The sequence below is a fragment of the Papaver somniferum genome, chromosome 3 (genome assembly GCF_003573695.1).
Source record: "Papaver somniferum cultivar HN1 chromosome 3, ASM357369v1, whole genome shotgun sequence".
Taxonomy (NCBI): Eukaryota; Viridiplantae; Streptophyta; class Magnoliopsida; order Ranunculales; family Papaveraceae; genus Papaver; species Papaver somniferum.
Window position 1 is genome coordinate 36757355 of NC_039360.1, and position 72089 is coordinate 36829443.

A 72089-nucleotide genomic window follows, 5' to 3' on the forward strand; every position below is an offset into this window, starting at 1 on the left:
TCGAGCAGAGTTTTACACGCTTACATATTTCTCGAAATATGTGTTGGTAAACTTCCGCTTTAACCAAGTTCATCTTATATTATTGACGAAAGTCAAAAGACGATCATGTGAAAATCGCCTGGTAACATCTTACATGATTTGTGTGAAAATGTCATTTGATGTAGACCTGATATGTTTCGTATTGATTATTTCAATAACTTGAAAATTGCTTTGATGCTAATAGTTTGTGAAAAAAACTATTGCCATCCTCTAAGAATGTCTCAATGATTGAAATAGAGTTTTGAACACTTAACCATAATTGGATTATAGACATAGTACACATACTAACATGTATGTTGATCCAAGACCGGTTTAGTATGCATACCCGTATTCTTACTAGCGAGGTCAGGTAAAGTCCGGGAGCCTTAGTATGCGTACCCACGCGTACTTGCGAACTCAGTTGAAGTCCGAGAACTATTGTATGTGTACCCGTACGCGTAATAATTCAATTGTTCTTTTGGATGTGTGACAGTATGCGTACCCGTTCGCATACTGTCGGACATAGTCCAAGTGAATCAAACCGTGGCTATGTTCTAGAATCGGTTGTGCCATGAACAAATACATTTATATAATAAGGAATGCAATCTTTTGAAAACCGTGGCTATAATGTTCATGAATTAATTCGAGTGAATCAAACCGATTTTGTTTAAATTGTGTTCTTCTATACTTCTATGAGAATATAGCAATGGAACAACTCAATAACTAGTTTCATTTGAGTCATTTGAAATAGTTGTGGTTAAGATGAATAAGGTTGATATGAAAGTATTCATATGGCTAACTTCGGTTAACTATTGTTGAGCCAACCTAGTGTGCACGTTTAGGTACGGTTACCTATATCTAAATGAAGGTATATTTCATTTGTGTGTAACAAACTAAGTCCATCTAACGGTGGAGAGATATTGCTTTGGTTTCAAGCAAACTTAGCTTGGATCTTAGATCAGGTTTCATCTAATGGTGAATATTGATTGCTTTGTTCCAAAGCTATCAAACCCTGATTTGAAGACTATATAAGGGAGAATTCTGGCAACTGGGAAACCTAATCCCCACACCTCCTGTGTAATACTAGTTGCGACTAGAGTAGATTCTCCTTTAACCTTAGGTTTATTCCAAAACCCTGTAGATTAACGACTTGAAGACTTCATTGGGATTGTGAAGCCAGACCCAACTATTTTCTCTGTAGTTGCGTGTTATGATCTTACTTCTACTATCGTGATTGAGTACTATATTTTCAAAGATTTGCTTGAGATTTATCTCCGATAGGTAAGATTAAAAGAAGTCACAAACATCTTCATCTCATCGTTTGTGATTCCACAATATCTTGTTTCGCTTCCATACGATTAATATTATTGTGATGTGATTGATAATACTTGGTTGTTCTTCGGGAATATAAGTTCGATTTATCAATTGGTTCATGTGCACCTTGATTTATCATAAGACAGAAAAAAAACTCATAGGTATTTCTGTGGGAGACAGATTTATCTATATCAATAGACTTTTCTGTGTGAGACAATTTTTTTTATCAAGTCTTCGACTTTGGGTCGTAGCAACTCTTAGTTATGGGTGAGATCAGCTAAGGGAATCAAGTGCGTAGAATCCTGGTGGGGTTCAGAGACGTAAGGAGCGAAACTGTACCTTGATCATTGTGAGATTGGTTAGGGCTCAACTACATTCCAGTCCTAAGTTCATCAGTAGTAGGCTAGTGTCTGCAGCGGCTTAATACTGTTGGATGTTCAAATATGGATTAGGTCCCGGGGTTCTTCTGCATTTGCGGCTTCCTCGTTAACAAAATTTCTTGTGCCTATGTTATTTCTTTTCCGCATTATATTTTTTATATAATTGAAATATCACAGGTTTTGCGTTAAGTTCAATCAATTCTTGAATCTGTCCTTTGGGTTGTTGATTGAATTGATTGACACTTGGATATTGGTTTGTGATACCGTCCAAGTTATTTCTCTTATTCAATCGGGATCGCAAGTTTCTATTTGTTTGATTCCAGATTGAATTGAGAAATTGAGATATAAATCTTTGATATACTTTTCTAAAGATTGAGTGTGACTGTCTAGTTGATTCTATTGAAAGTATATTGGAGTTTGTCCATTCAGATTGCCGAACGAAATATTGGGTGTGGTTGTTAGAACCTCGCTTTTTCAATTGGTATCAGAACAGGCAAACACATTTAAGACCTCAGAAGTCTGTCTTTGTATAAATCTGATTTCTTTGGACTGAAGAAGTATCTTATAAAAAAACGCACATTGAGATGCCTTCCAAAGTTTTTGATTATGCCAAAAGTCTTGGATTTACCTCAAAAAATAACTCCTTAGCAGATTCTTCCGAATCCCGGGGTAAAAACATGACAATTGACATCTTGTTAGAATCTGAAATGGAACTCACCAGATCGTTAAAAAATATGCTGACATCATTAAATTCCAAGTTTCTAAAATTAAGAAACTTGAAGAAAATAATGACCATCTCATTGATGAATTTGAGAAGTCTCTTGAAAGAGAACGTGAACTCTATTGCTTTATTGAATCTCTCTCTAACAATATCGAAAAATTGGTTCAAGAAACTACTCTACAACGTGAAAAGATTAGTATGCTTGAAGATACTGTTAAAAAAGACTCAATTAGAGAAGAACGTTTAATCAAGGCTCATTCATTAGAAATAAACAGCCATCGTGTTGAACAAGAGAAACTTGTTGCATCCCTTCGATGTACCCAAGAACAGTGTAACACCTTGAAAAAGGAAAACTCTGTTTTAATGAGCAAGCCATCCTCATTACCTTTTTCAGATACTCATAAGGTACTTCCAAGAGTGATGAAAATTCCCTCCAAAGAATTACCCGCTTTGAATCACTCGCAAAACTCGCATGTGTGGGAAAAGGTTATGAGCCAAGGGAATTATGTGTCTGGTTCACGATGCTGTTCTTTTTGTGGGAAAAAGAATCATTATTCTCTTTATTTTTTTACTATAAAGATTTTTGATCTTCAAAATTTGTTTCTTTTTACTGTCGACAAAGTAAATCGTCTGACGACATCTACAATGGATTTCATTCCTGCAGAAAACTAGTTCTATCATAAAAAGGATTTCAATGATCACTCATCTCGAAATTTCTACTGGAATCGTGTTACTCCTTTTGGTGTAAACTCTTTAACCACAAGTCTACACTTTCCCAGTGTTATGAGAATAAGACTGATAGATCTAAGTCTATGAGGTGGAAATATCACAACTATGATCCTCTAGAACCTATCTCTAGAGATCCTAGACGTAATCCTCAGAAAAATCCTTCTGATGGTAGTTCAAAAGGTTTATGGCCAATCCCTATGTATTTGGTTATAATCAAAGGAAGTTAAGGGATCCATGGCACAAACCCCCAGATGGTATTTACAAACCTTCTCTCAATGATTGTAGTGGGATTACATCTCACTCCACTACCTGATTTCAGGTACTCACATCCTTGTATCTATCTTGAGAGTTGCAAGGATGATATTTGAGGGATGCTCAAGTGTGCTGTATAATATAATCTGTTTTAGTGGCTTGTTTAATTTTTTTTGTGTGTGATCTTTTTGATTCCATCATGTTCTCTAATTTAAAAGTGATCTTCTAAATTATTGAGCTAAAAAAAAAAATTCTATTTTGGATTTATCTTAATTCATTAACTTTCAGTCACTGGTCCACGAACGTCCGTGTTTCCTTCAGTGAGTTTATAGGGTATCCTCAACAAGGGTTTTCTTCTCTTGTTCACAAACATGTATGTATACTATATTGTTTTGTTCTATCCCTATCAAAAACAAATTATATGGAGAACTCTTCAAGATCTGAAGAGATTGTGGATCTTGATATGGAAGAAGATACTCAAGGGTGTGCTTCAGTTCAAGGTCTTGTTTTGAAAAAGATGCTTGCAAGAAAAGAGCACAATTCTTTAATTGCTGAATCCATCAAGGATTTAACTCGTTTTCAGAATGATTCAAAGGTCGAGTTTGCAAACCTTCAATTGCAAATATACCATCTCATACATGGACATGCCAAAATCCTTGCTAATCAAAAGATGTTGGTACGGAATCATAAGAAACTCATCGTGGATTGCGTTAAGGCTAGACAAATTGCTAATGTTGTTGATCGTAAAGTCAGTGTTCTAACTCATGAACATGGAGTATCCACGGTCAAGAGAATCAAGGAAATCAGCGATACCTTCTATGATGGTATCATTGAAAGGTATGGGGTTAATAAAGAACCTTAATTTATGTCTAGGAAACTTCCTATCATAATTTATTCATGTGTTTTTAAAAAGGATAACTAGGGTTTGGAATATCAATTATTATGAGTACACATAGCTATTTCCAACGGTTTTCATCTTGTAATGTTTTTAGGTTTATTATTTAAATTCTAAGTTATTTGGAAAATGTTTGCAGTATTAATATTTATGGTTTTATATATTGCAACTTGTTATGGGATATGTGTGTTTGCATCCGTGAACTATGATTTCCCATATATGCTCAAAAGTTAAGTCTATCATATGTCGTTATGCATATATTGATAAAAAATAGAATGAATTTTTGACAACAAAAGTTAAGCATATTATGTCATTATGCAAATATTGATGGAAGATTGGATGAACTTTTGTTTACAAAGATTAATTCTATTACATGTCTCTATGCAGATATTGATGAAAGATAGAATGAACCTTTGTTTATTCCGCAGTATAGGTCTTTCCCTGATCCATATCTTTCTAAAAGTACCGTGTTTCTCCGTAAGTTTTCTTATGTTGAGCATGGCCAATTGAATTGATCATTTCCTTTGTGGTTAATTCAATTGAGATTTTTGGATACAAATTTATATTTCATGTGATTTGATCAAGTACAAAGAAATCCTTCGTTTCTTGTAAAAGTAAGGCCGCTCTTGTTGTTCTTTCGGGAATGACATTTTATGGGGGAGAGTTCTCATTTAAACTTGTGCTTAATTCCCAAATATTTGTGGGGAGTACGGCTGTGGAATATTATAGGAGTTTTCTTGTATCTTTTTAAACTCCTTGATGAATACACTAAGTTTCGACTATGTGAAATCATCGAAACAAAGTTGATATGTTCTCTTTTGGTCATGAAGTATCTCTATGAAAAATTCATTAGGATCCCACTAGTTTTCGTACTTTTGCCAATTTATATTGACAAAAAAGGGAGAATTAATGTGTAGTTCACACTATAAATACATATGGTTTACGGATCATTATGTAAGGGGGAGTGGTTTCATTGTGAGATGAAGTATTGATTAAGGGAGAGTGACACATATCACCGTAGTATTGTTATCAAAGTTGTGATACAATTGAACTTCGATGCTGTGTAATAATACTATGCCACTGTATAATAATGATTGAGAGCAACTGTTTTCTTATTGTTATGGATACGGATCTTCAACAACTATGATGCTGAGTTGAACACGTTCATAATCACTGGAGTACTTGTAAGTGACGAAGATTTCGAGTAATGTTGAAGAATCAAGGAAATCAAGCATTTGGATGAGAAGCTACAAAGTTTATTTATTTTGTAATCCATATGTATTGATAGTTTTGTCACTAAAAATTGACAAAGGGGGAGATTGTTAGATCACTGCTCGGTCAAACTCGCAAGCGTTGCTATCTCAAGCTTGTTTGTCAAGTTTAGTGATCAAAACTCTAAATCATGATTTCTAGTCTACTTATAGTTATGTCTCGGAATAAGATATATTGTCTACTTGAGCTTTAGGTTTCACGACGTTCATCAATTGAAGACGAAGAGCTACTAATAAGAGCTTGTGGAACTTCATCAACAAAAGTTATGTGGAGACTTCAACTCATCTATCACTCGGAAATTCTATTTCTACTCTATCTCCTATATTGAGACAAATGTCGTATAGCTATATAGTATTCGATTATATACATTTGATATTTCGAGCTGAGTTTAACTCGCTTACATATATCTCGAAATATGTGTCGGTAAGCTTTCGCTTTAACCAAGTTCATCTTATATTCTTGACGAAAGTCAAAAGATGATCATGTGAAAATCGCCTGGTAACATCTTACATGATTTGTGCGAGACAGTCATTTGATGTAGACCTTGAATATTTCGTATTGATTATTTCAATAACTTGAAAATTGCTTTGATGCTAATAGTTTGTGAAAACAACTATTGTCATCCTCTAAGAATGTTTCAATGATTGAAATATAGTTTAGAATACTAAACCATAATTGTATTATAGACATAGTATGCGTATTAGCATTTATGTTGATCCAAGACCGGTTTAGTATGCATACCCGTATGCGTACTGGCGAGGTTAGGTAAAATCTGGAAGCCTTGGTATGCGTACCCGTACACGTACTGGCGAACTCAGTTGAAGTCCAGGAAGCATTGTATGCGTACCCGTACACGTACTAATTCAACTTTTGTTTGGGATTTGTCGAAATATGCGTACCCGTTCGCATACTGTCGGGCACAGTCCAAGTCCGGCTACTTAAATATGTGTACCCGTTTGCATACTTGAGTGGTTATGTTCTATAATCGGTTGTGCCATGAACAAATAAATTTATATAATAAGGAATGCAATCTTTTGCAAACCGTGGTTATAATGTTCATGAATTGATTCGAGTGAATCAAACCTATTTTGTTTCAATTGTGTTCTTGTATACTTCTATGAGAATATATCAATTGAACAACTCTAAAAATAGTTTCATTTGAGTCATTTGAACTAGCCGTGGTTAAGATGAATAAGGTTGATATGAAAGTGTTCATATGGTTAACTTCGATTAACTAATTTGGAGCCAACCTAGTGTACACATTTAGTTACGGTTACCCATATCTAAATGAAGGTATATTTCATTTGTGTGTAACAAGCTAAGTCCATCTAACGGTGGAGAGATATTTCTTTGGTTTCAAGTAAACTTAGCTTGGCTCTTAGATCAGGTTTCATCTAATGGTGAATATTGATTGCTTTGTTCCAAAGCTATCAAACCCTGATTTGAAGACTATATAAGGGAGAACTCTGGCAACTGGGAAACCTGATCCCCACACCTCCTGTGTAATACTAGTTGCGACTAGAGTCGATTCTCCTTTAACCTTATGTTTATTCCAAAACCCTATAGATTAACGACTTGAAGACTTCATTGGGATTGTGAAGCCAGACCCAACTATTTTCTATGTAGTTGCATGTTCTGATCTTACTTCTACTATCGTGATTGAGTACTATTTTTGTAAATATTTGCTTGAGATTTATCTCCGATAGGTAAGATTAAAAGAAGTCACAAACATGTTCATCTCATCGTTTGTGATTCCACAATATCTTGTTTCATTTCCATACGATTAATATTATTGTGATGTGATTGATAATACTTGGTTGTTCTTCGGGAATATAAGTCTGGTTTATCAGTTGGTTCCTGTGCACCTTGATTTATCATAAGACAGAAAAAAACTCATAGGTATTTATGTGGGAGACAGATTTATCTATATCAATAGACTTTTCTGTGTGAGACAGATTTGTTTATCAAGTCTTCGACTTTGGGTCATAGCAACTCTTAGTTGTGAGTGAAATCAGCTAAGGGAATCAAGTGCGTAGAATCCTGCTGGGGTTCAGAGACGTAAGGAGCGCAATTGTACCTTGATCAGTGTGAGATATTTTAGGGCTCAATTACATTCAAGTGCGAAGTTCATTGGTATTAGGCTATTGTCTGTAGCGCCTTAATACGATATGGTGTTCAAAGCTGGACTAGGTCCCGAGGTTCTTCTGCATTTGCGGTTTCCTCATTAACAAAATTTATGGTGCCTGTGTTATTTGTTTTCCGCATTATATTGTTTATATAATTTAAATATCACAGGTTGTGCGTTAAGTTCAATCAGTTCTTGAATCAGGCCTTTGGGTTGTTGATTGAATTGATTGACACTTGGATATTGGTTTGTGATACCGTCCAAGTTATTTCTCTTATTCAATTGGGCTCGCAAGTTCCTATTTGTTTGATTACAGATTGAAATGAGAAATTGAGATATAACTCTTTGATATACTTTTCTAAAGATTGAGTCTGACTGTCTAGTTGATTCTCTTGAAAGTATATTGGAGTTTGTCCATTCAGATTTCCGAACGAAATATTGGGTGTGGTTGTTAGAACCCCGCTTTTTCAATTGGTATCAGAACAGGAAAACACGTTTAAGACCTCAGAAGTTTGTCTTTGTAGCAATATGATTTCTGTGGACTGAAGAAGTATCTTATAAAAATAAACACATTGAGATGCCTTTCACAGTTTTTGATTATGCCAAAAGTCTTGAATTTACCTCAAAGAATAAATCCTTAGCAGATTCTTCCGAATCCCGGGGTAAAAACATGACAATTGACATCTTGTCAGAATCTGAAATAGAACTCACCAGATCGTTAAAAAAATCTGCTGACACTATTGAATTCCAAGTTTCTAAAATCAAGACACTTGAAGAAAAGAATGATCATCTCATTGATGAATTTGAGAAGTCTCTTGAAACAGAACGTGAACTCTATTGCTTTATTGAATCTCTCTCTAACAATACCAAAAATTTGGTTCAAGAAACTACTCTACAGCGTGAAAATATTAGTATGCTTGAAGATACTGTTAAAAAAGACTCAGTTAGAGAAGAACGTTTAATCAAGGCTCATTCATCAGAAATAAACATCCATCGTGTTGAAAAAGAGAAACTTGTTGCATCCCTTCGATGTACCCAAGAACAGTGTAACACCTTGAAAAAGGAAAAATCTGTTTTAATGAGCAAGCCATCCTCATTACCTTTTTCAGATACTCATAAGGTACTTCCAAGAGTGATGAAAATTCCCTCCAAGGAATTACCCGCTTTGAATCACTAGCAAAACTCGCATGTGTGGGAAAAGGTTATGAGCCAAGGGAATTATGTGTCTGGTTCACGATGCTGTTCTTTTTGTGGGAAAAAGAATCATTATTCTCTTCATTGTTTTACTATAAAGATTTCCGATCTTCAAAATTTGCATCTTTTTACTGTCGACAGAGTAAATCGTCTGACGACATCTATAATGGATTTCGTTCCTGCAGAAAACTAGTTCTCTCATAAAAAGGATTTCAATGATCACTCATCTCGAAATATCTACTGGAATCGTGTTACTCCTTTTGGTGTAAACTCTTTCACCACAAGGATACACTCTCCCAATATTTATGAGAATAAGACTGGTAGATCTAAGTCTAGGAGGTGGAAATATCACAACTATGATCCTCTAGAACCTATCTCTATAGGTCCTAGACATGATCCTCAGAAAAATCCTTCTGATGGTAGTTCAAAAAGGTTTATGGCCAATCCCTATGTATTTGGTTATAATCAAAGGAAGGTAAGGGAGGCATGGCACAAACCCTCAGATATTATTTATAACCCTTCTCTCAATGATTGTAGTGGGATTAAATCTCACTCCACTACCTGATTTCAGATACTCTCATCCTTGTATCTAACTTGAGAGTTGCAAGGATGATGTTTTAGGGATGCTCAAGTGTGCTGTCTAATATAATATGTTTTAGTGGTTTGTTTAAAAGTTTTTTTTTTTGTGTGTGATATTTTTGATTCCATCATGTGATCTAATTTAAAAGTGATCTTCTAAATTATTGAGATAAAAAAAATTCTATTTTGGATTTATCTTAATTCATTAACTTTCAGTCACTGGTCCTGGAACGTCCGTGTTTCCTTCAGTGAGTTCATAGGGTTTCCTCAACAAGGGTTTTCTTCTCTTGTTCACAAACATATATGTATACTATATTGTTTTGTTCCATCCCCATCAAAAGCAAATTATATGGATAACTCTTCAAGATCTGGAGAGATTGTGGATCTTGATATGGAAGAAGATACTCAAGGGTGTGCTTCGGTTCAAGATCTTGTTTTGAAAAAGATGCTTGCAAGAAAAGAGCACAATCCTTTGATTGCTGAACCCGAAAAGGATTTAACTCGTTTTCAGAATGATTCAAAGGTCTAGTTTGCAAACCTTCAATTGCAAATATACAATCTCATAGATGGACATGCCAAAATCCTTGCTAATGAAAAGATGTTGGTACGGAATCATAAGAAACTCATCGTGGATTGCGTTAAGGCTAGACAAATTGCTAATGTTGTTGATCGTAAAGTCAGTGTTCTAACTCATGAACATGGAGTATCCACGGTCAAGAGAATCAAGGAAATCAGCGATACCTTCTATGATGGTATCATTGAAAGGTATGGGGTTAATAAAGAACCTTAATTTATGTCTAGGAAACTTCCTATCATAATTTATTCATGTGTTTTTAAAAAGGATAACTAGGGTTTGGAATATCAATTATTATGAGTACAAATAGCTATTGCCAACGGTTTTCATCTTGTAATGTTTTTAGGTTTATTTATTTAAATTCTAAGTTATTTGGAAGATGTTTGCAGTATTAATCTTTTTGGTTTTATATATTGCAACTTGTTATGGGATATGTGTGTTTGCATACGTTAAATATGATTGTCCCATATATGCTCAAAAGTTAAGTCTATCATATGTCATTATGCATATACTGATAAAAAATAGAATGAATTTTTGACAACAAAAGTTAAGCCTATTATGTCATTATGCAAATATTGATGGAAGATAGGATGAACTTTTGCTTACAAAGATTAAGTCTATTACATGTCTCTATGCAGATATTGATGAAAGATAGAATGAACCTTTGTTTATTCCGCAGTATTGGTCTTTCCCTGATCCATATCTTTCTAAAAGTACCGTGTTTCTCCGTAAGTTTTCTTATGTTGAGCATGGCCAATTGAATTGATCATTTCCTTTGTGGTTAATTCAATTGAGATTTTTGGATACAAATTTATATTTCATTTGATTTGATCATGTACAAAGAAATCCTTCGTTTCTTGTAAAAGTAAGGTCGCTCTTGTTGTTCTTTCAGGAATGACATTTTATGGGGGAGAGTTCTCATTTAAACTTGTGCTTAATTCCCAAATCTTTGTGGGGAGTACGGCTGTAGAATATTGTAGGAGTTTTCTTGTATCTTTATAAACTCCTTGATGAATACACTAAGTTTCGACTATGTGAAATCATCGAAACAAAGTTGATATGTTCTCTTTTGGTCATGAAGTATCTCTATGAAAATTTCATTAGGATCCTACTAGTTTTCGTACTTTTGCCAATTTATATTGACAAAAAAGGGAGAATTAATGTGTAGTTCACACTATAAATACATATGGTTTACGGATCATTATGTAAGGGGTGTGGTTTTCATTGTGAGATGAAGTATTGATTAAGGGAGAGTGACACATATCACCGTAGTATTGTTATCAAAGTTGTGATACAATTGAACTTCGATGCTGTGTAATAATACTATGCCACTGTATAACAATGATTGAGAGCAACTGTTTTCTTATTGTTATGGATACGGATCTTCAATAACTATGATGCTGAGTTGAACACGTTCAGAATCACTGGAGTACTTGTAAGTGACGAAGATTTCGAGTAATGTTGAAGAATCAAGGAGATCAAGCATTTGGATGAGAAGCTACAAAGTTTATTTATTTTGTAATCCATATGTATTGATAGTTTTGTTACTAAAAATTGACAAAGGGGGAGATTGTTAGATCACTGCTCGGTCAAACTCGCAAGCGTTGCTATCTCAAGCTTGTTTGTCAACTTTAGTGATCAAAACTCTAAATCATGATTTCTAGTCTACTTATAGTTATGTCTCGGAATAGGATAGATTGTCTAGTGGAGCTTTAGGTTTCACGACGTTCATCAATTGAAGACGAAGAGCTACTAATAAGAGCTTGTGGAACTTCATCAACAAAAGTTATGTGGAGACTTCAACTCATCTATCACTCGGAAATTCTATTTCTACTCTATCTCCTATATTGAGACAAAAGTCGTATAGCTATATAGTATTCGATTATATACATTTGATATTTCGAGCTGAGTTTAACTCGCTTACATATATCTCGAAATATGTGTTGGTAAGCTTTCGCTTTAACCAAGTTCATCTTATATTCTTGACGAAATTCAAAAGATGATCATGTGAAAATCGCCTGGTAACATCTTACATGATTTGTGCGAGACAGTCATTTGATGTAGACCTGGAATGTTTCGTATTGATTATTTCAATAACTTGAAAATTGCTTTGATGCTAATAGTTTGTGAAAACAACTATTGTCATCCTTTAAGAATGTTTCAATGATTGAAATATAGTTTAGAACACTTAACCATAATTGGATTATAGACATAGTATACGTATTAGCATGTATGTTGATCCAAGACCGGTTTAGTATCCATACCCGTATGCGTACTGACGAGGTTAGGTAAAATCTGGAAGCCTTGGTATGCGTACCCGTACACGTACTGGCGAACTCAGTTGAAGTCCAGGAAGCATTGTATGCGTACCCGTACACGTAATAATTCAACTTTTGTTTGGGATTTGTCGAAGTATGCGTACCCGTTCGCATACTGTCGGACACAATCCAAGTCCGGCTACTTAAATATGTGTACTCGTTTGCATACTTGAGTGGGTTATGTTCTAGAATCGGTTGTGCCATGAACAAATACATTTATATAATAAGGAAAACAATCTTTTGCAAACCGTGGTTATAATGTTCATGAATTGATTCGAGTGAATCAAACCGATTTTGTTTCAATTGTGTTCTTGTATACTTCTATGAGAATATAGCAACTGAACAACTCTAAAAATAGTTTCATTTGAGTCATTTGAACTAGCTGTGGTTAAGATTAATAAGGTTGATATGAAAGTGTTCATATGGCTAACTTCGGTTAACTAATTTTGAGCCAACCTAGTGTACACGTTTAGGTACGGTTACCCATATCTAAATGAAGGTATGTTTCATTTGTGTGTAACAAGCTAAGTCCATCTAACGGTGGAGAGATATTTCTTTGGTTTCAAGCAAACTTAGCTTGTCTCTTAGATCAGGTTTCATCTAACGGTGAATATTGATTGCTTTGTTCCAAAGCTATCAAACCCTGATTTGAAGACTATATAAGGGAGAACTGTGGCAACTGGGAAACCTAATCCCCACATCTACCGTGTAATACTAGTTGTGACTAGAGTCGATTCTCCTTTAACCTTAGGTTTATTCCAAAAACCTGTAGATTGACGACTTGAAGACTTCATTGGGATTGTGAAGCCAGACCCAACTACTTTATCTGTAGTTGCGTGTTCTGATCTTACTTCTACTATCGTGATTGAGTACTATATTTTCAAATATTTGCTTGAGATTTATCTCCGATAGGTAAGATTAAAATAAGTCACAAATATCTTCATCTCATCGTTTGTGATTCCACAATATCTTGTTTCGCTTCCATACGATTAATATTATTGTGATGTGATTGATAATACTTGGTTGTTCGGGAATATAAGTCCGGTTTATCAATTGGTTCATGTGCACCTTGATTTATCATAAGACAGAAAAAAAACTCATAGGTATTTCTGTGGGAGACAAATTTATCTATATCAATAGACTTTTCTGTGTGAGACAGATTTGTTTATCAAGTCTTCGACTTTGGATCGTAGCAACTCTTAGTTGTGGGTGAGATCAGCTAAGGGAATCAAGTGCGTAGAATCCTGGTGGGGTTCAGAGACGTAAGGAGCGAAATTATACCTTTATCATTGTGAGATTGGTTAGGGCTCAACTACATTCCAGTAAGTTCATTGGTAGTAAGCTAGTGTCTTAATACAGTATGGTGTTCAAAGCTGGATTAGGTCCCGGGGTTCTTCTGCATTTGCGGTTTCCTCGTTAACAAAATTTCTGGTGCCTGTGTTATTTCTTTTCCGTATTATATTTTTTATATAATTGAAATATCATAGGTTATGCGTTAAGTTCAATCATTTCTTGAATATGGCCTTTGGGTTGTTGATTGAATTGATTGACACTTGGATATTGGTTTGTGATACCGTCCAAGTTATTTATCTTATTCAATCGGGCTTACAAGTTCCTATTTGTTTGATTGCAGATTGAATTAATAAATTGAGATATAAATATTTGATATACTTTTCTAAAGATTGAGTCTGACTGTCTAGTTGATTCTCTTGAAAGTATATTGGAGTTTGTCCATTCAGATTGCCGAACGAAATATGGGATGTGGTTGTTAGACCCCCACTTTTTCATCTTGCATCTTCCAAGCAGAGTTAATAATATTTTTACATTCATTATGACTTAACCAGTAAATGGGTTTCTACTTGAGATACAGTTCGAATCATATTGCTTTCCATGATTTCTAGTACTCTTAAGTATTACACTATTGTAATTGTAATATGATAATCAACTTGTTCAAGCATATTTTACATCAAATTGTAATTTAGACCTACAATTCAAAGTCAAAACACGACATAAATTACAAACACATTATAATTTTACTTTTGAACTCTAAACTAATTAAACAGATGAAGTTTTAATTTTTCTTTGAGTTATTGCTTGGAGGCCTTTTGGTTTGTCTGATATTTTAACCTTTGTCGTGGATTGTTTACCTTTTGCGACCTTCTCGACCACCTTCTTGTCTTCCATCTCGTCATCTTCACTATCATCATTATCACTGGTTACCTTACCTATCTTTTTTGCAGTAGGCTTTTGGGTCTGGTATTTCTTTAGTTTTCATTTATTTCCCTTGTCCCCTTCTAAATTTTCTTCATTGTTGTCATCTCTATTTGACGATTGTTATTTTGGTTCAACTGGTGCCTTCTTAACTTGTTTTCCAGTAAGCTTTTGCAAGTCTGGCACATATGCAGTTATCTGCAACGAATATTAAACCGTTTTAAATAAAAAAATTAAGAAAAATAAAACAAGTAAAGAAATAAGTAGCAAATGTGAAAGAATACATACCCTGACTCCTGCCGTTATGAAATCAGTTTTCTTCCCTGCAAGTAAACGGAAAGCTCAAAGGTGTTATTTAATTTTAGCCTCAGATAAAACATGAAAGCGAATTAAACTACATGCACAAATCCAATTAGCTGGTTGGTGTAAGCCAACCAAAACCAAATAGTAAGCAATGTCATAATTGTACTTGATAGGATAACAATTTAGTGTATTGAAGCTGGGTAGAACTAGTAAAGTTAGCAAACTAATACATCAATCACGACATGACTAATGATACTGGAGTCAAGAGCCGAACCATCAACAAAGGCCTTGCCAGGTTTCTTTTCGCGAGAATGGAAAATCCAATCACTAGGATACTGACTACTATCAGCTCCAACTTCAACTGTCTTATCCTTCCTTAATTCTCACATACTGAATACTATTAAAAATGATTCATGTAAACTTATATTATAGTTATCTTACCATTCATTTTTCCTGTCTTTTTTTTTTTCCATCGAGAATGAAAAAAACATTCAGTTGGAAATTTGTTACAATCAGCATCAACTTCAACCGCAAACTCTACAACCTACACATAATAGTGTTTTCAATACAAACTTTATAAACAAAATTCCATACAGAGAAATGAGTAATTTCAAAACAAACTTTACAAACAAGTGTTGATAGTGGATTTTCGACAATGTTCAAAATCGTAAAATCATGATATTGCATGTTTCTGATCCGGCTTCAGGAATGTATGTGACGATTCATATTTTATGATTCGTGAACCATTTCACTATCTCTGACTAAACGAACATTCCTCTCAGAGCTATGATGAATATGTTTCTCGAAAGGCCTCTTAGATGAGCGTTCGATCCTCCACACATTTCATCATCACCTCTACATAGAATCAAAATGATTGGGCGGCTCCTAGACATATTGCATACGAGTATAGATCCTAACGCCTTCAGGACGTCATGCTTCTCGTTGTTCCCTAACTACGTATAGAGACCATGTATAGAATCTCTTGATGATTGGGAGGTTCATAGACATAATTTTTGTTAGAGAGCTTAACACCTTCAGGACATCACGTTGCTCGTTGTTCCCTAATTATACACCACCTAAGAACGAGTATGATGCTTCAATTATATCATATCTCGATTATGCAAATAGATTAATTCTAGCGTGTCATTCATCAACTGACTTCCTATAAAACAATCTATCTTATCTCGTTACTCCGTTTCATGACTGATCCTCAGCTGGATTCCATGGATTAGTAATAGATACTCAACTTATTTTATTACTTTGAGACTCCTAATCACTGGAGATGGTGGGGGTTTTGGTCCTTTACATCATAGATTAGCTACCTTGCCTATCAAAGATGGTGGAATTGGAATTTATACCATGGCTAACACCCGTACCTACTGCTATCTCTCCTCTCAGAGCCAGACCGCCTCGGTGCAAAAGGTGATCCTTGGTAATTTATTCTCAACAGACAAAGGCTATGCTTATCAGTTGGCTCTTCATAATTTTATTCAGGTATGTGAACTAACTTCTTCTTACTGTGTCGATGATACTGTCCCCCTTCCATGCACTCACTGACAGTCACTTATTTTGATGCAGTTAAGAAGCAAATCCCAAACCAAGTTTCTATGTCTGCAAGAGACTCTATTTTGTGGCAGTGTAATCGTGTCAAGCATGCACAAGATTATTTATTAGCTGTACCTATCAGTGGTCTTAATCAATACCTCGGACCAAGAAAATTTAAATTTTTGCTTTGCTATCGACTTGGTATCCCATTGTTTGTTGAGAATAGTTTATTCTCAAGTTGTAACAGATCTATGGACATCTTTGGGCATCACATGCTTCACTGTGATAAAGATGTTGGAATTAAGTTTCGACATGATCTTGTTTAGGATATTATTGCTGACATCTGATACAAAGCTGGTGTTCCTGCATGCAAGGAAGTTTCTCTTCGTTTTCTGACAGATGACGACATGTATTTGAGGCCTGCAGATATCCTTGTTCTCAATTGGGAGAATGGGCAAGACATTTGTATGGATTTCACAGGTGTTTCGCCTTTTATTGGTGAAGGTGTCCGTTCTTTCGTCCCAGGAAAAGCTATCTCTAGTGCTGTTTCACGAAAACGTACTAAATACTTGGATAAGTGCGTTCACACATATATGGTCTGGTTGTCTTAGCTTTTTCTACTTTGGGTGAGCTTGGTGAAGATACTTTGTGTTATTTCAAGCGTCTGAAGAATTGTTTAGTTAGCAACGGCGCTAGTAGTGGCTTTGGTAGTTTTATTTTTCATAGATTAGGCATTGCTATTCAGAAAAGGATTTGGAGCCCAGCTTGTGGCTAGGTTACCAACCAAAATCTTTGTATGATCTTATCGTGAAAATGAATCATTCTCAGCTGAATTTCATGAGTTAGTAATAAATACTCAAGTAATTTTTATTACTCTGTTTCATGAATTATTCTAAGATGAATTTCATGAATTAGTAATAAATATTCACTGACAGGGCATCTGGGCCACCACCGAGTAAGCCCCGAGAAAATGGTGCGAGTGTACTTAGCAAATAATGCACAAACGAGCACCCGAACACACGAAAATATGGACAAACGAGGAAACCTGTGCAAAATGGGGAAGATAATAATCTTAATAAAATAATAAAGAGGCGCCTAAGGGGACCGGGCCCACCGGCCGGCCGGTCACGCACCTTTTTAAATTATTTTCCCTCATCTCATGAAGACTCCCTCATTTGAGCAAAGTCCCTCGTTTGAGCAAAACTCTTAGTTTCTCCATACTTTCCATCAAACGATGAAAAAAATAGGGAAAGGTGTCACAGGACAGGGCCACCTAGCCGGCCGCCCATGCCCTAGCCGTGGCCGGCCCCACACTTTGCAATTTTTTATTTTCTCATATTATTATTTCCTTCATCTCATGAAACTCCATCGTTTGAGCGAAAACCCTAGTTTTTCAATATTTTCTCAAATATTGCTCAAACCATGAAAAAACCACAAAGTCAAATGGTCACATGACCGACTAGGCTCCCCACATCAAAAATTAAAATATTATTATATTGGTCGCACGGTCAAAGTTCTACTTGCTCATTTGAGCAAAATCGAGAGTTTCAATCAAGATCAAACTCTTCTGAAAATCCAAATATTGCTCAAACGCGCACCAGAAAATACCAAAGCTCTCAGGACTGAGGCACGGATAGTATGGTGACATGGGAATGCTACCTTGACCGACCAAGGTCGTCCATTAGGCTTGCAAGGAGTCGGTCCCACACTCTTTCATAACTTTGACCTAATTATCTCTCAACAGTTCATATTGGGTCCAAATTATCTCCAACCAACTTGGGATTTTCCCAATCAACCATCATCTGGTCCCACGACCATAAGAGGCCGGTCCCATCACCCCTTGGTCGGTCCCTCATCTCTCCATAACTAGATTTTATTACCTAACGCTCATACGAGCACTATTTCAATAAATGATTAAACCAGCATTTGATCATTCTTTCACCAACTGGTCAACAAAGGAATTTGGTGCATGATCACTGGAGCACTTGGGCGCTACATTGTAGATCATCATCCCATGTAACCGGTAACCCATTCACTTAGTGACTTATTTTCAGTAAGTCATCAACTGATCAGCAATTGATCAAAAATTAGGGTTTCAAACGCAAATCATAATCCCGAGCAAGTTCAAACACTAATAATTTTCTGTTGATCCAGCAATCAACAACTGGGTTAATTATATAATATTCGGTCCAGTTACCAATATTTTAATTAATATTTTATTTGGTCATGCTACCAATAATTCATCGAATGAGCAATATTTGCTCAAATTCTCGAATATTGTTCAACTATCAATATTCAGTAATCCATCGAATGAGCAATATTTGCTCAAATGCTCGAATATTGGTTCAACTATCAATATTCAGTAATCCATCGAATGAGCAATATTTGCTCAAATGCTCGAATATTAATTCAACTATCAATATTCAGTAATTCGTCGAATGAGAAATATTTTCTCAGATGCTCGAATATTGATTCAACTATCAATATTCAATAATTCATCATACAAGCAATATTTGCTCAGACGAGCAATATTTGCTCAGACTATCAATATTCATTATATTGATTCAATTATCAATATCATTCATTCGAGAACTATACGTCCCAACAGACATGTTCGATCCATGAATCATGGAGCATTCGGAAATCATGCTCGACTGGATAATACTTAGACTCATCGTCTAATCAAGTCATCGACTGACTAATCAAATACACGTCTGCCTTGAAGACTCACGTTCGTGAGACATCAATCACGTCACATGGGGGATATTAATTAGGGTTTTGGTCTGGCGGCATACGGCACGTGTGTTCATCCACGATGAGAAATGTGAGTAAGTCGTGCAAGCAGTTGAGGGAGTTAGCAAAGTAGTAGGTGGACAATCAACCAAATCTCCGCACGACCTGGAACTGGTTAAACCACGATTTTCCACTTTCCCATTCTTTCACTCGAGCAACCGTTACACATTCTGGAGATCAATGTGTTTACATTATAGCAATATAAATAAGTTTTTGAATACACGATTGAGAACAATATAAGATTGGTCGAATAGACAACATCCGTCTAACCAAAAGTCATCGTGTGAGCAACAATCTCTCTGAATTGAGCAGAATTCAAACTTATTCTTCATTTGTAGAAACCCAAAACATATTCACAATCCTTGATCACCATTGATCTCACACAGTTCTCAGCTTCCCTCCTATAGATCAACCCTCTTCCCTCTTTGTGACTGAATTGACTTATAAAGGTCATTTATTGGTTTAGGCCGGAGTCCTACAGATTGATCTATCGAACTCAAAGCACTTTTGTGCAGTGTATCTGTTTGAGGTTAGGCAGTTTGCTCGGTTGAGGATCCTCTGTCCGAACGATCGTCTCTCCATTCCCTGAAAAACCATCAAATCGTTTTTTCCCATCAACAACAAAAAGCAAACATCACAAGCAAAATCCAGTTTACCTCTTTGATGCACTTTTGCCAAGTTTCACAGTGCTCCTTGGACAAGCTCGAAGAAACTTAGAGAGGGTGAATTCTTGCCTGTCATTGCATATCGTGAATATCCAAAACTTCATTTTGTGCAGCTAAAAGTTGTATCGGCTGAAATGTTTAAATAATATTAAGCCATTTGAAGGAAAATTTTTAGCACTTCCATTTACCAAGAACATGTATGAATGAATAATTTTACGAAAAAGCAACATCAACTCACCTACAACAATCCAAGGAATATTACCATTATTAGCTTGATCAGCTTATTCTTCCAGAAAATCTCAATGGATGTTCCTAATACTAATAAGGGCCTCCGTAGAAACAAATCAGTAACCAATGTATAAAGTCAAAGTCATTTTTCAAAATGATTTTAATCGTATTAATATTCCAGTGAACTACATCAAACCATCTATTCATGCTACAACTAAACCTATTGGATCAACTATGTGAGAATCAAGGAAGGATGAAAATAAAAATAAAGATTTGGCTAAATATCTTTGAGATTTAGTCTTGTGTAAAAGGATTTCCACGACCCTAAACATTCCAAGCTATAATCCTCATATCCAATATCGTATTGTATATTTCTTTTTCTAGGGATATCAGCGGCTTTACTATTTATTGCACTTTTTATTTTTATTAGTTTTCCTTGCATTTTTTTTTCATGTAAAAACTTTATTACATATGTTTCAGGTCTAGGTGAATTAATAGGAGTTACCAGTGGGATTGTCTCTGCTTAGAGCATCTCTTGTTGAGACTACCACCTCCACCTAGCTAGTATTGTAATTTTTGTTATTAAAAAAACAAAAGTGAAAAATGAATCACGGGAAAATCGCCGGACACAAAAGCACCCCTGCACGTTTTCCGAGGGACGGGGCTCACTGGGACCCTCAAAATAAGAAGAAAATAAGTTCTGGGTCTGGGCGGTTTTCTCGTGTTTTGTTTTTGTTAAAAAAAAATAGCTAGATTTTCCAACCCGTTTTATTCTACCAAAAAAACATGTCCACTTTATATCTTTAGTTTTACTTGAATACCCTGTATATTTAACTCTCTTAGAGCGTCCACAGTGGTGCGAGTATAACTAAAGATCAAAGACTAAAAAAAAAGACCAAATTTGGGTTTAGTCCGTCCTGTGGCGTAGCCGGTGACGAGTAAATTTGGTCACGCGTTGATATAAAGTCCGCTTCATCGTCCAGCGTAGATAAAGATTACGCCTGGCATGGGGCGTTGATAAAGATAACGCGTGGTATGGGGCGTTGATAAAGATAACGCCTGGTATGGGGCGTGAACTATAACAACGCCTGGTGTGTGGGACGGAGATTATACGTTCGCCCGGGTTCAAAAATAAAAAAATAAAAAAAATGGGGCGTTGATAAAGACAACGCCCCAAGCAAATTTCCTAAAGTTTTAAAACTTTAGGCGTTGACTATATAAACGCCTCTCTTTAGGCGTTAAGAATATAAACGCCTGTTGCCCGCGTTAACTTTACGTACGCCCGACGGGGCCTACATTTAACCAACGCCCCATCCAGGCGTACATTTTACCAACACCTGTTCGTTGGGCGTTAACTATACGAGTGCCTGATGAGTGGCGTAGAATATATCAACGTCCGTGGTGTAGGCGGAGATTATATAAACGCCTGACTATATTTTGGTTTGGTCTTGGTCGCCGATCAAATTTGGTCTGGTTTTTACTCTTTGATCAAATTTTGATCGATAGTCCATCCCACTGCGCCAGCCCACTGGACCAAATATTTGGGTTTACTCGTCCACTGCAGTTGCTCTTAAACATCTTACACCACTAAATGATATCCATCCAACCCCTAGATTTAGAAACTATTGACCCATTTGCGAGGGATGAGTCCTACAAAATACTGTGAACCACTAATAACAAGACGACACGTAAAAAGATTTGGTGTGAAAAACCGGTAGCATTTTCTGATAAACACACAAGGGACAACCAGGTAATTTTATGGGTGTGCTTTATAATATAGATTAGTGGGCCATGATGTCAGAAACTCCGCTCTAACTGTGTGGTTTGACGGGAAAACTGATACAAATAACACTTTTGTTAATGCCAAACAAATGTGTGCATTGCAGTAACCGGAAGTTGAAATAATCTTTTAACGGACGGACGGACGGACGGACGCATTACTTTTGAATCTTCAACTTCCGGTTACAGCACACTCTATTCAGTCCCTTCCCGTATGTATTCTTTTGCATGAAGAATCATCACATGGGAATCAGTATGACCAAATCATTGTTATATGCCATCATTACTACTAGCTCTTCTTGACAACTTCAAGACCTTGACCATGTCTCTCTCAACCACTCCCTTTGCCACTATAAACATTACCAAGTAGAGTGCAGGGTTGGCAAGAACCACTCTCATTGTAGCACTACTACTCATCTTTTCATTTGCTTGATCAGTATAGCTAAGCCTAGCTAGCTTAATGGCAGTGTTTAATCTCCTTGTTTTGCTTTGGGTTTTCCTCTCCTTCGCTTCCATATCTAATAACTACTTTTTCATCTAAGCTTGTTTCAGTACTGATAATGGTGCTTCTTCTCTCCAAATTGATGCCTACTACCATACTTGCCCTGACGCTGAACGCATCATTTACTCAAAGGTTGAGGAAGCTGTCATGAATGATCCACGGATGGCTGCATCGCTTCTTCGTCTCCATTTCCATGATTGTTTTGTTAATGTGAGTACATTAATTCACATTTATAGTAACAATATGTAGCTTAAATCTAAACTACTGATATGTGTATGTACATTGGCTGCAGGGTTGCGATGCATCCGTCTTGCTAGATGATTCAAATACGTTTGTTGGAGAAAAGACTGCAGTGCCCAACTTGAATTCTCTAAGAGAGTTTGCTGTGATTGATGCAATAAAATGCGAACTTGAATCTGTGTGTCCTGAGACTGTTTCCCGTGCTGACGTTCTTGCTACTGCTGCGCGTGACTCCGTTGTTCTGGTAATGTTTACCATCTAATTAACTGAGCTATGAGCCGATAATTGAAAGCATAATGGTGCACTTTGTAAGCTGACAATGTGTGTTTTAATGGCAGTCTGGTGGACCTGGGTGGGATGTTCCAATGGGTAGAAAGGACAGATTGAGTGCTAGCAAAACAGATGCGGACAACAACATTCCAGCTCCAAATTCAGACTTAAACACCCTCCACCAAGTTCCAAAACGTTGGCCTTGACTACACTGACATGGTTGCTCTATCAGGTGATGTGTTTTCCTCTAAATTATCCATCTAGATCCATCGAATTCTAAAGCTAAACTCTGTGCGATCATCCGTTTCCAGGTGCACACACCATTGGTCAAGCTAGGTGCTCAACGTTCAGCTCTAGTCTTCAGGGCCGCAGTAGCAGCAGCAGCTCTGATGGGCCAGTCCTCGACCTACAATTTCTAGCATCATTGAAACAGCTTTGCTCCAACTCTGAAAATGACAACAATGCAACTCTAACAGCTCTTGACTTGGCAACACCAGCAACATTTGATAATCAGTATTTCATTAACCTTGTGTCAGGCGAGGCTCTTCTACCATCTGATCAAGCACTTGTCGCTGGAAACAGTCCAACACTCGGAAATCGTGGAGTCATACGTAATCGATCCACTGGCTTTCTTTGAGGACTTCAAACGCTCTATGGTAAGGATGGGAAGCTTGAGTCCACTTACTGGTGAAAATGGCCAGATCCGCCTCAACTGTAGGGTCGTTAACTAATAAGGCTGTTTTACTTTAAGAACGCCATTTTATTGTAGCTCTGGTTGCTAGTTCATTGTGGTATTATTATTATTATCTCCATTAATAGACCAAGATTATTTGGTTAGCTTTCTCCAAGTTCACATGGACTCAGAAAACCATTTAACTTCGTTCGAATCGATTTCGAGTCTAATGAATTTATCCAAGAAGCTTCATCACTGAAATTTCCTAGAATAGGAATAAGATGAGCACAGCACAGGACAACCAGGTAATTCTATGGGTGAGCTTCACAACAGATTGGTGGGCTATGATGTCAATAACACTGCTCTAACTGTGCTTTACCAGAAAAAATGTTGCAGATAACACTTCTATTAATGCCAAAAAAAAGTGTTGCATCAAATTGTGATTTCTCCCTACAATTCAAAGTCAAAGCATGACCGAAATTACAAATATTAAGTTTTGAACTCTAAACTAATTAAACAGATGTTCATATGATAAAGGATATGAAGTTCTAAGTTTTCTTTGAGTTCTTGCTTTGACGGCCTTTTGGTTTGTCTGATGTTTCAACCTTTGCCTTAGATTGTTTACCTTTTGCGACCTTTTTCTCCTCCATCTCGTCATCTTCACTGTCATTATCATTGTCACTAGTTGCCTTACCTTTCCTTTTTGCAGGAGGCTTTTTGGTCTGGGCTTTCTTTGGTTTTGATTTATTTCCCTTCTTCCCTTCCAGATTTTCTTCATCCTCATCTCCATCTGACGTTTGTTCTTTTGGTTCAAGTGCTGCCTTCTTAGCTTGTTCTCCAGTAAGCTTTTGCAAGTCTGGCACATAAGCAGTTGTCTGCAACAAATATTAGACCGCTTTAAGTCAGAAATTTAAGAAAATAAAAAAAGATATAAAGAAGTAGCAAATATTGACTAGGAATACATACCCTGCCTCCTGCCGTTATGAAATCAATTTTCTTCCCTGCAAGTAAATGGAAAGCGCAAAGGTGTTACTCATTGGATAAAACATGAAAGCGGGTCAAACTAGATGCACAAATCCAATTAGCTGGTTGATGTAAGCCAACAAAAACCAAATAAGCAACAAGTGAGCAATGTTATAATTGCACTTGACAGGATAACAATTTAGTGTATTGAAGCTGGGCATGACTAGCAAAGTTGACAAACTAATACGTCAATCACGAAATGACTGATGATATTGGAGTCAAGAGCCGAACCATCAACAAAGGCCTTGCCAGGTTTCTTTTCGCGAGAATTGAAAATCCAATTACTGGGATACTGACTACTGTCAGCTCCAACTTCAACTGCCTTATCAATGACCTGTAAAATCAATTATTTATTTATCAAAAATGATTCATGTAAATTTAGAAATATCTTACCGCTCATTTTTCCTGGCTTTTTGTTCCACCGAGAATGAAATAACCATTCAATTGGAAATTTGCTACAATCAGCATCAACTTCAACCGCAAACTCTACAACCTACACATACACCTCGTTTGGTTGGAAGAATCGGAATCCTATGAATTCAATTATGGAGTGATCTGATTCTTGGATTTCAAATCAATTCCAAGAAATTGAATTCAAACCCAAAAAACTAACATTTGATTGAGGTAATTCAATTACTTTTGTTTTTACCCTGGAACCCAATTCCATTGCACTATTGGACCAGTGCAGTGGAAATCTATTGTTTTGGAGGGAATTGGTTTCCTAGCCTTTAATTCCTTGAACGAAGCATGCTAATAATAGTGTCCTTTCTTTCTATATTTGCTCCAATGCTTAGGCAGAAATGTGTAAATTTAAAACAAACTTTACAAACAAGAAGCAAACATCACAAGCAAAATCCAGTCGTACCTCTTTGATGCACTTTTGCAGAGTTTCACAGTGCTCCTTGGACAAGCTCGAAGAAACTTGGAGAGGATGAATTCTTGCCTGTCATCGGAGAACGTATTGTGAATACCCAAAATTCCATTTTTTGCAGAATATTAAGCCTTTTGAAGGAAAAATTCAACCACTTCCATTTACCAAGAACATGTATGAATAATTTTACCAAAAAGCAACATGGTATGATGCCTGTCAACACTAACAGCGGAACAAGACAGTCAACAACTGAACCTTATTTATAATGGCTGTACACTAAAGCCATTTGATTCAAATAAACCAATATGGTATGATGCCTGTCAACACTAACAGGGGATCAAGGCATTCAACAACTGAACCTTATTAACAACGATTGTATACTCGAGCCCTTTGATTCAAATAAACCAAAACGAAAACCATAAACTTATGCTTCAGGACTTTTTTTGGCTACTTTTCGCTCATTTGATACTGCAGTCATCATATATGGTGGTTGCTATACTATAAAGTAATTCTACAAGAAACTTAAAGTCTTAGACAACTTTCAGAGCAAGCATATGATGAAAATTTTGCATTCAACAGTAGGTTAGAGTTTGACACATTCAATACACCGAGCTCAGTGAGGGAAGTAGCTGAATCTTTTAAAACAAGCAGAAGAAACTACAAATTATACATGAAAATTGAAAAGGGGGATGATTATAAGTAGAGTAAACTGACTTGATAAAGCACTTCATCTGCGATCCAATTGCCAATCCCCGAAATGAAGCTCTGCATATGATTTAATTCATTTCAAATCATCAGTCAATAGACTTTCTGAAAGCCACAACATAAATAAAGCTTCCCTATCCACCATTTTGAAGGGGACCCCTTAAGACAAAAATATTTGGGACCCAGAAATAAATTTTGAAGTAGAAGTGTACAACTGATTGCTACCTATAAGACACTTCAGCATTGTAACGAGCAAGAGAAAGCATATAAGGTAACCCCAATCAGTTTTGCTAAAACAGAGAGAATATCTAACCTGGTCAAGTAAAAGAGGCTTAATAGCAATCTTCTTCTTTCTCAGTAACTGAAAGAACTCGTCTGTTGTCATAGGCTCCAGCAGCGCATCTGGACCAAGCTCGGAGATTGGAGGCTTCAACGTTGGCTGCACCAACAAAATCAACAGCATGAAATACTGAAGGGAAAACACAACTAAGAATGCAATGGACAATGAACTGATAGTGAGTATTGAGAAGGTAAAACTACATCTTTGAGCAAGCGCACTTTGGCGAATCGTCGCTTGTCAGTAAAAGACATCTCTAAACCATCATCTAACTGCATAAAACAAAAAAGAAACGAAAATTCATACGTTATGACAAATAAACTACGACTTGCATGTTCAAATTTAATTAACAAAAATGTTTATGGATAACCATGTTGGCTGTTGTTCACATGCTCTTTTGATATCCATGCCATATACTACATTATCACGTAAGCAGTGGTTGATGCTCAAATATATAGTGTAATCATAATAAACCATTAGGCAGTTGATTACATCGTTAAAATTTTTACAAATGGAATGCATTGAACACATATCATCTATGAAGTATGTCATACATTTACAGAAAATGATCAAATGCTCTGTAAAAACCACCTCAACCAGATCCACAGGATTTTGACAAATTACAGTTTTTGTTACCCCTGCAGAACTAATTTGAGCTGCACACACCTTTACATGTTGGCCTGGAGGCTAAAGCCTTATACCATCCCCCACTTTGACAACATCCCGATGATAAACATGCTAATACCATAATATTTTCAGCAAATATCTACATAACCGAAGAAGTTGTTCACCTAATATTTGCCACCAGTATGCATGAACTTTCCCCATGTTCAAGGGATGTTTTTTGCCCTAATAGCCTAATGTTATGACAACCAAGCTCCGTAAGTAGCCCCCTATTTCGAAGAATTCGTACTACACTAGCATGGAAAATGTCCCATAGTTGGCATTCAATAAATCAGAACTAAATACCTACTAAATTTAAACTTTCATTTTCCTAAAGAATCTACGACCACATACGTTTCAGATGAATAACTTACCTCTATAAAGAACTTGGAGTACTTGGAAGGCCACTCATCTGTATCACTTACTGCAGACCTGGAAACAAAACTCAAGTATGTTACGAATGTTAAAAGACATGCAAGGAATATTATGATAAGACGAAATATGATTATGCTCAAAATGTAACTAAGTAATACCACAATATCAAAAGCATTACTGGAATCATCATATAATGTTCCACAATTTTGGTTCAAAAATAGTACTAAAACCCCTAAAATTAGAAGTAAAACTCCTTAAAAACAATTCAAATTCAAAACCTTTACATAAACCCTAAATGATTCTTACCTTTTATATTGGGTAACAGCAACACCTTTAATATAGACAGCACCAGCCATTCCTGAAATAACACAACTAAATTTCACTCACTCTAAAACCCTAACAAAAAAAATGAAATTTTTTACTTTTTCAAAGAAGGGGTTTTGAATTCGTTTACTTACCAAATTGAAAAGAAGGAAAAGGAGGAGAATCAAGCTGAAGCCATAAATTTTTGCCTTTTCGATGAGCAGCTACAATAGTTTTACCAACAAGAGATGCTTGAAACTCTGATGGAGATAGACCACCAGCATCAATAACCTTTGAATCATCAGCAATGATTGAGCTTTTGATTTTCTTTCCTATACAATGATCGGAGATTGCTCTTCTTGCTGCTTCTACTTCAGGTAGCTCAGGCATGGTGGTGTTGCCGGTATCAAGCAATTTTTTTCCTGCACTTTTTTCTCTCAGTCTCAGTCTTGTCTGCAACTGAACAAAGCTTTTTTCGTTTTACCTTTTCATCTCTCACTTTTCGATGTTCACGTAGTAGATAGATTCGGGATATTACGGTGGAGTTTTACCAAATTACGGGCCTGCCTCTGGACCGGGCTAAACCCCTTGCCTTTAGGGGTTTGTGTGGGCATATATGTCATATGGTGTACTGAGCCAATTCTCTTGAATACGATTTTGCCTTCTCTGAGGTACAAAGTGCAGAAGGGTATACAATACAGTATAATTTTTGATGTTATTTTTCTTTGTATACGAAACTATGGATTCATCTTGACATCTTTTATGTTCTTGCAAGTTAGTGTATAAATCAAGCTGACATTCATGCTCAACTATCCTAATAAACTATATCTCACACGATTCCGTGCGGCCAAAGATGTTGTAGCGATTATCCGCAACGTTGTCGTATACAAAATCCCTTATGAACCTGCAAGTTTTTACATAGTGCAAATGAAAACAAAAGGTTAAATCACTGGATAAATGGATCGGCTTTCACTGGGAATTCAGAAACTAGAATAAGAGAAAAAGAAAAATATAAATTGGAACAAGAAAAGAATGGGGCTTACAATGGCACAAACTGCAGAAACAGTGCAAGCTGAGGAAAAGGCAAATTGAGGTATTCCATGATCTTCAGTACTGCTTCTGACTTGATATATGATCTAGCAAGACATAATTTTACTGTCAGAGGTAGTCTTTCTTTTGCACATATGCAACACAGATACATTAATGTGCCGCCATTACGTCTGATGGACAAATTGTGCATTTACACCATGAATAGTCTGTAAATTCTTGTCTGCTCTAATATAAACTAGTGAATAATAAAGGTAGCATTAATGGTAATGAGAATGGCGGTGCATTAGTTAGTTAGTTAGTTACCTATCCTTTTCAACAAGAACAACACTAGAAATATCGTCCGGTGCTCTTTTGGACCTCTGCAGCAACTTCTTACCAGATTCACTTTGAAGTGGTTCAAACCTCATTCTCCTAATAAAAGAAAACAATAATTGGGATCATTACGAACAAAAAGACAAGCGAAAAATAAAATTCCATGTTTAGGAGTATATATAACTAACCTTTGACACCTCCATTACATAAGTTGCACACTCCTGAGAACACAAATATTGAAAATGTATCAGTAGACATCTAAAATTTCAACTAGCTAAGAATATATCGTAAGCATGTTAGTACTGCATGTATTCTTTTTAATTGCACATACCATCAAACAACATAATTGGTCGAAGAAATTCGAAGTGGCCTTCACGCAATCCACAATTACTTCTTCTTCTTTGTCATCAGGTCGTGAGGTCGAAATTGTGGTTCATCAACACAATGGCAATCTGGAATTTGATTCCTTTTTTCTTTCTTAGCTTTCTTTTCTGATTAATAGCACATCTGTGTCGGGCCCTTACGCTGACCCGACCAGGCCAGATGGCCCCACTACCAGTTGGGCATGTCATTCTGGATGAAATGAATACTGGTTCCTAACAAGTCCAAAAGACTCCGTTTCAGAAAAACCTTCCCTTGTCGTGGGTCGTCGATCTTCCATGCATGCACCTCAAGTTTGACCAACCAAAACTGCCTTCATTCCATGAGGTGTACGTACGTACGTAGCAAGAGTCGAACAGGTTCATGAAAAAAATGTATGATTGAAGTAAGAGTGATGAGTTTGAGTATGCACTCAGCACACCCTTCGTTAGAAGACTTACACGAAAGATAAAATGCATATATTTGGTTTGCTACTTTGCTTGGTTGGTCATTCAATTAGTAAACCATAAGTAAGAAAGTTAAGTAAAGGAAAATGTGTGATTAAGAAACTAGCTAATAGCAGGTGTTGATTAGTAGAGGATGGTGATGACTTCAATTATTAATTAAGTAAACCACACTGCAGACTAATGAAACACGCAAGAAATGTTGGTTTCTCATTATCATCACGGACACAAACTTCCATTCAACAAGTAAGCAGCATACAACAAACAACCTCAAGCTGCTGCTGCTAGTTGGGAGTTTAAGACTCTTCTTTGATTGACTTGATTTAGGGCCGTTTGGTTGCCAACCTTTTTGTGCTTTCTTGACAAATTTCATATTTTTTGTAATATTTTTTAAATGAAAAGAGAAAAAAACAGCTGGGTTTTGCTCAACCTAATAATAAGAATTTGTTTGCTTAAAATATAAATAAAATAACAGAAATTTAATTGCGTAGATGATGGCTAGATGTAACTAGGTACTGCATCCAACAACTAATATCTAACTCTCTTTAATAAAAGTTCTTCCCATGGAAAGAAAGACTAGTTACTATGTAACTTAGGCGTGTACAATGATTTCGTCATAATATGTCAAATATAAATCACATCGATCTGATATGACTATTATCTTCATCACGCGGCTCGCAAATCAAGTCAAGTTGAGTATACAACTAACATGCATGCCCACGTCTAACTATTTGCACCGGCTCATTAAAACTTCATGATGTCGCCACTATCACTCCATGCTCCATAAAATTAAGTCACGACTCCCTCCCATCTCATAATAAATAGAGTCATGCACATGTATCTTTTATTTTTGGGGAACTTTGAACTTTAAATCACAATGATAAAAAAGAGCCGACATCGTAAGATCAAAAAGCAACGTTGCGTCTAGATTGACCAATTTAGGATTATGGCGTAAAAGTATTTTATTCATTTTTTCGGTTGGAACAGTTCTGGAACAATTTTAATTCTACGTAGTAAAAATAAGATTATTACTAACCAAATGAAAACAACGAATGTCTAATTTTGGTTACTGGTTAAATCGATCACGACGCCTTTATATTTCATAACTAAAGTTATACTACTATACAAAAGGAAAATCTGATATTTCTCTGGTCAGAACTTCATTTTTGTTTTGGAGCAATTTTTAACATGTGTGATGAAAATATCATTGAACTGTGATCCTTGAACCTCGAACGTAAGCTTTGAAATGCCATCATGCACATAGTTACATGATGTTTCAAGTCTGATTTTATGCACACTCTATTAACAATGTCCATGTAATATCCTGATCTCATCTTTTGAAATGATTTTACCAGTGTTGGAAAAGATGGATACGAATAACTGAAACGCAAAATGTGAGATCGTCTAGGGAATTAGATCTTAATGTGGTTCTTCAACTCTAGAGACATATATGTTACTGTTAATGACATTATCTAGTAGAAGTAACATCGCTTGACTAAACAAATGAAAGTAACAAATATCTAATTGTGGTTCTGGTTAAATCGATCATACACCTTTATGTCTCATAAATAAAGTTATAATACTACACAAAAGGAAAATTTGGTATTTGGCTAGTCAGAACTTCTTTTTTTTGTTTTGGAGCAATTTATAACAAACCGTCATTGACCTGTGAGCCTCGAACCTCGAATGTAAGCTGTGAAATGCCATCACATAATCGCATGATTTTTAAGTCTGATTTCGTGCACACTCTATTAACAATGTCCATGTAATATCCTGATCTCATCTTTTAAAATGATTTTACTAGTGTTGTAAAAAGATGGATAAAAATAATTAAAACGCTAAGCGTGAGATCGATTAGGGAATTGGATCTTAATGTGGTTCTTCAGCTCTAGTGGCATATATGTTGCTGTCAATGACATTATCCATTTATTTTGAGTATATGAACCCAACGAATCCCTTAGAGATTCTTTTGGGCTAGTCAATATGTTTTATATCATATATTTGCTCAGTGGTGGAACTAGACATTTGGAATAGCCCGTGCTTGAGCATTTTATTAGCATTGGCTTAAGCCAAAAAATGTACAGACACGCTACTTCCCAATAAAAAATAGGCTTAGAAAATATGTACTCTGGCTTCTTTGGGGGTGGCTTCATCCAGGTGAAGTGTGGTTGTAGTTCCGCCCCTGCCCTTGCTAGTGTCCTGCTTCCTTTGTTGGGAATTTTAACTCTATATAAGGAACATCAGATACAAATGCAGGCTAAATATAGATGATGTTGATTTTAACAATGTTAGAAATTTTGATGTTGCTTTTGAGTTACATGATCAAGGTTTTTCGGTTCCGAGGTTTTCCTGGTCTAACATGCAAACTGATGCTCGTCTAATTATCGAAAGATTGGATAGGTGTTTGTTAAAACATAATGTTGAAGTGTTGTTCCCAAAAATTTGTGCTAATAATTTTACGTGAAAACTTTTCTGATTATTGTTATATTCGTACTGGTTTCAATTTTGATGGTGATTATTTGCTCGAATCATTCCACTTCATGGATGTGTAGATTGGAGATCCCACTTGTAGGGACGTTATAATAAATTCCTTTGTAGTTGGCTCTCCTGTTTATGAGCTAAGACTAAGTTATTAATACTAAGAAAAGCTTAGGGTAATTGGAATATATCTTCTTTTGGTAAAATATTAAATCCAATATATCTACAACAAGAACCGGCCTTTCTAATATCTATTCCACGGATCCTACTAATTGTTCTTCTACTCTAAACTTAAAAGCTAGATTGGCTTTCTTATAGTCCCTTGAGGAATCATATTGGAAGGATACTTCCGGAAAGGTATGGCTCTTGTAAGGATTGATATACTCCATATTTCCATAGAATCACTCTTTATTAGAGAAAAAAATGTTATTAGCTGGATTAAAAATAGAATTGGGGGCTAGTTTAAGCGAAATAAAGAGTATATGATTATCCTTTTTTGATTATTTTAAAAACATTTACTCCTAACACGGCCCTCAACTCTTTCAAGATTAAATTCTCAAAGATCTCCGCCTTAAATTCTCTTTAGCTGACAACAATATTCTCAACATCCCTCTCTCCCCTGAGGAGATAATGGATGATATTTCTCAAACGGGATGGAAAAGAACTTCGGCCCCTGATGGTTTCACATGCTTTTTTTTACTAGAAGCGTTGAGATATTGTTGGTGATTTTGTTATTTGATATGGTACAAACCATTTATAGAACTGGTCACTTTTCCAATTTCTGAATCATACTAACATATTTGTTATTATTAAAGTCCTTATGTCTAAGTTAGTTTATATACCTATTGGCCTCTGCGGTTTTGCCAAGAAAATCCCTTTTAAATATTTAGGCAATAAACTGAATCCTTTGATGGACGGTTTGATCTCTCAAAACCAAAGTGCACTTGTTCCCAGAAGAGTATTTCTGGCAGTATAGCGAGGTAATGTTTAATGTTAATCACTACAAAGGGAAAGATAATTTTTAGATGCTATCAAACTTGATATGTCTAAAGCTTATGATCAACTTAAATGAATTTATTTTGAAAAAATAAATATCGGGAGCTTGGTCTTCGTGAACATTGGATTTCTATGATACTCCAATACTTGGGTACGGTGTCTTACATTGTCCTGGTCAATAGTGTCCTTACTGGTATAATAAAACCTAAAAAAGGTCTGAGACAACGCGACCCTTATCCCCATACCTCTACATTATTTGCTCTGAAGCTTTGTATAGCTTGTATAGGTAAATATAATAGAGTTGTTCTTGTTCAAGGTATTAAGATCTGCAAAAATGCCTCATCCATTACTCATTTGCTCTTTGATGATGATTGTTTGCTCCTCATCAAGGCTATTTCCCATGATTTTCAGAACATTAAGGATTATCTTCATAAATATTGCTCAACCTATGGACATGAAATCAACTTTGATAAGTCAGTGTTTTGCTCAGTAAGGAAATTCTTACCTATGTGATGAACAAATTATTTTCTATTCTGGACACCCATACCCTTGACTTAGGTGAGAAGTGCATGGTTATTTCCTTCCAGATATCCAGAATCAAACTCATATGAGCATTTTGCTATATGTTGATGCTAGCATTACTTCCTGGACCATAAACTCTTGTCTCATGCTGCAAGGACTTCTGTTGTCAAACATGTTGGCTAGACTATCCTTATTTACTAGATGGTTGTTTTTCGTATCCTCGAATCCCGTTGTAGAAACATGGATTCCCACTGATGCAAATTTTGATGGGGTGAAATTTTAGATCCCAAGGATAGGAAGTTGCATCTGGTATGATGGGATATGCTTTGGTCCTTTAAGTGTGAAGTAGGTATGAGCTTCAGGAAAGCTGAACTGAACAACCTTGCTATGCTTGCTAGGAACACCTGGAAGCTTTTGAAGATTCTTGATTCTCCCATAATATATATTCTCAAGGATAGAAATTTCCTAACATGATTTCTTAAATGCCAAGTGTCCCTCTACCTGCTCTCGGACCCGAAGAATTCTTTTTACCATTAAGGTACTTATAAACCTTTTATATCTTGGATTGTTGGTGATAGTCAGTTTATTGATCCTTGTTTTGATAACTGGATTCTCACCTTTGGATTGCTAAACTAAACCCTGCAGTTACCCAAAATCTTAACTGAAAAGTCTTTTTCTTTATTAATCATGATATTAGATCCTGGAATTCGACTAGTCTAAATATCCACTTTGATAATGTTTTTGTTGAGAAGACTGTCTCTATTTCCTTAAGCCAACTGTACACTCCTGATATGAGGAATTGAGAGCTTTCAAAGAATGAAAAATTTAGTTTTAAATCTGCTTATTTGGGTCTCAGAGGTCCTAGAAATTCCCCAAATAACAATCTTTAGAAGTACATTTGGAAAATTAAGGTATCTCATCGTATCCAACTTTTCTCTAGAAAGCTAGAAACGATATTCTTATTAGAACTGTTCTTCAGGTTAGAATGTCTATTTACAATGTTATTTTTCCTAGAAGTTTATTTTCGAATAAATCCGTTATGCATGCTTTGATTCTTTGCTAGCTCTGTATGGTACTCTTCTTCACTTTGCTTGCCTGCTTTTTATTACTATGCGTCATCTTTTCATGATTGGATATTTACTGGATTATTGATCCTGTCTCGGCTTTGTCCAATTTATCTAAGTGTTTCTTTATTTCTATTATGTGGTCTATTTGGAGTAGTAGGTATAATCTTATCTTTAGTTTGGAAAATGAAAACCAAGGTGTTGTTATTGCTAAAGCTAGCTTTGCTTATCTCCGGAATCACCATTTCTTCATCCCTCCTCCCCCAGACCCTAGTTGAATGTCATTTGTAGTTTTGTAAAATGGATGTCTTTGTTTCCTGGTTGGACCAAATGTAACACAGATGGACCACTTGATTTTATTACTTTGGCTAATGGTGCATGGTATATAATGAGAGATTCCTCCAACAAGACTTGTTTTTGGTGCTGCTTAATCTCCAGAAGAAGCAGAAACCCGACCAATATGGGTAATTTTGAAGACGGCAATGGAGTTACAACTCACTCATGTTAATATGAAAAGTGATGTCAAGAAACACATACCAATGGACATATGCTCTTTCTAAAGACATTTTTCTTTTAAGTTCGAGCCTTGTGACGTGCAATTTTTCTTTCGTTCCTAGAACTATTGCGCATGCACACCTTATCTAGTTGGACGGTAAATGCTATGTCAATTTTATGGTCTAAACCTACTATTGGGGAGGCTTTTGTCTACAGAATGAATTACAATTTCTTATTTTTTTTTTTTTTAACTTAATCAATAAAATATCAAATTAACAATATACAATTATAAATTTTTGTAATTACGAAAAATGAAGTTGTGAGCTACATGGGGCATATAGACTCCTCCTATAGTGGAGAAAGAAAACCCGTAATGTGAACGTAAATGCGAAGAGAAGAGAGAGATTAGGGGAGGGAGGAGGCTTTAAATTGGTGCAGTTGGATTGGTTGCCTAGTTGGCGAACTGCACTTAAAGAGAAAGAGAGAGAAGAAACAGAGAGAAAGGGAATTTAATCTCAAAGAAGAAAATTAATCATCCAATCCTCTCTCTCTCTCTGTCTCTCAAATGACTACTGCTGGTAGTGATCATCAGGCATCTGAGAACAGCAATTGTTGTGTGTGGAGAAGAAAGAAAGGAATCAGAAAGAAATCAAAATCATCATCATCATCTGAAGACTTGGTAATGGAGGAAATGAAAGCAGTCAGTCCATTGATGAATGGAATGAACAAGAAGGCGAAGAAGAATCATAATAATAGAAAGAGGAATAAATGTTTTGAGTTATTGGCTTATAAAGATTTACCAGATTATATGAAAGATAATGAGTATATTTTAGATCATTACAGAGCTAATTGGCCTATCAAAGTTGCTTTCTACAGTCTCTTCCGTTGGCACAATGAAACTCTTAACATCTGGACGTAATTATCATGATTAACTCCTCCTCCTCCTATCTATTTATTCATTTGATTCTTTCATTTCAATTATGGTGAATTTTGATCTGATTGATTTCGGTTTTGTTATTCTACAGGCATTTGATAGGATTCTTCGTGTTCGTAGGATTGACTGCAACAAATCTGATTGAAATTCCTGAAGTTGCTGATCTTATTGGAAAATTTACCAGGTTTTTCTCACTTTTCATTTTTCTCTATCATTCAAAATTAGGAGGAGGAAAGAAAGTTTAGCTTAATTGGGTGGAAATAAAAAATTAAGTTTTTCATTTTTTTACTTAAAATTCACTAGTCCTGTCATGTGAGGGATAGTGGTCTCACTGAATGTTTCCAAGAAAAACGGGGAGGGGGGACAGTTTGTATTTTGGTATATTATCTGTTTATTCCGAATCCTTTTGAAGAACATGAAAGTTAGACAATTCGTCATTTGTTTACGTGTTTTCAACCGTTCATTCTCGTGTTTAATCTGTATTCAGTCTGAGGATTGTTCGTTCAAAAATGATTAAGAGCCGGCGCTGAAAAGAATATACACATTTGCATGACTTGGTCTAAAATCCAAAACAAAATCATTGTAGAATCCAAAAATAAGGAAAATTCATTCATTATAGAATCCAAAGTAGTGCTTGGAGAATTGCTCACAAAAAAAATAACATATACTTTTGTTTCTTGCAAATGACAGTCCATAGATTCTTTTTCTGGTCGGCTACTAGAGAAATAGAGAGTGATTTGCAGATTTTTGTGACCTCTCAAGAAGATATAGAGATATTTCAGTGTCATTTTTGTAAAGAAAAATTTATTTGAAGATCGATAGTTCTGATTCTTTAAACAGCTAAACAAAGTCCTAAAACAACACGAAACGCGCTAAATCTGAGCTGATTTTTTAACTTAATATAAGAAAGTTGGTTTTAATAACAAAATACTGTTAGTCATGCGACGCATATTGATGCTTCTTCTGTTTAATAACATGCTTAATATGCTGTTTGCAGCTGGTCACTTCCAATGGCAACTCCAGGTGGAAATGCTTCTCATGATTCAAAAGATTTCTTTTATGTGAGTGCTTTTTCGTATCGAACTCTTTGGTTTTTTTCTTTCTTTTTTATTACGAAATACTGATATAAACAACTATTTCAGAGGACAACGGCATCGGTGGACTTGGGGCAAATGTCACCATCTCAACTGCCAGTGGCCCAATGGCCATTCTTCGTCTTCTTAGCTGGTTCGATGTTCTGTCTTCTCACAAGTAGTATTTGCCATCTCTTTTGTTGCCATTCACATCGTTTGAATCTTTTATTACTAAGACTGGACTACGTTGGCATCGCCGTTATGATAGTCACATCCTTCTTCCCGCCAATGTACTATATATTCCAATGTCAACCGCAATGGCAATGGATTTACCTTGGTGGGATTACAACCATGGGTGTTTTCACTATCATAAATTTATTAACCCCGGCATTCTCAACAAGTAAATACCGTGTTTACCGAGCTTTACTCTTCTGCGCAATGGGATTCTCCGGCATCATCCCAGCAATTCACGCCTTGATTTTGAACTGGAACGAACCAAGGCGCGTCGCAACAGTGACATACGAATCAATCATGGCTTTATCTTATGCTACCGGAACTTTGTTCTACGTTACAAGGATTCCTGAGAGATGGAAGCCAGGTTGGTTCGATTTAGCTGGCCATAGTCACCAAATATTCCATGTTTTTGTGATCATGGGCGCCTTATCTCATTACTATGCTGCACTTGTATTTATTGATTGGCGTCGTGTTGTCGGCTGTCCCACGACAAACTTGTGAACTGGTCTTAGTGTTATCAATTCGTAGATGGAATTATAATTTGTTAGGAATTATTTTGTTGGTGATTATATATATTTTTCTTAAATGAAAATTCTTTTTAGTACAATGTAATTGTTATTATTAGTGATGATGATTATAATGTTTACCAATTCCTTCTGCTTCTTCTGTTGAGCTCCAATCTAATTCAGTTTTTAGAACGTAAGGAGTAAGGGACCTCATGCAAGAAGATCTCTAGATCGTGCCTAGGTGATTAAAATGAATCAATAGTAAGCATAAAAATAAGCTAAGTAGCCTCATTGAAACATACATCAGAAAAAAATCACAATCTACACGCCAGGAGCCAAACAAGAGAAGCCCAAGTTGGCACCGAACGAACTAAAATGCTACTGCGTATAAATACTAGGCTCAAGAGTACTTTTCATTCACACATTTCCTCTACAAACATCAAAGTGTCACTGAACAAAGAAGAAAGACCAGCACAGTTTTGCGCTTCATGTAGCAGAGAAAAATCTGCATTTTATTACAAAAGCGAAAGGAAAATCACAATTATGACCTTCGATATCCTCCTATCAGGAGATACCATGTCGCGCTACAGTTTAAAGAAGTTGATGAGAACAGCTTTCAAACAAACTCAAACAGTCAACTGACTCAACTGTTTCTCACAAAAAGGAATTCTGTTCGAAGGAAGGAAAGAAGTGAAACACGAAAACTTATTATTTTATAAGGGAACTACCAAGAGATTCTTCGATGTGGTTCCCAGGTGTAGACTATCTGAAGCGTTGTGTATAGTAAGTTCATATGGTGATAAAACGCTTTTCTCGCAAGAGTTTCTTTATTTACATGATAAGCTGCAAGCAGGGGGATCTGCACTCTTCTAAGACTTTATAACACCAAGTTTTCTAAGTGCCAGCCTTATGTCGTTGCTGCTGAAACCTTCATCTGTATGCACAATGTTGGAGTTTTCATACGGGATAACATCTTCCAGTGGGTAACTCCTGATAGAGTGAAGACGAGTACGTGCGATTTTGCAAACTCCAGTCAATACTATAGTCTTATGAATCCCTCCAAGCATTCCTTCATAATCCGTGTCTCCACATTCTCCAGCAATAACGACCATATTGGACAATTCTATTCCCCATCGAATGTATAGATACCTAAAAACAGATAGTTCTTTTAAAACATTGAGCATTCGCTAATATGAATTTTGATTACGAAATTATGGTCGGAATGAAAATTAAATAGAAATGCAGAAGTACTCATGCATAATATAAGCCGAGTAATATTATAACACTGTGACAGCTTGCCAGTGCCGGTGCATTCAAGATAACGAGATGAGTAACGTTGATGTGTTTCGAGTACATACTGGAAAAGAAGTATGTAATGGAGGAAGTTAGATGAAACTTTGGCGGACAAACTAAGATGAAACACGACAAAAAGATTCAGAGAGGCTTGAAAAGGAGAAGCAGTTTTGAGCCACGAGAATTTGACAGTATCAGAAGATTGACTTCGAAAAAATGAACTGCAGTCATGTGTTATGGCACACACCAATACACAAGACATAAATCAGTGTTTCACGACATGACTTACCTGAGTCTCATTCTAGCTGGTTATTCAGGTAAGTGTTAAAACAACAGATGTGAGGTCATTTTACATGGGTGAAAGAAACAGGACTTGGGTTAAGGCTTTGGGTTCAAAGCATATCATTTGTGCACCTGCGCCAACTGAAAAGGTAGACCTACGAAAAGGACTGTGATGGATATGGCAAAGTAGGTGCCCGTCAAAACACTTCACTTTAAGGGATACTGTAAGGATATCTTCATAACAAATCAACACTCTAGCCTCCTAGTCCACTTACAAGAGATTCTGCATGCAGAACAGGCACCCAGTGCTGTTAACCCACTCTTAACGTGAGTGAGCTGACTATATCAATGCTGTGAGTAATAATAATTGACCTAACGTCAATATGGAAACTAGGAACGAAGTGCCCAACAGTAAAAGGTGCTTATGAAATCAAGTTCTGGGCAAAAGGTTGAGGGAGAAGGATGTTACAACTTGGAAGATCCATAGGGTACTTGACACACACCTTCCTCTAATATCCTTAAGTAATAAATATTAGTCAGCGAACACCAATATCTATAAATAAAATGTGCGACCGGGTGCTTGGAGCCCAGCATATTACTCACCAGCAAATGCAGGCAAAACCCTAGTCTAAACTAAAGTGAAACTACTTAAACCGACACCATGAGGCAAGAAACAGAACAGTCACTTAGATACTCGTAAAATGAGAAAGCTTTAACAAATGGGAGGAGTATCAGAAACTAATACAAGAGAAGGACGGTCAGAAATATAGTTACCTAAGACTTTGTGCTCGTGATGCCAGTACAGGAATGACATTGACCTTGGTCCCGTTCTGACAGTATACGACATGACAACGAAGAGCCTGGATTCTCATCAACTTCCGAAGCTCCTTAACAGGGGGAATCTGTGAAAGAAAAAAAACACATCAACATTTTAAAATCAATGAATGATTGTGCAGCCATTTATTTAAGGTGTCTTGAGAATTCACAGGTCCCTCAGAGGTTTCATGATCAATAGAAGAGAGCCTTACAAAACGGAAAAGAGGACCTACCAATGATGGGTTTTCCACTTTAAACGAATAGCAATAGGTGGTAGATCTCTGGGGATCTTCAAGAACAACTGGTTTATCTTTTTCTCCTTCCTTTTCAACAATAGAAGCTGCCCAACGAACTAAAGTCTTCCTCAAACCTTCTCCACCCCAACGGTATTCAATTTGCGAATGGTAATCTGAATCAACTTCAACAGGAAGCCCAGAGTGATTTTCTGAGTTTAAAGAAGGATAGTAGAGATCCCCACCGCTATTGCAGATGAAAGCATCAAAATCTGTGGCATTTATTCCTCCAGAGACCAACAAGGTGTGTATCTCGGATATGGTTAAGGCTGTTGAGAGGATGAACCCAATTGAACCTGAGGTTCTCTCCTTGCTTGCTGCCTCAAAAACATTCTTAATGGTTCCCATAATATCTGCATCATTATCATGATCGACGGCGATCACAAAGATATGCTTCCTCCTCCTCAACGCAGGGAATTTATTAGATGTGTTATTATGATCTGCTTTTTCAGTGGATCCAGCCTTTCGAGCATCTTGCATACCCTTTGACCATGCAAATACAGCATTCTGTATTTTCTTACTCTTACTGTTAGCAGAATTATCCACACTCTCTAAAGCATTATCAAGAGATCCACTCTCTTCCAATTTCTCTCCATCTAATGAAAGCCTCAGGTTTAATGATATGTCTTGGATATCCCTCAAAGAATCACCAGGTGAATCTGACTCTGAATTCTCAAATTCGTCAGTTCTTTGCCACTGTGGCTGCCTTGGTCTGCAACTGGCTATGCGAGATAGGTAAGTCTTGCAGTGCTCTGGCCACGAGAAGAGGTGGATTTTCTCCAGTCCATTCTGCCGGCATTTTGCCCAGCGTTGCTTATCAGCAACGAGCTTCAAGAGAGCATCGGCAATGGCAAGCTGATCATGTGGGTCAACAAGGATACCGTTGTCAAGAACCTGCAAATGAGCAATACAAAAAAAACTATATATTACTACGCCAAGCTAGAGTATCCAACCAAAATTTATAACACAAGTTCTTTTTAACTATTTGGCCCAATCTTGTTGACATTTGAACTGACTGTGGGAGCTTTCTCTACTATATGATATGGACTCATCATCATCATTAGCAGGATATACAGTTGTTTCAAAGATTACCAGAAAACTTGAAGTGATTGAGTTGACTTACCCGGTGTATATCAACTGGGCCACCATTATTTGTAGCTACAATAGGCAAACCATAAGCAGCAGCCTGCTTGTTTTGTAGAAATAGTAACGTCAGTTAAATATGTATTGTATAGCAGAAGAGTATTACAGGCAATAATAAACAAAGAATCACCTCTATGAGAGTTAGCCCAAAGGGTTCAATGTAAGCTGGATTAATGAAGACACCCTGCAAAATACAAGTTAGACTTAAGAAATTAATGACATGCTTCTACCAAGTACTTCATCGCAGGCAAGGAGAAACATCACAATTGCAGCTACACTGGACACATAATAGCTATGCACCAAATTCCAGAGAGAACCACATAATCAAAGTCAAAATATATGAGATCAATAGAGGCTACTTACAAAATTATCATTGTAAATGTTAGGAATCATTCATCAGAAAGGAACCAAATTGCAGAAACCAAGACTGTGACACAATGTACAACTTAATAGCACCTTTACTAGAGTCTTATCATAAAAAAAACTCCCATAAAAACCATTATACCTTTGTCTTTGCTGCAAGACGATAAATGTCAGGAACATCAGGTTGCTTGTGGTGTTTAGGATATGCAATATGACCATACAGATCGTACTTGTCAATTAGTTTAAGTATTGAGAGCATAACAGATGAATTTGTGCTTGACATTTCTTCGATGTCCTCACGGTTACCAAGTATTAACGTCTGCAAAAGCAGAAGATACAGGAGATTTATCAAAAGTTCAGAGAGAGGGAGAGAGAGAGAAAACTTCTTTTAGGAGACATACAAGGTTGGCAAGCTCCCTCAAAGGACGACATTCTCCAAATGCTTTGACCAATGTTGTGATGTTCTTTTTGGGGTCCGGCCTAGCTAACGCAAGGATCATAGGCTTGCGAGGATTGGTGAAAAACCGCATTATCTGCCAAAATGTAAGTGAAAAATTTTGGTCCACTTCCGATAGAAAATAAGTTACAAGTGTAATTGAAAATAACACCAACGAATATTGACGGCAGTTTGTTTTAGAGAAAGAATTAAACCTCGGACCATATAGGTGGGTCGGCAGAAGCGGGATTATCTTCATCTGCTTCTAATTCCCCATCAATATCACCATCATGTGGTACAATATGATTGAACTCCATCCCAGGAGGTATTACCTGCGTGTTTTAATGAAAAACTCAGTTCACAGGTCAAAAAAAGACGAACTCTTGTACCAAGCCAAAGACATGTAAAATTGTGCAAAGTTCGGATATGTAATTATTCCAAGAGGCAACTGGAAAGCAATGGGTTAAAGCTAAGTATCAATACTTACAAACATACGAGGCATGACCCTGCCATAACAGCTAACGTTGCGCTTAATCCTCGCTCGCAATTTGCGCTCAAGTATGACATCAAAGCCATCATACAAGCTCCACTGTTTTTCTACCTCTTGCCTGGTGCTAGTAATAACAATTTCTGAAGCATCAAGACAAAGCTCTTCAGCCTCTATCCTACGGTTTATTTTGTATGTCGCGTTTATTTCTTCTCTTGACAGGCGTCCTTGTTTCAGAGACTGTTCCAGCTTATCACGGCCAAGAGAGTGGCCCGTAAAAAGCATGGGTACATTTAAAGCACCAGAGAGAAGAGCAGCAGAGTCACCAGCATCTGCATAGTGCCCGTGTATGGCAATAGGCCAAACTGGATCCCCTCCACCAATCTGTTCCCCTAATACTTTGGACATTTGTATTATATGGTTAAGTGCACCGTCGACAAATTCTGGAATATGTGGCCATAGGAGTTCCTTAGGAATGTATTTATCTCTTGGACCAAACGGTATACGAACAATATATGCACCGCTACTCTCTCCCAACTCATGATCTTCTGAACCTCTAGGAGGAAGCATCTCTGCTGGTTCCCCATAAGTCCAGTCCACATCTGGGCCTGATACTTGTCTTGTAAGCAAATCAACCCGATACACACCGGGCATTGAGGCAAGTGCCCTTGCGAGTTCCACAACATATTTAACCTAGCATAATAAATAACATTTAGGTTCCTCAAAAGTACAGAAAACATCATAGAACTTGATAAAGATACATTTACATAAAACAAAAGTATGAGAAATAATTTACGAGGTACCTGACCACCGGTATCAGAATCACGACCAAGCTCCATATTCTCACCCCGTATGAGACCATGTAGACTGTAATATAATATTCAAATAGACTCTTAGAAGATCAGAGAATCAACATGAATGTCATAAGTATGTAGGACCCATATTTTAATATAACGGCAAGGAGAACTTTACAGAACAGATACTCGAACAAAAATTTAATTTGGTAGTTGTAGATGGATCTAAATGAAAGGATACCCTAGTTCCATTAAACAGAAAGAAATGTAGCAAACATTACACGGTGGGTACTGCAATACACACAATCAACAGCAGTATTTACCGGTTGTTTACCATATAAGCTCAGATGACATTTATATAAAACTCCATCAAACTTACACGAAATCGATGGATAGAGGAAAAAATATAAGCCAAACCTTATTAACACAATGTACAATTTTTTCTCCTTCTGTTGACTGGCCCACGCATCCATCACATCAACAGAGCTGATTCTGGGCATTCTGCCTCTATGGCTTTCACCATGAGCAGAAATGTCACTAACATGGTCTCCTCTTTCTCCTTCTGATAAATCTTCAGACATATCAGCAGTTGCCTCTCTTCGGCCTTTTTCACGTTCAAGATGCTTCCTAGCGCTACGGCGAGCTTCATCCCCCTCAATCTGTAGGAGAAAATAAATGCATAAATGCATACAGAATGAGCATTAACATTGAAGGCAGCATGAAAATGGGAAAGCACTGTTGCATATAAAAATACACCTGATTTTCTTTCTCATTTTGTTATATGACTTGAGAAATCACCTCCATCAAAATATATAAATCACCTCTCTTAAGTTTAAATAGCCCCAAAATCAAGAAAAACACACCAATTCTTCTGAAAAACCGTTTCATCAGTACACAGATAGTAACTGAAAACCTCATACCGATCACACTTTACAATACAAAAAAAAAAAAAAAATCAAATCCGCATACAAATAAGCACAAAAAAGCAAAACCGAAGACAGACAGTTATTTTGATCACAGACTTCTACACATGTGAGCACTTTTGAAAAATCAACAAAGCAATCATAAAATAATCATGCATTTCTTAGTATACCACAGTATCAAATCGCTCAGTCGAACCTCATAAACATAAAATTCTACATCATCGTCATACGAAATTGAAAAGAAAAAGACCTAAAAACAAACAAACCTGTTTCTTCTTACGAGCCAAATTCCAAATCCTCCAACACATATTTTCCAATCTCGTATTCCTCTCTTGAGGACTTCTCGTTGCCGCAGCCTAAACAACAATCACAAAATAAAATCATAAACATCATTTCTTGTATCTTATACAAAATCAGTTAAGAAAAATCCGAAATCAATCGGAGAAAGTGAGAGTAAAAAAAAGGAAATATCCATATATGTATATATACCTTGAGCCATGATTTATGAAGATCAGTCTCATCAAAACCAGTAATAACTTCTTCAACAAAATAAGTAGTAGGACTAAATCTTCCTCTTTCTCTAAGCAACAAAGATGATTTTGATTTTGCATCTGGTTTTTTCCCCTGTTGATCAATTGCCGGTTCTCCTACATCAAGAATTGCTTCTAAATAACTATTTATCCAATCATTTCCCGCCATTACCACTACCACCTACTATCTCACTCTCACAGATTCTTTCTCTTGTTTCACGCAATAGATAGATTTTAGATGACAGAGAGGAGGAATTCTAGAGTATTCTTCCGGACAACGAAAATCGTGGAGGAGAGAGATTTACAGACGGAGACGTATTTTCTCCGGAAAGGTCTTAAAAGGGATACTTTTATTAAAACTGTCAATAAAAAGGTCTATTTATGGATTGACTGTCGACTCTCTGGTGTGACAGCGCAGAGTCACAGACCCTGTGACTGGTTTTCTATTACAGTTTTATATTTGCTATTGGGCAATCTCCGAGACATCGACACGCAGCAACGGAAAATTGTATTACGAGTTTGTCCAATAACGTGCAACATTTTAATAACGAATTGTCGTTAAAAAATTAATCAGTTGAATGAAAATGCCAATAAGATTAATCTTGTGCACATCTAAGTGAGAAACTATACATCCCAATCAATCTGTTAATTTTGGTTGTTATGATAAGGGGGATTAGAAGGACTTATGGTGAATCTGAATGTGACCTTTTTGTCATTTACTTCTACCTAGCACTGCGGTGTATAAAATAAATGCCGATCACAGTTCAACCGTGAATCAATATCTCTACTGGAAGTGGAGCTACAAGTTGCACTTGAATGGAATTAAACCGGCAGCGGCATGCTATAGATACCGATTTACTGCAAAATGCTCGCATAAGTTGCTGGCCGGTCTACGCATGTATGTGTTTAGTAATTAAGCAACCTTTGGCCGGGGATGTGAAATTAAGATAACTTACCTTTGAGAGAGTGATGTGGAATTTTACGGATGGGATTATTGTCCCTGCTGGAGGAGAAATGTGCAGTGGTAAAAGAGTAATGCTACGTTGACCGGGAAAATCCACCACGGATTCTCCCACATCTCACAGAGAAGGGAAGCCCCGGGGACCCACAAGGAGAAAACAGGAGACCCCGAGTATTTGGTGTGAGACGTGGGAGAATCCACCGCGGATTCTCCCGATATACGTATCATTACTGATGGTAAAAGTTATTTAGTTAAGCTTCCACATATATGGGTCTTGGATAATGGTGAAACTCCCATGAGAGCTTTCCTTTTTCTCATTCGTTATTATATGTCAAAAGAATGTCAATGAGTATCTCACATTAATTGAGAATACTTCACAGTAATTGAGAATAATGCTAAGAAAGGAAATAAGATAATATCTAATCTATTACACCCCCTTAGTCGGAGCGGGAGAAGAGCAGACGCTCAGACTAGCACGAAAACGAGTAAATAGCTGTCGTGGAAGGCCCTTGGTAAAAATATCAGCATATTGATTTTCCGAGGGGATGTGTAGTACATGAATATCACCAATACGAACGCGATCACGAACAAAATGTATATCAATCTCCACATGTTTGGTGCGTTGATGTTGCACAGGATCACCAGACATATAGACGGCACTGACGTTATCACAATATACAATGGTGGCACGTCGTAGAGGTAGATGAAGCTCAAGAAGTAAGTTGCGAAGCCAAGTAGTCTCTGCAACAACATTGGCCACTCCCCGATATTAAGCTTCAGCACTTGAGCGAGAGACAGTTGCCTGACGCTTAGAAGACCAGGAAACTAGGTTGTCACCTAGAAAGATGCAGTATCCGGAAGTGGATCGACGGGAATCCGGACACCCAGCCCAATCAGCGTCAGAATAAGCAGTTAATCCAGTGAGTGTAGTAGCATACAAGAACAAGCCATGATCAAGTGTACCCTGAAGATAACGAAGGATCCGCTTAAGGGCCTGCATGTGAGGCTCCCAAGGGTCATGCATAAACAAACATACCTGCTGAACTGCATAAGAAATGTCCGGTCTAGTGAAGGTGAGGTACTGAAGAGCCCCAGCCAGGCTTCGGTATAAAGTAGGATCCTCGATCACATGACCGGATGTTGCACTTAGTTTCGAATTGGTATCAACTGGTGTGGCCACAGGATTACAGTTTGTCATAGATGCACGAGCAATGATGTCCTTCGCGTAAACTGACTGAGACAAGTAGAGGCCTGAAGATGAGCGGTTAACAGAAATACCCAAAAAATGATGCAGCGGGCCAAGATCAGTCATGGCAAACTCTCATTTCATCAATGTAATAAATTTTCCAAGAAGATGATCAGTATTTGCTGTCAAAATGATGTCATCAACATTTAAAAGTAAGTATGCCATCTCGTATCCGGATTGGTAGACGAAGATAGAGGGATCACATACACTACCCCGAAAACCACAATTGGTAATGAACTTGGCAAATCGCTGAAACCATGCACGAGGAGCCTTCTTTAGACCATAAAGTGAACGACGAAGTCGACATACATAATCAGGGTGTTCAGGATCAACAAACCCCGGAGGCTGATGCATATAAACTGTCTCAGTCAAATCCCCGTGGAGAAACGTATTCTTGACATCCAGTTGATGTATAGGACAAGAACGTGACGTGGCAATCGTAAGCACTGTACGAATAGTCGCTGGTTTGACAACCGGAGTAAACGTTTCAAAACAATCAACTCCAATTTGTTGGGACTTACCATTGGCAACTAGGCGTGCCTTGTGACGTTGCAAGGAACCGTCAGCATGAAGTTTGTGGCGAAAAAGCCACATAGAACGAATAACATGTGCATCTCGTGGCCGAGGAACAAGTTCCCAAGTATTAGTTTTCAACATGGCAATGTATTCATCTAGCATGGCTGCATTCCAGTTAGGGTCCCTAAGAGAATAAAGGTGGGAACGAGGCAACGAAGAGATCTTATATTTGGACTGAACATGAAGATTGAGTTTGTGATTGGGGCAAAAAATGCCTCGGGAGGCCCGAGTGACCGGACGAGAGGGAGGAGGGATGGGTGGAGCCGTAACAGTGGGAGGATGTACAAGAGTGAGAACTGGAGAAACTGAACTAGGGGAGGCAGATGGAATGGAGATTGTAGGCTGTTCATTTGAAGTAGTAGGAGCTGGACTAGTAGATGTGGTAGCGGAAGAAGTGGGAGCTGGACTAGTAGATGTGGTAGCGGAAGAAGTGGGAGGCACCGTAGGTCTGCGCCTGTGAGGATGAATATATGGAATAGGGGAACTGAGAACATCAGACGAAGGGGATGAGGGAGGTGCTGACGGATAGGCAAGGGTGTCAGCAAAAGAGTGGTGGATAGGTGAGGGAGAGGGTTCTGAGTCTGTATGACCGGTGGGAGTAGGTGTTGCGAAAGGGAAGACAGTTTCGTCAAAGGTTACATGACGAGATATAATGATTTTATGTGTGGTAAGAGGTCGAGACAACGATAAGCATGATGATTGACAGGAAAACCAAGAAAGACACATTTGGTAGAGCGAGGAGCAAGTTTGTGAGGTGTGGTGGAGGAAAGGTTAGGATAGCAAAGACATCCAAAAATACGAAGATGATCATATGTAGGTTATCGACCATAGAGAGCAAAGACAGGAGATCGAAAATGGAGAATTTTGGTAGGAAGAATGTTATGAAGATAGACGGCCATGTTAAGAGAGTCGGCCCAATATTTGGAGGGAATTGAGGCGTGAGACATAAGAGTACGAGTAATGTCGTTAACTCGACGAATCATATGCTCAGCCTTGCCATTCTGGGAGGAGGTTTGAGGACAAGAGAAACGGAAGACAAATTCATTTGTATGAGCAAAATTATGAAAAGAAGAGTTATCAAACTCACGACCTAAATCACATTGAAAACTTTTGATGTCACGCTCAAATTGAGTTTTAAAGAAAGAGTGAAATTCCAAGAATTTGGTGTAAACTTGAGATTTGAATTTTAAAGGATAAACCCATAGATAATTAGTGAAATCATCCAATAAAATAAGATAATATCGAAAACCTGTTTCAACATGTGATGGACAGGTCCATAAGTCACTATGAATAATATCAAAGGGAGCAAAAGTATTGGAATTGGACTCAAAAAATGGTAATCTAACATGTTTGCTAACTTGACAAGAATGACACAGTTGAGAACATGAATATTTATTACACGAAATAAAACTTTTGGTGCGTAAGACATCTAATATAGCTTTTCCAGGATGACCAAGCCGGTTATGCCAAACATCTGGCGAACAAACAGCAAGAGAGATAGGTTGAGGCAAGAGAGGAGTAGGAGGAGATACGATGGACTTGGTGATATGATAGAGCTCTCCAGAACTGTCACATCGTAGAATAGTCTTCTTCGAAATCATATCCTTCACAGAGAAACCAGATGGGTCAACCTCAACAGACACATGATTATCAGTAGTAAACTTGCGGACATACACTAAGTTTTTGATAATGTTAGGGACAACAAGGGTATCTTTTAGATGAAGAAGACGAGAAGGAAGATGTATGAACTTGGTACCACTAGCCGTAACTGGTATACTACTGCCATTGCCAACTAGAATAGAGCGAACATTGCTAGAGTTGAAAACGTTATGCAGCGTACCTGGATTTGAAGTAAGATGTGAGGTAGCGCCGGTGTCCATATAGAAATCTTCATCAGGAGGTTGAAGACTCATGGAGCTATATGCCTCTGCAATATCATCCGGTTGGAGAACTTCAGTGGCCGGAGTGAAGTAAGCTTGGCCACGACCTAATCCAGGTGACCGTGCGCGTTGCGAGCGTTGTTGGTGTTGTTGTGGAGGGCGTGGTTGCCAAGCAGGGGCTGTAGGGTACGGGCAGCGAGGCACATACCAGTAGGGAGACCAGTGAGGATGGTAGTTGGGCTGACGGGAGTAGCCTGGAGTCTGTTGGGCCGTGTGATGCATGCTGGGAGTTGGCAGGAGAGGTGGTTGGGCCGCTGGGCTTTGGGCCCAGTTAACATTACCGCTGGAGGGTGGTCGTGGACCACGTTTGATGTTGCTGGGACGATGTTGTCGCTGATTTTGGCGCTGCACAGGGGAGGCAGCAGCAGCCAGTGCCGTCGTTGTAGGATTTAGGGTTTGTTGAGAACGCCTTATCTCTTCCGTTCTCAATTGAGATCTGGCAGAATCAAAACTAGGCATGGACTGTTGAATGAAAGATGCAACAGTGTTGTATTCCTCTGGAAGGCCATTGACAAGTTGAATAACCAAACGCTTGTCATTCATTGGGAAGTCGAGATCACTTAATCGGTCGGAGAACGATTTAAGTTTATCACAGTAATCATCAACACCATTACAGTCAGTAAATTTAAGGTTAACAAACTTACTTTCAAGGGTTGCTGCGCGGCTGCCTTTGTTGTCTTGAAAGAGCTTCTTGAGGTGATCCCAGATTTCTTTAGCATTTTTGCCTGATTTGAGAACAGTGAGCATCAAATCTTTGGCCATGGTAGAGAACATCCACTGGCGACAGAGTGCATCTAGCTGTTTTACGGTAGCGGCATCAAGATCTGTTGGAGTTGCTGAGCCGTCAATGAGAAAAACTAGATTATGAGCTTGGGGATGGAGTTCGAAAAGGAAAACCCATGAAGAATATTCATCCTGTTTGATGTCCAGGAAAATGGGTATAAGAGTTTTGATGTTGGTGACAGCAAAGGCTGGATGTAACTTTTTTATTTCACCGGCCATTCGATTTATTTACTTTTTTATGTAAGAGAAGAGAGGGATTGATGGATCGGTTTTAGGATGATATCATCTTCGATAATGGTGAAACTCCCATTAAAATTTTCCTTTTTCTCATTCGTTATTATATGTCAAAAGAACGTCAACGAGTATCTCACAATAATCGAGAATACTTCACAGAATAATGATAAGAAAGGAAATAAGATAATATCTAATCTATTAATGGGGATTGGGGGAGTAGTTGCTGTCAGTGTGTCGGCACTCGGCACCTAACCTAGAAAAATATCTTATGATGTCGATCCACGGAGATTACACATGGGATGATGAAAGAGTGTGGGTGCGGGGACAAAAGAAAGAAAGGGATTATTCTTTAAAGATGCTTACCACTTTCAATCATTTTTGCTGCCACCTTGCAGTGCATGTCTCAAATGTTATCCTTTGTTTACTCTTTTCTTCTGAATCTTTGATACATGAGAGGTTGAAGTTGTGATTCTCACAAACCGTGCAGGCAAATACATTTTGTTTTGTGTATTTGACTTGAATAGTATTTGCTTTGAAGTTGTTTTCTTTCGAGGAAAAAGGTTAAAATCGTAACTTCATTTTTTTTAAAAATGATAGAAGCAAAACTATTTTTCTTATAAAAAGTCGTTTTAAAATTTTACAACCATTCACGAGGCTCTGTGAAAACACCCATATAATATGGAGATATTACACTAATATTAATTTAATATAGGTTTTAGTTTTCATCAAAAGTTAAGAGTAAAATAGTAAAATAAAAAAAGAGATGGATATTTATAAAACTCATATCATTTTCTTAATCTAAGAGATTCGGTTTCTTCACCTATATAACTTGTACGGAGAAAAAATTAATAAAAATATGTTGAAATCTACAGATAACAGATACTCCCTCCGTTTCTAAAAAATACGTTTGTTTAGTTTTCACAAAAATTAAGAAAATTAATCATTAGAGCCACTTTTTCATGTTTTTTTCCTAATCTATCCTTTGGTCCCCACTCATCTCTTGTTAGAGAAAGAGGAGAGAGAAGTGGTCCCTTTTTTATATTATGAGAAAAAATGGAGAGAATGAAGCGGTCCCTCTATGAGTATAATAGTAAAATCATAATATTTGACTTTCCACATATGGAAATAAACATATTTTTTTTGACATATCCAAAAAAGTAAACCTGCCTATTTTTTAAAAACGGAGGGAGTATTTTTCTAGTTTCTAGTTTATGAAATTATCTACTATATATAAGAACTTTCTAGTGTGTAACTAGATCCATGAATGGTGTTCTTCGAAATCAATTCTCGGATATACACCAAAGATGAACAACACTCATTACTTCATTGATTATGACACTTTCATTTTTAAGAATCTTACTTGTCATTGTCCTTGTGTTTCTATTTCACTCACCACATATACATCAGCAAATCGCAGAAAAGAGCAAATGCCATATTATTCGACTTATATTTCCTCCTCTTCAAAAATTTTAAGCATGAAGATCTGTTGTTATTGAATTCCCCATACCCATTTCACATTATATCCACCTATAAAGTAATTCCATACCTTAAAAGAGTAGATGCAATGTAATAACAAGTGATTGACAGACTCCTTCTCTATATTGCATAAGCAACATGTGGTGTTAGATATAACAGACTCTCTTCTTGGTAGGTTTTTTGTGGTAGGAATGGCAGTTTTGTGCAGCAGATCACATCAAAAATTGAATTTTGGGAATAACAAATTTTATCCAGATGCATATATGGGATAACAGCAAAGAAATAACATTTTTGTGAGATACTAATGATAAGCACGTAAATACTATATTTTATAACTATATTTATGTGAGTTAGGGCTTAATATTTTTATTAATAACACTATTTTAGTATTTTTGCAGAAAGTACAAATAAATATGTTCATCCCGAAAGAAAACGCCTGAATGGAGAACTATACGGCGTTTGCGGTTCAAAACACCAATCCCACCTTATGTCTCGAGAACAAGACAGTGAAACAAATGAATTCAAGCTTGTCAACTCCACTGATGATAGAGATATGAGACATGCGTTATCTTCTAAAGGCCATGCACGTGAGTCATCTGAATCTACAGAGAAGTGAGAACGTGTCCAACTCTCACACCACTCATCTCCTAACATAATAATTAAAGAAAGCAAATGGTTCACCACTAGAAGACAATTCTTGGTGTATGCCGATGGAGTTCATACTTCCTTCTCAATTCAGCAACGTAGGTAGTGGTGATTATTAGCAACAAGGACAAGATTTGGAGAGGTCTCATATGGGCAAATATTGGGTTTTTAATGGCATTTGATTGGGAAATAAACACAACAGCAAGAGGTCGAAGCCATGTGTGTGCTGGCTGTTTCCAAGGTGTTGAACGATGCTGTTACCATTGCATGCATGGCTGCCGTATGGGTGATTGCTTAGTTGGTTGAGACTTTTATCAATTGGCAGTGTTGTGATCAGTGGATGAAGGCTCGAGAAGAACAAATAATCGGTGCAGATGTCGAGCAATGTGGCTGTTGTTGCGAACGGAGAAGATGATGTTGTTGTTCAGGTTACATGGTAGTCGTTCAAACTGTTGGTGGTAGTGGTGTCCGTATATACATGAATGGTCGTTGCGATGGGTGATATCCCACAGTGGCGTTTATTGGCAGCAATACTTGAAGACTTCAAACGAATGGGTGACTGCGAAGACGAGTTTATGAAGGTGTAGAAGAACTCCAGATGATTGCAATGGTCGATGGATCAAAGGTCTTATCGGCTGGTGCCGTAGCTGAGTTGAAGCTGCTGTGATCTGTGGGTGACGACAACTACAGACGAATAAGCTCTAGTTGGTGGTTGTCGATGGTCAGATGGACCCGAATCTGGTGTTCAAACAAGTAGAGTTCAGTGATGAGACAAGAAGCTGGTGCTGGTGATGGACTGCACGGTTTTGGAGGTTAATCTGGGAATTCGAAGACAAGGCTTTCCTTGGTTAAGCCGTGTGCAATCAGTGGTGGTGTTGGTGAATGGTGGGTGCAGTGTATTGTTATTTCTCCAGACGTAACTGAAGATGGACCAGAGAGAAGCAGTTGGGGAACTGGATTTCGTGCCGGAATAGAGATGGCAGTGACCGGACTTGACATGGAAATAGATCGATTAAACAAGAAGATGGGTTTTATGTTCTTAAATCGGTGATCGGTTGGCTGGTTCATATGGGGCTTTGTCGACTGAAATTGAGTTCAGTTAGGCGTTAAATGAGTTGGTTGTAAGCAAGTCCGTGCAGGCAGCAGAGAAGGTGAATTTTCGATGGTGTTTGCAGTCAGTTGTGGCTGTACAGATCATAGACGAGATCGATTCAATAGAGGGGTAGAGATCATTAAGCCTTGGACAGAGTTTTGGGGAGTTTCTGTACTTGTTTCAAGCCGGAAGACCATCTGACTTGTTGTTGCTGCTTCCGTTAATTGCGTGGATGAACGGACAGGATTATGAGCTTGTTGCGATTTGAATTGAATAAGGAAATGGTAGAATAACAGTGAGAAGCAGTGGCGGTGATCAGAGACGAATTCTAAGTAATGTTGTAGCTGGTATCTGAATTGAGCAATTGGTTGAATTGAGTTACAGCTGACGAGATGCCTGCGAGTGGAGATGAAGACGCAGGAGAAGACGGAGAGTTTGGGAGAGGCGCAGAGCAACAACAGAAGAAAAAAAATCGCACCAGAGAACCATCATTTCTGCTGCTGCTGAAGAACACGAAGAACAAATACCACCAGAGGCAGTTGTTCATGCTACAGTGACAACGACAGTCATACGAGGGTCGCAGAGATACAACAACAACAAAAGTTCAATTTTATCGTTCTTTGTAACTGTGTTTTGCAACAATTATAAACATTGCAAACACCCGATTTTCATTATTTTTTCTCTCCATTTCATCTTTGTAAACAAATTTTGAGCATGAATCAATATTTTGAGCAAGTTTACACAATGATGAGCTAAACCTATCCTCTGGGGAGACGGAGGAACTATTTCGCCAATGAAATGTGGTAATCTCTATTTTATTTAATTTATGCAATAATTATATGATTATTTGCCTTGATAAATAAATAGATAAAATGGTTTTTGTTAAACAATTGTTATTTCAATTGATGGAGCATGCTAGCCTAGAGTTTTGATGTCCCATACTTTCGATTTACAATTGTTATTTCTAAAAAATCAACTTTTGCAATATTAAGAATCAATTTGAATGAAGGATTTGCATAATTATACTTAGAGAATATAAATCACTTTGATATTGGTAATTAGTGGAATCCATAGCCCCAGTCTTCTCCATATTTTTCATATCACTTTTATTTAAGTTTCCTATATTTTTTATTTAAGATTAAGTCTAAAATCTGCTTTCACAAGTCTTGAACGAATCTTATTACTACAACAACATTGAAAACACATCAATTTTTGGCGCCGCTGCCGGGGAGTGGTTGCATAATACTCTCTGATTGATATCTTGTACATAGTTTATTTAGTTACTTTTTTTTTCTGTACATAATTTATTTTTATTTTTCTTTTAGATTTCTTTTAGTTCTTTTTACGCAGTTTGTTTGAATATTTTCCAGGTATCTTGGTATGAAGTGCTACGGGCAAAAATATGCACTCGCAAAGCTTTTGCAAGAGCCACTCGGAAGATCCACCAGAGGTTTTCTTAGCTCATTTTGGGTATGATTTTGATGATGATAGTGTTATTTGTGAAGTCAATGCCTTATTAGACTCCACACAGCCGCTAGACACTAATAAATGGAAGCCCAAACTAGAACCTCTAGTTTTGTCAGAGTCTCGACTAGTTCCATTAGACGAGAAAGTTCCGACCTTGACCCTTAAGCCATTAAGTTCTGAATTTTTTCATCTTGATGATATTGATAATGAAACTGTTTTAGATGATAATGGGTTTACGAGTCGTGATATTATTGCTCCATTGAGGCCTTGTTCAGCGAGTGAATTTGAACCAACATATGTTTGTGTGTCTGACTTAGCTGAATTTGAACCAATATCAGTCATGGAAGTTATTTCCGCCGACTTAGAACCAGATTTAGGGAGTACAACAACTGTTCAACTCTTTGGACAATCTTTACTAATCATCTGCGAACCTGATTTACTTCATATTCAAGTTTCAAATTATGTTTTGAATAAGATTGAATTCAGTTTTAGTTCTCTGGGTACTAATCTTTCTTACGGCAGGTTCATGTTTTCGACTAATCAGATTAGTTGGGTTGATCCCCAACTCTTCAGGATCTATATATATGATTCTCAGCTTCCCATGGGATACCAACCCCACATTGTTTGAGAACGTGCTACTGGAACAAAGGGAAACAAATACTTTTCGCTTCATGGGAGCCAACCCATCAGATTTGTTCCCTTTACTCTATCTTTTATTTATTTATTTTTAAAAAATCTCTCATCTTAATTTTTACGTTGGATGACTCAGTTACATTGAGGACAATGTAATGTTTAAGTGTGGGGGAGTGGTCAATTATTTGTATTAAAAAAAAATAAAAAAAAATGCATGCTATGACCAGCTGTTTAGCGGGTCTCTTTGTCTAGCTCTTTAGTAGACATCTCTCGATCTTGCTGTTTAGCAGATCCGTCTCGCTGTTTAGCAGACGTATTCCGGTCTTGCTGTTTAGCAGATACGTCTAGCTGTTTAGTAGACTTCTCTAAACCACTGTTTAGTGGTTTCGTCTTGCTGTTTAACAGACATCTCTCTTTATCCAGATGTTTAGAGGATATGTATCCAGTTGTGGAGCGGATATATTTTCTGTTTTGCTCGAGAACTAGTAAAATATAAGTGTGGGGGTGTTGATAAACACGTAAATGCTATATTTTATACCTATATTTAGGTGAGTTTGGACTTAATATTTTTACTAATAACACTATTTTAGTGCTTTTCTAGAAAGTACAAAGAAATCTGTTCAAACGCCTAAATGGAGAACTATATGGCGTTTGCGGTTCAAAACACCAATCCCACCTTATGTCTCAAGAACAAGACGGTGAAACAAATGAATTCAAGCTTGTCAACTCCACTGATGATAGAGATATGAGACATGCGTTATCTTCTAAAGGCCATGCACGTGAGTCATCTGAATCTACAGAGAAGTGAGAACGTGTCCAACTCTTGCACCACTCATCTCCTAACATAATAATTAAAGAAAGCAAATGGTTCACCACTAGAAGACAACTCTCGGTGTATGCCGATGGAGTTCATACTTCCTTCTCAATTCAGCAACGTAGGTAGTGGTGATTATTAGCAACAAGGACAAGATTTGGAGAGGTCTCGTATGGGCAATATTGGGTTTTTAATGGCATTTGATTGGGAAATAAACACAACAGCAAGAGGTCGAAGCCATGTGTGTGCTGGCTGTTTCCAAGGTATTGAACGATGCTGTTACCATTGCATGCATGGCTGCCGTATGGGTGATTGCTTAGTTGGTTGAGACTTTTATCAATTAGCAGTGTTGTGATCAGTAGATGAAGGCTCGAGAAGAACCAATAATTGGTGCAGATGTCGAGCAATGTGGCTGTTGTTGCGAACAGAGAAGATGATGTTGTTGTTCAGGTTACATGGTAGTCGTTCAAACTGTTGGTGGTAGTGGTGTCCGTATATACATGAATGGTCGTTGCGATGGGTGATATCCCACAGTGGCGTTTATTGGCAGCAATACTTGAAGACTTCAAACGAATGGGTGACTGCGAAGACGAGTTTATGAAGGTGTAGAAGAACTCCAGATGATTGCAATGGTCGATGGATCAAAGGTCTTATCGGCTGGTGCCGTAGCTGAGTTGAAGCTGCTGTGATCGGTGGGTGACGATAACTACAGACGAATAAGCTCTAGTTGGTGGTTGTCGATGGTCAGATGGACCCGAATCTGGTGTTCAAACAAGTAGAGTTCAGTGATGAGACAAGAAGCTGGTGCTGGTGATGGACTCCACGGTTTTGGAGGTTAATCTGGGAATTCGAAGACAAGGCTTGCCTTGGTTAAGCCGTGTGCAATCAGTGGTGGTGTTGGCGAATGGTGGGTGCAGTGGATTGTTATTTCTCCAGACGTAACTGAAGATGGACCAGAGAGAAGCAGTTGGGGAACTGGATTTTGCCGGAATAGAGATGGCAGTGACCGGACTTGACATGGAAATAGATCGATTAAACAAGAAGATGGGTTTTATGTTCTTAAATCGGTGATCGGTTGGCTGGTTCATATGGGGCTTTGTCGACTGAAATTGAGTTCAGTTAGGCGTTATATGAGTTGGTTGTAAGCAAGTCCGTGCAGGCAGCAGAGAAGGTGAATTTTTGATGGTGTTTGCAGTCAGTTGTGGCTGTACAGATCATAGACGAGATCGATTCAATAGAGGGGTAGAGATCATTAAGCCTTGGACAGAGTTTTGGGGAGTTTCTGTACTTGTTTCAAGCCGGAAGACCAGCTGACTTGCTGTTGCTGCTTCCGTTAATTGCGTGGATGAACGGACAGGATTGTGAGCTTGTTGCGATTTGAATTGAATAAGGAAATGGTAGAATAACAGTGAGAAGCAGTGGCGGTGATCAGAGACGAATTCTAAGTAGTGTTGTAGCTGGTATCTGAATTGAGCAAGTGGTTGAATGGAGTTACAACTGACGAGATGCCTGCGAGTGGAGATGAAGACGCAGGAGAAGACGGAGAGTTTGGGAGAGGCGCAGAGCAACAACAGAAGAAAAAAAATCGCACTAGAGAACCACCATTTCTGATGCTGCTGAAGAACACGAAGAACAAACACCACCAGAGGCAGTCGTTCATGCTACTGTGACAACGACAGTCACACGATTGTCGCAGAGATACAACAACAACAACAGTTCAGTTTTATCGTTCTTTGTAACAGTGTTTTGCAACAATTATAAACGTTGCAAACACCCGATTTTCATTATTTTCTCTCCATTTCATCTTTGTAATTTGAGCATGAATCAATATTTTGAGCAAGTTTACACAATGATGAGCTAAACCCATCCTCTGGGGCGACGGAGGAAGCTATTTCGCCAATGAAATGTGGTAATCTCTATTTTATTTAATTTATGCAATTATTATATGATTATTTGCCTTGATAAATAAATAGATAAAATGGTTTTTGTTAAACAATTATTATTTCAATTGATGGAGCATGCTAGCCTAGGGTTTTGATGTCCCATACTTTCGATTTACAATTGTTATTTCTAAAAAATCAACTTTTGCAATATTAAGAATCAATTTGAATGAAGGATTTGCATAATTATAATTAGAGAATATAAATCACTTTGATATTGGTAATTAGTGGAATCCATAACCCCAGTCTTCTCCATATTTTTCATATCACTTTTATTTAAGTTTCCTGTATTTTTTATTTAAAATTAAGTCTAAAATCTGCTTTCACAAGTCTTGAACGAATCTTATTACTACAACAACATTGAAAACACATCAACTAACCAGTTGTAACATGAATTTGAGCTGAAGCTTGGCGAGGGATTCTATTGGATATTGTGTCCTGTATTTGTGTTTAGTCAAGTCAACCTTAGTTGACTTGACCTATATTGGTATTGTGAGTGTGTGAAAAGTTTGTGTGTGTGTGTGTAATAACAGTACATCATTGATTGCCTTAAATAACCAATCATAACTCTTATGAGGATTATCTGTTTTCAATACAAGTTTAACTGTTTCTCATGGTATCTTTGGGAACGATCCTACCCTAAAAAAATTTCTCTGCAAATAATTTTTCACACACAAATTTTCAAGCAGACTACAGAATCAATCACATACTCTTTTTACAACAATTTTTTGATTCTTCTGGGATGCAATCTGGTCCTTTTCATCTATGTTAAAAACAAATCTAAAGAATCAAATATGGTTCTTGTTCAACATTCATTTTAGATCCAGATTGTTAATGTCAGTCATTGTTTATCAAATAAGAAGAAATATGGCTTCCGCTAGTACATCTCAAGATGGTAACTCTCTAAATTTTACATTACCTTTCTCAAATATCTCGAATTTTGTTTCGTCCAAATCAGATTCAACTAATTTTATGTTATGGCGTGATCAATTTGAGTCTATATTAGTTTCAACTGATCTTTATGGCTATGTCACCAGTACTGAAAGAGAGCCTTCTAAATATATTACTACTGATGGAATTTCTGTGTTAAATCCAAGATGGGTATATTTGAAGAAAGTTGATTAATTTGTTATGAGCTGTTTGAAAGCAACTTTCACACCATCTGTATCCGGTGATGTTTTGGGTTTGTCTACTGAAGAAAGGAAATCTTTCTGTATTGGTTTATTTGCAAAATTTGAAGACAATAGCTGATTCTCTGGCAGCCATTGGTGAAAGAGTAAGTGAATCTGACTTGGTAATGCATGTGTTGAATGGTTTAGGGAGAGAGTATGATAATTTTGTGATTTCTGCACAAAATAGAAAAGTACCTTTTACTTTTGCTGAGTTAAAACCAAGATTACTCAATCATGAGCAATGGCTCATTGATCAAACTCAAGATACAAATTTGTCATTTGATGCACAGAGTTCCACTGGTCTTTATTCTATAAATATACATTCTGGTAATGGGAATGGTAAACACAAGAATAAGAATTCAGGGAATGGCAATTATAGTAACAAAAACTCAGGCAATGGTAATTTCAATAACAAGAATTCAGGCAATGGAAACTTTAGACCTAATATTTCTTATGATGGTGGCTCTACTACTGGGAATGACAAGAGGGATTATTCTCAGGTTGAGTGTCAAATTTGCAGGAAGAAGGGTCATTTTGCTAGTAGATGTCATTTTAGTTATTATCCTCCACAATATACTTCTGGTTCAAATTCATGGAATGGTACAGCTAATGTAGCTCACCAATCAGCATTTACTTCTGTAAGTGAAGATATGGGATATCCTGGTGCTTCTACTTCAACTGCTCCACAATGGCTTGCTAATTCTGGTGAAACTATACATATGACTGGTGATGAGGGATTACTTCAGCATTATTCTGGTTACAAGGGAAAGGAGCATGTAAAAGTAGGCAATGGTAAGTCTCTTGTTATTACTTCCACTGGAACATATAGTCTTACAACACCTAAAACTAGTTTTAAGTTGAATACTGTGCTATTACTTCCATAAATGAAGCATAATCTACTTTCCATAGCTAGATTTACAAGGGATAATCACTGCTACTTTAAGCTCACTCCAACTACTTACGAAATAAGAGATATTTCTACACATACTTTGCTTGCTCATGGAACTGTAGTTAACAATCTTTATCCTATCCATCATTCCATTTTTGCATCTAATTATGGTTTGGCTTTATTTGCTGGTGTTTCTGCTCCTTCAAATGTTTGGCATAGTAGGTTAGGTCATCCATCAAGTAGTATATATATTGTTCAGAAATTACACCCAACAAAACATATTATTTTAACTACTCCTCATTCCACTTCTTTGTGTAATCCATGTCAACTTTCTAAGAGTAAAAGGTTGCTATTTCAATTGTCTGATTCTCATGCCAACAAACCTCTCTCTTTAATTCATTGTGATGTTTGGGGTCCCAAAATTTCTTCTTTGAATCGTTATAGGTACTATATTGTATTCATAAATGACTATAGTAGATTTAATTGGATTTATCCAATGAAACTCAAGTCAGATGCTTCCAAATGTTTTGTTCATTTCAAAACTCATACTGAGAATCAGTTTTCTACAAAAATTATTTATTTTCAAGTAGATAGTGCTGCTGAATTAGTTAAAGGTCCATTCAAAACTATTCTTGAACAGAGTGGTATTGTTATTAGGATTTCTTGTCCTAAAACCCCTGAGCAGAATGGTCTAGCTGAAAGAAAGCGGTAATACTTTTCTTTTCAATGCTTTTTGTCCAAAAGATTTTTGGTATGATGCCTTTTTCACAACCACTTATCTTATTAATAGAACTCCCACTAAGATTTTGCACTTTAAATCTCCATTTGAAGTATTGTTTGGTTGTTCTCCAGATTATTCTTTTTTGAAAGTATTTGGTTCTATTTGTTATCCACATTTATCTCATGCTAGAACTGATAAGCTCTCACCTAAGTCTGTTAAATGTGTTTTTCTTGGGTATAGTACTTTGCATAAAGGGTATAAGTGCTATAATCCTCTTACCAAAAAGTCTTATATTTCCAGAAATGTTATTTTTGATGAATCTCAGTTTTATTATACTAATTATACAAATAATGCTTCTTCTGATTTTCTAAAACTAAACATTTTCCTGATCATGTGTCTCATATCTCTATAAAGTATCCTATTCCCAATGCTTTTGCTTCTTTGTTAACTACAATTACTAAGCCTAAGTATTTTAAGCAAGCAATAGCTATTCCTGACTGGCAAGTTTCTATGAAGGATGAATATGTTGCTCTAAGAAATAATGATACATGGGAGTATGTAGCACCAGAGTTACATATGAATGTTTTGGGTTCAAAATGGGTTTATAAGGTAAAGAGAAAGTCAGATGGAACCATTGAAAGACTTAAGTCCAGGCTAGTGGCAAAGGGATATGATCAGCAAGATGGTGTTGATTATAATGAGACTTTTAGTCCTGTGGTAAAGTCTACTACTGTGAGAGTTGTCCTGTGTTTGGCTTTAGCTTATAATTGGCAGATAAAACAACTAGACGTGAGTAATGCTTTTCTACATGGTTACTTGGATGAAGATGTTTATATGTCACAACCTCAAGGGTTTATAAATTCTGACTATCCTTCAAACTTTGTTTGTCATCTAAAGAAAAGTCTATATGGATTGAAACAAGCACCTACGACTTGGTTTCATAGATTAAGTTCTTTCCTTTTGGATTATGGATTTAAGAAAGCAATTTCAGACAATTCTATGTTTGTTATCTCCTCTCAACATGGAATGCTGGTTCTTCTGCTATATGTTGATGATATATTACTAACTGGTATTTCACCTCAGTTGATTGATGCTTTAATTGCTTCTCTTAAGAAAGAGTTTGCCATGAAAGAATTAGGTGATTTAGCATATTTTTTGGGTATTGGGGCTGTCAGGACTTTAGATACTTTTCTTTTTAAACAACAAAAATATACTTTGGAATTACTTGTTAAAGCAAATATGATTGATTGTAAGCCCTATGATACACCAGTTACTAAAGGTGCTAGAGCTTCTATTCATGATGGTAATAAATTAGATAATTTCAGTGAATATAGAACAATTGTTGGTAGCTTGCAATATCTAACAATCACCAAACCAAATATCTGTTTTGAAGTCAACTATGTGTCACAATTTATGCACTCACCAACAGATGTACATTGGCAGTTAGTTAAGAGAATTCTTAAATATTTAAAAGGTACAATAGGTTTGGGAATCACTCTGAGGAAAGATAGTTTACATCATCTGAAGGCTTATACTGATTTAGATTGGGCAGTTTGTCCAGATACTAGGAGATCAACCTCAGGTTATGCAGTATTTTTAGGCTCAAATTTAGTTTCTTGGTCTTCTAAAAATCAGCCAACTGTTTCCAAATCTTCAGCTAAGGCTGAATACAAGTGCTTGTCTGTTGCTTCTGCAGAGCTTAAATGGCTGGTAGATTTGTTATCTGAATTTAATGTGAATGTTACAACTCCAACTTTGCTTTTATGTGATAATACAAGTGCTTTGTCCTTAGTATCTGACCTTGTTTTTCATTCTAGGACAAAACACATGGAGATTTGGTAAGTTCGGAAACCTACAATAATAATACTGCAAGTGCGCAGTGTCTAACTAGTAGATAATGGCAAATACAGGTCGTTCCCACGAGGAGTGTGAAAATACTACTACTAACTAATACCAAAAACTAACAAATCAATAAGGTGATGTTTGACGATTTTTCAGATATTCGGGACAAAATAAAATAATAAATAATTCTAACAATAAACAAAATGGGTAACGGGTTGTTAAGGTTTTCGATTTCCACCAATTCAATCATATAAACTCGACTAATCTCTATTTATTACTCAAGACAAATTTCGAAATCAATCTCATGTCTCGGAAGATAATATGTTTAAATTCTAAAATATGGTTTCTCCGCTGTAATTTCCTTCGCTTCACGGGTAATGATTCTAAAGTATTACATATCAATCCTAAAGCATATTGCGTCAAAGAATTTAACCAAGCACGCTATATCAATTGAAAAGTATAAGTAATCAAGAAAATCACATAATCGATTAAACACCAAGCTATATGAAGAGAAATCACTAATCAATGAATCATTATTAGAAATATTATCGTAGAGTTCTTATAAATAAATTGGCTTCAATCTAAACCCTAACAAACAACTTAGAAAACCATGAGAAAAGAAAACTCAAATACACCAAACCCTTGTCGCCTCTTCTCTCTGTCAACGACTCTGCGACCACCTCCTTTTTATAACCTTCCCTTTCTTTTATTTCATTAATCAAAGAATCAAAATAAATTATTCTATGAAAATATCTTGCATGCAAGTTGATGTCGTCATCAGTATCTTTCCCCAAATAGTATTGCCACCTAGTTCTTCCAATGAAATAATAATCTCTCCTTATTTCCAAAATCTCCCAAATGAAGAAAGAGTTACTTTATTTCCAAAATAATCTCACGTGTAAATATTCCTCAATTAATTCTTCACATGGCAAATAAATTATCTTTACCAGTGGAATATATTTGTAATAAAGTAAGAAAGATAAAATACTCCCTTTTTCAGTTTGCATGTGCCAACCCCACTTTGATTTCAATTCATTTGCTGCGTTTGTGCCTCGCCTATGAAACAATTTTATGCTGCTAATATATATGGAGATACCAGGCCAGCTACATTTTGTCATTTTTTTCATTGTGGTTGCTGATATATGGAAATACCAGGCCAACCTCATTTCATCATTGTGGTTGCTGATATGTGGAAATTCCAGGCCAACCTCATTTCATAATTGTGGTTGCTGATACATGGAAATACCAGGCCAACCCGACTGCTGATACATGGAAATACCAGGCCAGCATAATAAGTGCTGCTGATATATAGAAATACCAGGCCAGCATGATTGATCATTGTGGTTGTTGATACATGGAAATACCAGGCCAACCACATTTCATCATTGTGGTTGCTGATATATGGAAGTACCAGGCCAACCACATTTTTCCATTTTCGTCGCAAACACCATTAAGTCTCACATTTTGTTGTTTATTCGCTGGATGATCGAATTCACTTGTACTTTCTACAAAAGCACTAAAATAGTATTAGTAACTAAAATATTGTATCATAGCTAATATAAATATGGGTATAAAATGTAGCATATACATGCTTATCAAGATTGATTATCATACTATCCGGGAGTTGGTGGAGAGTGGCTTTCTTAAACTTCAACATATTTCAAGTCAGGATCAACTGGATGATCTATTTACAAAAGGTCTCTGCTATCCTACTTTTTCAAGACTGTTGCAGTGCTTAATGGATGTTACTACTACTTCAAATATTTCTAAATCTTCTACAGCTACACAATGTTCTTCTTCCAGTGCTTCTGCAGTTACTTAGTAGATGATGTTTCTTTTTGGTTGCTACTTCAGTGTTCTGCTTCAGTTGCTGCTTAGTTGCTACTTCAGTGTTCTCTACTTCAGTATAGATGCTTCAGTGTTTTCTACTTCAGTGTTTTCTGCTTAGTTGCTGCTTCAGTGTTCCCTGCTTCCGTGTTCTCTGCTAGATTTACTTACACCTTCTTTCTTCAGCTTATTAGATAATGTGTCTTGTATTTGTGCCAAACTGTTCTGTCTAGCCCTGAACAGTTTGAGGGGGTGTATTAGATAATGTGTCATGTATTTGTGTTTAGTCAAGTAAACCTTAGTTGACTTGACCTATATTGGTATTGTGAGTGTGTGAGAAGTCTGTGTGTGTGTAATAACACTACATCATTGATTTCCTTAAATAAGCAATCATAACTCTTGTAAGGATTATCTGTTTTCAATACAAGTTTAACTGTTTCTCATATTCCATGTCAAATAGTCTTCATCCTCTAAGTTTAGTAGTGGGGGTTGTTCCCAAAAAGAGAAGAATATAGTGACCTCTTGTATCTCATCTGTAGATAAATTCCTGAGCAGTTGTATGTTCCACGTCCCATTCGTAATCTTCTCATTTACGTTTTACGTTAGCTTGCTTTGAGTTAAGATTTTATAAATACTTGGAATTTTAACTTTAGAACCTCGTTTGCTTTCCATTTGTCCCACCATAGGATTGAAGTCCCACTTATTAGCTCCAAAATCGACATATCCTCCGGGACTGACTTCATTTTCTAGATACCCTTTCATTAGTGGCGGGTATGCTAATCCCAGTTACTGCCCCGTTCGTAAAAAGAAAAAACATACCCGCCCCCGTTATCCACATGAATTGGGGCGGGGCGGGTATGGGGAATACCCATATGGAGCGGGTTTCCCATGGGGTTATCCGTAATACTGAGTTAATACATAAATTTATTTATAATTAAAACTTAAATATGATTCAAAAAAATAATAATAACATAAGTATAATGCACTCAAAAATTTTAAGTGCAGAAATCCATCAGTGAACAAAAGAATCTTTAAATGACTTATTAGTTTTTCTATGTTTTCCTTTCTCATTCTATCTTCGTCCATGTTAACCATTTCATTATCTGGATCATTTCTCTATTTTAACTTTTAGAGAATGTGTCTGACCACAACAAAGAAGTGAAAGTGATGAATATACAAGAACGATCAAGAATATAATAAATGAAAGAAAGCTTGCTTCAAATCAAAAAAAAAATCGACTAAGTGGTAGAAATATAAAAATTCGATACAAATTCTTGCGTAAAAGTCTAAACCCTTATAATATAAAAGCTACGGGGCGGGTATGGGGTGGGGACCTTGAATCACGTCCCTGACCCATCCCGTAACTTAGATTTCAGGTATCACCCATATCCGATTTAATCCCCATTCGTGCGGGTTAAATACTACCCAAACGGGGCGGGTACCCACGAGGATGGGTTTGGGTGGGTAAAATGGCCATCCCTACCTTCCATATACTTATGCCCTGAGGTAGTTGAGTTTCCTTTACCCACACTTCGTTATTGTTGCCTGCCATTTTGTCTTACAAGTTGTTATTTATCCAACATTCAAAATTTTTGCGAAACATTCCTCTGTTTTAGGAAAATGATACGTTCATTTTTTTTCAATTTAGCATATTTTTAGGTAAAAATGAAAAAACAAATGTATCATTTTTCGTAAAATAGATATAACATGACATACTCTATGAGATCATGAAAAATTGAAATGGGTGATTAGCCTATACTTACTTATCATTTTATTTATTTTCAAACATTTTTTGTTGAAGCGAAGAGCGATAAGCAAAGGAACAACATAAATAATATTATTCTGAAAAAAAAACAGGCATCAAAGATATATTACTTTGTGTTTTCCATCGATAATCATATTAGTAGAATACTAGTTACTTTAGAAGCTTTCAAAATTCTTAAATATATGTATTAAATAATCCGATCGACATCTCTCTAATTCCATATGTCTTGGGCCACGTGTGTGACTAATTTAAAGTTTTATCACTACATAAGCAGGTTTAGCATGATTATATTAGATTAGTCTCTTGGACGCCTTTTTGTTTGTTTTAATTTGCTAATTTTATAATTAAGTTGATTCTTCGTTGATATTTTTAATGTATAACTATCTCATTAATAGCAAACTTGAAAAAGCGGGGGTCTAACAACCACACCCAATATTTCGTTCGGCAATCTATATGTATTAACTCCAATATGATTCCAAGAGAATCAACTAGACAGTCAGACTCAGTCTAGAAAATATATCCAAGAGTTATATCTACGTTTCTTAATGTAATCAGCAAATCAAACAGATAGGAATCCGTGAGCCTGATTATTATGAGAAACAACTTGAACGGTACCAAAGACCAATGTTCAATTGTCAATCAATTTCAATCAATAACCAAAGGTTGTATTTACCAATTTATTTTGAACTAAGGACAACCTGTGATATTTCAATTATATAAACAAATATAATACGCAAAAGAAATAACAGAGACACCAGAAGTTTTGTTAATGAGGAAACCGCAAATGCAGAAAAACCCCGGGACCTAGTTCAGATTTGAACACTACACTGTATTAAGCCGCTACAGACACTAGCCTACTACAACCTAACTTCATACTGGAATGTAGTTGAGCCCTAACCAAGTCTCACACCGATTAAGGTACAGTCGCGTTCCTTACGCCTCTGAATCCCAGCAGGACTCTAACACACTTGATTCCCTTAGCTGATCTCACCCACAACTAAGAGTTGCTACGACCCTAAGTCGAAGACTTTATAAACAAATCTGTTTCCCACAGAAAAGTATATTCTGATAGATAAATTTTTCTCTCACAAAAATACCTATGAAGTTTTTGTTCCGTATTTTGATAAATCAAGGTGAACAGGAACCAAGTGATAATACGGTCTTATATTCTCGAAGAACAGCCTATAAATATCAATCACCTCACAATAACTTAACTATATGGTAGTAGAACAAGTTATTGTGTAATCACAAAGAATGAGATGAAGAGCTCTGTGATTACTTTTTATATCTTACCTATCAGAGATAAATCTCGAGCCAATCTTAGAGAATATAGAACTCAATACGATAGAACAATTAAGATCAGAACACACAACTACAAAGAAAATAGTTGGGTCTGGCTTCAGAATCCCAATGAAGTCTTTAAGTCATTAACCTATAATGGTTTTAGGAAAAACCTAGGTTAAAGGATAATCGACTCTAGTCGCAACTAGTATCATACAGGAGGTGTGGGGATTAGGTTTCTCAGTTGCTAGAGTTCTCCTTTATATAGTTTTCAAATCAGGGTTTGATAGCTTTAAAACAAAGCAATCAATATTCACCGTTAGATGAAAACCTGATTTAAGATTCAAGCTAAGTTTGCTTAAAACCAAAGAAATATCTCTCTTCCGTTAGATGGTCTTAGCTTGTTACACACAAATGAAATATACCTTCATTTAGATATGGGTAACCGTACCTAAGCGTGTATATTGAGTTGGCCCAATAACAATTAACCGAAGTTAGCTATATGAACAATTTTGTATTAACCACATTCATCTAACAATTCTCGAACAAATGATAATCAAATGAATATAATTGTGTTACTCACAGATTTGTTCAATTGTTTATATTCTCATAGAAGTATACAAGACACAATTGAAACAAAATCGGATTTGATTCATGAGAATCAATTCATGAACATTAACCCACGGTTTGCAAAGATTGCATTGCTTAATTTATAAATGTACTTTTTCATGAGTATGAAATCATACTTAAACGATTTTCGAACTTTAACCAACTCAGTTTGCAAACGAGTACGCAAACTTAAGTTCCAGACTTTGGTCTTGTCGGACAGTTCGCAAACCGGTATGCATACTGTCATCCTGGACCTAACTCAGGTGAAACCGTTCGCATACTGGTGTGAAAACTTGGTTCCCATACTTTAACAGTAAAAACCATTCGCATAGTGGTATGCAAACTTGGTTCCTGGACCTGAAACATACCACAATAGTTTGCATACGGGGATGCATACTGTGCTATATCCAGACAATGATTAATTGTTATAAACTCCCATTTCAATCATTGAAGCATCCTTAGAACACGACAATAGCTGTCTCACACAAACTATTAGCTTATAAGTAATTTTCAAGTGATCGAATGATCAATAAGAAACATTCTGAGTCTACGTCAAATGACTGTCTCACACAAATCATGTAAGATTTTTCAAAGCAATTTTCACATGATCATCTTTTGACTTATTATTTAGTTTCCAACAAATAAATTGTTTCCAACTAAACTCTTCAAGAATAATGATGAACGTAGCTAAAGAAAAAGTTTCCAACATATATTTCGGGAAAGATATAAGCGAGTTAAACTCTGCTCGAAATATCAAATGTGTACAATGTAAAAGTCTATATAGATATACGACTTAGTCTCAATAGAAGATAAACTTCTGAGTGATAGATAAGTTTTAGTCTCTACATACCTTTTGTTGATGAAGTTCCTCCAAGCTGTCCTCAGTAGATCTTCGTCTTCAATCGATGAACACTGTGAAGTCTAAAGCTCAACTACATATTCTATCCTAATCAGAACATAGCTATAAGTAGACTAGAAATCAAGACTTATAGTTTTGATCACCTAAATTTAACAAAAAAAACTTGAGATAGCAACGCTTGCGAGTTTGACCGAGTTGTGCTCTAACAAAACCACCACGAAGTACCAAATACATCAGGCATAATAAGAATAACATGTTTGTAGTTGTATATGATTGAAAAGTTTGACAAAAATCAATAAATCAATAAATATATTCCAACTATACACAAATAAAATAACAGCTTAAATCTGAAGAAAATGGTGTTCGAGTTTGATATATGGAATTTCTTTTTTTCATATCATCCACATTTATATCATCAAACTTTTTTTGTTCAGATAAAACATTCGCAGTATAAGATGCATCATTTGAAGGTTCGGGAACTTTGGATGAGCTTGGAAAAAAATAAGTTAAACGATCATAGATGTTCGGCTATCACATAGACAAAATTATTATCAAAATTGGATAATATGAAGACTTCTTGATTTATTTATTGGGCTGCATTAAATAAAGGCTTCTCTTAAATATAGCCCACATATTTATTAACCATAACCCAAAAAGTTTAAGTTAAAATGAAAAGTCAAAAATTAAAATGAAAAACCAAACAAATTTTAATTTTTTACTAATAATTAAACTTAAAACTCCCTCTTACTCAAAATCAAAATAAACTCAAACTTTTTTGTTAATCATACTTAAAATTAATTATCATTGTTCTTTTAGTATTCTCACAAATTGAACAATTATACATAAACCCTAATTCTTATTTTTCCCCAAAACAAAATAAACTGTGATTCTAATTTTCTCTAAAATATTTTTTCTTAATTTTAATTATATTAAAATTGATCGGGGTGTATATTCTAATTGTTCTTTAAAAAAAACACAACAACATCAGTTAAAATGGAATTAATTAAGATTCTGTTCTTTTCCTATGACCATTCTCCTAGAACTTCATAAATTAACGTAATCTACATAATAAAAAAAACTCATGTTTTTTTCTTCTCAATCATGATTACACTAAATTGATAGAGTGTATTTATTATTCTTCGAAAACATTAATTATTTCAAATATCTTACATAAATTTAATTAGATAATTAGATTCTTTTTGTTGTTGTCGTTAATGTATATTTAGGGATTTAATGATTATCTTATTATTCTGAGCTATATATAATAATTGTATACAACTTTATGGGATATCTATAATGATTATAAACATATGTTTGGTTAGCTTCAACACTTATTTTAAAAGGGTTATGGTTAATAAATGTGTGTTCTACATTTAGGAAAAGCCCAAATAAAAGACACTAAGTTATATATATGACATTTGTTTTGTTTTCTTAACTACTAAATTTATATATAAATTTGTTATATATAAACTTGTGTACTCATCAATATCTTTTTAGGTTACCAATGGATTGTTTTCTTTATCATATATATCTTAAGACATGATTTATGAAGATCAGTTTCATCAAATCCAGTAATAACTTCTTCAACGAAATAAGTAGTAAAACTAAATC

General features: G+C 36.6%; 5 protein-coding genes and 1 pseudogene across 6 annotated transcripts; 2 read left to right on the forward strand and 4 right to left on the reverse strand.

Moving 5' to 3' along the window:
* Nucleotides 1-9828: 9828 nt before the first annotated feature.
* LOC113359300 lies at nt 9829-23638 on the forward strand (annotated as a pseudogene).
* A 316-nt stretch (nt 23639-23954) lies between these two features.
* LOC113355866 (formamidopyrimidine-DNA glycosylase) lies at nt 23955-28345 on the reverse strand. 2 transcript variants are annotated; one of them, XM_026598838.1, is made up of 11 exons: nt 28013-28345; nt 27861-27912; nt 27554-27611; nt 26720-26788; nt 26493-26618; nt 26189-26239; nt 25469-25546; nt 24997-25096; nt 24835-24921; nt 24547-24581; nt 23955-24455 (listed from the first exon to the last, which is right to left on the reverse strand). In XM_026598838.1, exons 1-11 carry the CDS (start codon nt 28245-28247, stop codon nt 24129-24131), a joined length of 1218 nt encoding a protein of 405 aa, XP_026454623.1. In that variant the 5' UTR covers nt 28248-28345; the 3' UTR covers nt 23955-24128. The 2 variants fall into 2 exon arrangements, with proteins under 2 accessions (XP_026454623.1, XP_026454622.1); XM_026598837.1 differs by lacking the exon at nt 24997-25096 and having other exon boundaries at nt 24835-24937.
* A 178-nt stretch (nt 28346-28523) lies between these two features.
* Nucleotides 28524-31826, reverse strand: LOC113359301 (DCC family protein At1g52590, chloroplastic-like). The gene is made up of 6 exons (XM_026602959.1): nt 31700-31826; nt 29551-29589; nt 29409-29440; nt 29211-29326; nt 28901-28993; nt 28524-28761 (listed from the first exon to the last, which is right to left on the reverse strand). Exons 1-6 carry the CDS (start codon nt 31824-31826, stop codon nt 28680-28682), a joined length of 489 nt encoding a protein of 162 aa, XP_026458744.1. The 3' UTR covers nt 28524-28679.
* Nucleotides 31827-36018: 4192 nt separating this feature from the next.
* On the forward strand, nt 36019-38446 carry LOC113355867 (heptahelical transmembrane protein 1-like). Its single transcript, XM_026598839.1, has 4 exons — nt 36019-36513; nt 36624-36716; nt 37530-37593; nt 37675-38446. Exons 1-4 carry the CDS (start codon nt 36164-36166, stop codon nt 38338-38340), a joined length of 1173 nt encoding a protein of 390 aa, XP_026454624.1. The 5' UTR covers nt 36019-36163; the 3' UTR covers nt 38341-38446.
* Nucleotides 38447-38737: 291 nt separating this feature from the next.
* LOC113355868 (probable sucrose-phosphate synthase 1) lies at nt 38738-46051 on the reverse strand. The gene is made up of 13 exons (XM_026598840.1): nt 45665-46051; nt 45442-45531; nt 44670-44911; nt 44262-44325; nt 43459-44151; nt 43187-43303; nt 42937-43068; nt 42678-42854; nt 42303-42356; nt 42153-42215; nt 40970-41923; nt 40695-40822; nt 38738-39494 (listed from the first exon to the last, which is right to left on the reverse strand). Exons 1-13 carry the CDS (start codon nt 45872-45874, stop codon nt 39215-39217), a joined length of 3204 nt encoding a protein of 1067 aa, XP_026454625.1. The 5' UTR covers nt 45875-46051; the 3' UTR covers nt 38738-39214.
* A 1384-nt stretch (nt 46052-47435) lies between these two features.
* On the reverse strand, nt 47436-47978 carry LOC113359302 (uncharacterized mitochondrial protein AtMg00810-like). The gene has a single exon (XM_026602960.1). The coding sequence runs from the start codon at nt 47976-47978 to the stop codon at nt 47436-47438; it is 543 nt and encodes a 180-aa protein (XP_026458745.1).
* Nucleotides 47979-72089: the final 24111 nt, after the last annotated feature.

Excerpts from the sequence above, each read along its gene's own strand:
- LOC113355866 (XM_026598838.1), bottom strand. The coding sequence starts at position 28,247 with ATGCCTGAGCTACCTGAAGTAGAAGCAGCAAGAAGAGCAATCTCCGAT. Across the intron at positions 26,789-27,553 it reads ACTCCAAGTTCTTTATAGAG|TTAGATGATGGTTTAGAGAT; the intron begins GTAAGTTATTCA and ends TGTTTTATGCAG. Across the intron at positions 25,547-26,188 it reads CAGATGAAGTGCTTTATCAA|GCAAGAATTCATCCTCTCCA; the intron begins GTCAGTTTACTC and ends CTCCGATGACAG.
- LOC113359301 (XM_026602959.1), bottom strand. The coding sequence starts at position 31,826 with ATGAGATCAGGATATTACATGGACATTGTTAATAGAGTGTGCACGAAA. Across the intron at positions 29,327-29,408 it reads TATGTAATGGAGGTGTCAAA|TTTATTAGGAGAATGAGGTT; the intron begins GGTTAGTTATAT and ends TTATTGTTTTCT. Across the intron at positions 28,994-29,210 it reads GTTCTTGTTGAAAAGGATAG|ATCATATATCAAGTCAGAAG; the intron begins GTAACTAACTAA and ends ATGTCTTGCTAG.
- LOC113355867 (XM_026598839.1), top strand. The coding sequence starts at position 36,164 with ATGACTACTGCTGGTAGTGATCATCAGGCATCTGAGAACAGCAATTGT. Across the intron at positions 36,514-36,623 it reads GAAACTCTTAACATCTGGAC|GCATTTGATAGGATTCTTCG; the intron begins GTAATTATCATG and ends GTTATTCTACAG. Across the intron at positions 37,594-37,674 it reads ATTCAAAAGATTTCTTTTAT|AGGACAACGGCATCGGTGGA; the intron begins GTGAGTGCTTTT and ends CAACTATTTCAG.
- LOC113355868 (XM_026598840.1), bottom strand. The coding sequence starts at position 45,874 with ATGGCGGGAAATGATTGGATAAATAGTTATTTAGAAGCAATTCTTGAT. Across the intron at positions 45,532-45,664 it reads TTCATAAATCATGGCTCAAG|GCTGCGGCAACGAGAAGTCC; the intron begins GTATATATACAT and ends ATTGTTGTTTAG. Across the intron at positions 39,495-40,694 it reads TCACGAGCACAAAGTCTTAG|GTATCTATACATTCGATGGG; the intron begins GTAACTATATTT and ends ATCTGTTTTTAG.
- LOC113359302 (XM_026602960.1), bottom strand. The coding sequence starts at position 47,978 with ATGACTGATCTTGGCCCGCTGCATCATTTTTTGGGTATTTCTGTTAAC.